General features: G+C 34.3%; 2 protein-coding genes across 2 annotated transcripts; both read right to left on the bottom strand.

Moving 5' to 3' along the window:
* Positions 1 to 1,199: 1,199 nt before the first annotated feature.
* On the bottom strand, positions 1,200 to 35,289 carry LOC111713064 (uncharacterized). Its single transcript, XM_023487854.1, has 17 exons — positions 35,173 to 35,289; positions 23,925 to 24,060; positions 22,386 to 23,829; positions 20,114 to 20,249; positions 18,518 to 18,630; positions 17,231 to 17,537; positions 16,660 to 16,944; positions 16,138 to 16,240; positions 14,405 to 15,338; positions 13,597 to 14,331; positions 12,663 to 13,062; positions 12,077 to 12,609; positions 10,359 to 11,075; positions 7,601 to 8,986; positions 3,875 to 5,680; positions 1,976 to 3,243; positions 1,200 to 1,889 (listed from the first exon to the last, which is right to left on the bottom strand). The coding sequence occupies exons 1-17, from the start codon at positions 35,247 to 35,249 to the stop codon at positions 1,662 to 1,664; spliced, it is 10,608 nt and encodes a 3,535-aa protein (XP_023343622.1). The 5' UTR covers positions 35,250 to 35,289; the 3' UTR covers positions 1,200 to 1,661.
* A 5,792-nt stretch (positions 35,290 to 41,081) lies between these two features.
* On the bottom strand, positions 41,082 to 49,006 carry LOC111713065 (annexin A7). The gene is made up of 7 exons (XM_023487855.1): positions 48,924 to 49,006; positions 48,562 to 48,684; positions 47,407 to 47,527; positions 45,615 to 45,713; positions 44,739 to 44,811; positions 42,990 to 43,102; positions 41,082 to 42,089 (listed from the first exon to the last, which is right to left on the bottom strand). Exons 1-7 carry the CDS (start codon positions 48,938 to 48,940, stop codon positions 41,967 to 41,969), a joined length of 669 nt encoding a protein of 222 aa, XP_023343623.1. The 5' UTR covers positions 48,941 to 49,006; the 3' UTR covers positions 41,082 to 41,966.
* Positions 49,007 to 58,079: the final 9,073 nt, after the last annotated feature.

The raw sequence follows: 58,079 nt of genomic DNA, 5'->3' as shown, positions 1-58,079 counted from the left end.
TGGTGTTTTTTCAATACTTTTTGAAAATTTGTAAATTTTTTTTCGGTACTCCAATGGCCCAAAAAAAATCCGCGACCTTTTTTTTCTCTCAAAATCAAAAGTTCAGAAAAGAAAAAATGTGTATATAAATTATTTTTATCAAAATCTAAAATTTTACAAAGATTAAACCAAAGAATCACAGAAAATTTGCAAAATTGTAATAAGCAAATTCGCAATTTTTAGTTCTGGTCTAATCTTTAAGGAAAAGTTATTTAAATTCTCTAGTTCCTTTCTTCTTAGTATATTCTAAAGTATCAAATATACGCTGTTCAATTGAAACCTAAAGAACCATTGAAAAACAATTTTTCCGTAAAAATTTATATCAAAACTGAAAATTGCGAATTTTCTAATTTCAATTTTGCAAATTTTCTGAAATTCTGTGATTCAATCTTTTTAAAATTTTAGATTTCGATAGAAACAATTTATTTACACATTTTTGTTTTTCTGAACTTTTGATTTTGAAAGAAAAAAAGGTTCGCGGATTTTTTTTGGGCCATTGAAGTACCAAAAAGAAATACAAATTTTCAAAAAATATTTTAAAAAACCATACAGAAGAGTTGCACAAAAAAAGTTACACTTTTGCACCAGGCGCGGCGCCGCAAATCACACTTTTTTTAACATGAACTGACTCAAAGTGTACACAGACCCGTGTTTCCATTAATAAATTGATTTTCAGCTGTAGGTAAAAATATTTAGTTTAAAACAATAACAAATAAAAATAATAATGCTTAATGTCGTCTTCCAGTACAAATCCGTAAATCTTCCAAAGGAGCAGAAGATTAGCCTAATCTCAGCCCATTTTATTTTTTTGTTGCCGTGGAAAACAATTTTTTTACATCATGATGAACCCTGAATTATATATGTTGCTTGTTTGATTGCCTGTCTGTTTGTGTCTAATAAACGAAAAAAAAAACAGCCGAACCAACCGGGCCCAAACTTGTTGTGGGACCTCAACCCCAGGGAATAAAATTTCAGATGGGCACGAAGAGCTCTAAAAGCTTAGTAAAGCATATATTGATAAATCATGATTTCAAACTAAATAATCTTTATTTTTATACAGATTGTGTTAGGTGTTATGAGTATACTGTAGAAGCATGAATATAAATTGGCAAATCAAATAAAATCACAAGGACGGAATTTATGTTTTATAATTACGCAAATTTACGCAAAAAATATGAGTTTTATTGCTTTAAATTTATGCAAAATTTGCGTTTAAGGAGAATATAGGCAAGATATCACAGCAATATATAATTATGTCAAGAATATTCATTTTCTTGACGGCACTTTTATATTTCAATTTCTGGACGTATTTTCTTAGATTGCATTTGTCTTTTTTTTTAAACTGCACTTTCCTTTTTATTGTAGTTTTTTGAAGCTCATCACCTCACACTGTACAATGTACGATGTACAGATTATGGTTGACGAATATATTAGTATTTGTGTTAAAGGACTTTATATTTACAGTTTGTCTTTTCTCATTCAAAACAGGTTCTATTTCAGATTTAATGGTATATAAGGTGGCATACGTTGAGATTAACGTTCTGATATTATTTTATCGGGGGTCTGGATTAATAAATCATGTTTTTCTGGATCAGGATTAGCTAATCCGGTTCTCAGGTTCTCTATTTATCTTGAGGTTTAAAGATTTTATGTCCTGAGCTGTTTTGTCGTTCATACTTGTAAGGCGAGTCTGAAGTATAAACCTTGCTGGCGGGGCAGCTGTGCTGGTGATAATCCTGAGCATAGGTTGACCCTAAGGAACCAGCCACACCCCCAGATAGGATTGAAGATTCCGCCCAGGTTTTCCTTTTCCCTGGGGACACACGTTCGTATCGTGCTTCACCACCGATCTAAAAAAAATGTGAATAAATTTGAAATTAAAGTTGAAATCCAAAAATTGAGGTTTCAAAAATATTAATTCTCAATTTTGTTTTACCTGTGACTGTCCTCTATAGCTTTGTTGAGCAGTGCTTAGGTAGGTTGTAGAGGTTGAACTTGCAAGCTGTTGCTGCTGCTGCCGGCTGCTACTGCTACTGGATACGATTTGCCGCTGTTGTTTGCTGCTTGAGATCAGCTGCTGTTGTTTAGAAGTTGAGCTGGAGGATTGATAAGCAGCTCTGCTCCCTGTTTCCTGAGAACTAAAAGCAGCTGAACTTCGACCTGAAGCTTCCGCGTTAGTTCTCGCTTCAGATCTGCGTCCTACCAGACCACTGGAATATTCATAATCTCGACCTCCGTAGGCGGCAGTTCTTCCTGTATGCGCTACTAGTTCAACTGCTCCACTTCTACCTCCTTCTCCTCCTCCCCATCCACCGCCCCAACCTCCTCCTCCACCTCCTCCTCCTCCACTATATTCATTTCGTTGTTTCTGTAGAGACTGTTTCCTATGATGTTCAATAACAGATATTTCCTTCTGCTGACCAACAGCTTGTGAGCTGCTCTCCCTGAGACTGCTTGCAAACTTGTCTGTGTTAACCGCTGTTATAATAGAGGACACTTCCTTGGATTGAACTAGAGCTCCGGCAACAGCAGAGGATACATTGGTTCTAGTAGACTGGGAGCTGGAATTAACACCAGACCTGGATTCTTGAACTGTACTGGATGCCTTTACTGCAGATTTGGCAGCTTGCTGGGATGTACTTGTCATCTGTACTTGTGTTTTAGAACTAGAGCTAGCGGCGTGGGCTGCAAATTGTTGTGATGTACTAGAAGCTTGCACTGCAGATTGATGAGATCTACTGGTTGAGGCACCCTGAGCCGAAGCTGAACTCTCAACCTTGGAGGAAGCATTAACTCTAGAGGTTGAAGCTACTGAAGAATCATCTCCAATACAAATATTAGATTTATCTCGTGTCTCTCCTCTACGTGAACCTGTAGACGCACTTGACATTCTTCTTGAACTGGAAGCTTCTTTAACCCTTCCTTCGAAGGAGCCTTCCATCTTGAGGTTATCCTCTCTCTTGACAATGCCGAACCTTTCTCCTTTCATTACAGTAGCTTCCTGTCTTTTCATGTTCATGCTTCCTTCAAGACGGAGATTATCCTGGTGCTTCACTACAGCTGCCTTCTCTGCTTTATCCAGGATAAACGTTTGGTTTAGAGAACTCCGGTTCTCCATTCTTCCTTCAACCTTGAGATTATCTGCATGCTTGATGACAGATGATCTCTCTACGTGATCATGCTTGACATAGTCTTGAGATTTTCCTGTAAAAATTACAAAATATAGTGTCTAAAATATCACATGAAAATTCATTCTTTTTTAGCTGCTATCGTTTCAATTATTAAATTTAGGCATTTTTTCCTTTTTTAGTTTTATAAAAAAATATTTGACTTTTACAAAATACCTATAAAAGAAATTGAGTTAAATTTAAATCTTCTAATGTCTATAGCTTTGCAACCTGATTGTGTACAAATTTGATTATTAAAACTAAGGCTATTTGATCTAAAAAAAATGTACAGTTTGAAATATCTAAAGTCATACTGCATTGGGTTGCAAAGCTATAGGAATTAAACAATAAGAGTTTGTGGCAAAGACTCGAATTCCTTTTCAGTTGAAATAGTTTCAATTCTTAATAAAGGAATTGAGTCTTTGCTACAAACTCTGCTTTTCTAAATCCCATATCTTTGAATTCCAATGTCGTAGACCTAAGATATTTCAAACTATGAATTCTGTTAGATCAAATAATATAAGTTTGAAATATCAAAGATTTACGACATTGGATTCCAAAGATAAAGGGATTATAAAATCAGAGTTTGTGACAAAGACTTAATTCCTTTAGGAATTTTTTCATTTAAAGTTTTCCAATAATTTATTTTTTTGATTTTTATAAAACACCTGTAAATTCTCCCTCAACTCTTAAATTATCTGCATGTTTCTTGGTTGCCATTCTCTCCCCTGTTACAGCCCAATCCTTCCTATGGGATTCTATACCTCCTTGCGTATGCAGATTATCAGAGTGTTTCACAACTGCTGCTCTTTCTCCTTTTCCAACAGCAGTTGAAGTTTCCCTGCCCTGTAAGGATCCAGCCTCAACCCGGAGATTATCCGTGTGACGGATAACCGAGGCACGTTCTCCACTTGTTGCAAAACTCTTTTTGTTTGAGTAAAACTCTCCAGAGTTATGCAGGTTATCACTGGCCTTCTTAATCTCCGCTCTTTCACCCTGAGTTGCCCATTCCGTCCTTCCCATCTGCATACTTCCTTCTAGTTTCAGATTATCAGCATGTCTCACTTGACTCATCCGTTCTCCTTTCTCCCACTTCTGTTCCTGTCTTCCAGTAAACTTTCCTTCAACATGAAGATTATCCTTATGATGAACTTGTTGTGTTCTCTCAGCTGCAACAAATGTTTGCTTTTCTTTCTTAGCAAACTCTCCCTCCATCCGGAGATTATCCTGATGTTGGACAATATCAGTTCTCTCTCCTCTAGTAGCATAATCCTGCCTGGAGTAGTCAACCTTACCATCCAGGTATAGATTATCAGGATGCTTCGCCACCTCACTCCTTTCTCCTCTAGTCGCCCATTCTTGTCTGGATACATTAAGTTCTCCGTCAACGTGGAGATTGTCATTATGTCGGACAATCTTAGCTCTCTCTCCGGGACTCCAAACCTGAGCAGGTCTAGTTTCCATCCTACCCTCGGGTTTGAGATTGTCTCCTCTTCTCACTACCGGAGCTCTGTCTCCAGGACTCCATCCTTGAACAGATTTACCGGAGAAAGTTCCCTCCATCTTTAAATTATCTTCATGATGAACAATTGATGCTCTCTGCCCGACTTGCCATGTTTGGGCCTCGCGTCCAACAAACTTTCCTTCAATCTTTAAATTGTCATCCCGTCTCACTACCTCCATTCTCTCTCCTGGAGCCCATCTCTCCGCTGGTTTACGCTCAAAATCTCCTTCTGGATGAAGATTATCAGATCTTTTAACCATAGCAGCACGTTCTCCAGGTGCCCAGGATTCAACAACACGTTTACTAAACTCACCCTCAACCTGGAGATTATCTGTATGTTTCACAACCTCTGATCTTTCTCCCATAGAGAACAAGGAGCTTTGCTTCTGAGCGAATTCTCCTTCCATCCTTAGATTGTCAGAATGTTTGATGATACCGTAGCGCTCCCCTTGTACATAGTTTTCGGTTTTTCGTCCTGTAAACTCACCTTCTACCCTCAGATTATCCTGGTGATGTTTTACAGATACTCTTTCTCCAGGAGCCCAGGTTTGATCAGGTCTCTTCTGGAACTCTCCTTCAGGTTGAAGATTATCATCTCTCTTGACAATATTTGCTCTTTCTCCAGGAGCCCAGGTTTGATCAGGTCTCTTTTGAAACTCTCCTTCAGGTTGAAGATTATCTCCTCTCTTGACAATATTTGCTCTTTCTCCAGGAGCCCAGGTTTGATCTGGTCTCTTCTGGAACTCTCCTTCAGGTTGAAGATTATCTCCTCTCTTGACAATATTAGCTCTTTCTCCAGGAGCCCAGGTTTGATCAGGTCTCTTTTGAAACTCTCCTTCAGGTTGAAGATTATCATCTCTTTTTACAATATTTGCTCTTTCTCCAGGAGCCCAGGTTTGATCAGGTCTCTTCTGAAACTCTCCCCTCATGTGCAAGTTATCTCCCGGTATGTTAACGGGTGCACGATCGCCTAAAATAAAGAAATAATGTTTTCGTCACAAACACTGATTTTCTATATCTTTGCTACCAAATTTCATAGACCTTTGATATTTCAAACTATGAATTTTTTAAGATCAATTAATCAAAGTTTGAAATATCAAAGCTTTACACCATCAGGTTTCAAATATATAAGGATTAGAAAATTTGAGTTTGCGAATACTTTATGTTTTAACATCAGGTAATTAAATCTGTTTAATGTATTTTTTTTGATTAGCTCAGCAATTTAAGTTTGCATGAAGTGTGCAAAAAATATTTGCAAAGTATGGTGTGTGAAATAAATAAAACTTAAAAGTGCATTTAAAAATAATCGATCTTCGTTATGTTATGCGTTACAATAGAATCTAAACTCCTTGATTCTATTTGGCAAACATCTGCTAAAAAACTCAGCAAAGAGGGCTGTACGCATTTTCTATGATTTATCTTTTTCCATTACAATAGGTGACTTGAAAATTGAAAATTAAATATTGAAAATTTCTATTCTAAAACCGTTTCTTATTGGTCGTAATACACATCTGACAAAAACCTGGAATCTGATTGGATGCGAAAAATTTGATAAACCCCATTTTTCTATCCAATGGCGTTTTATCCACCTTTAACAGGACTTGTGCCCTTCATTTCAAGCAGTAGCTAGACAAAGCAATTGAGTATTTGCCACAAACTCAAATTTTCTAGTACCTATATCTTAATATCCTGATGGCGTAAACCTTTGATATTTCAAACTTAGATTATTTGATCAAACAGAATTCATAGTTTGAAATATCTAGGGTCTACGACGTTGGGTTGCAAAGATGTAGGGATTAGAAAATCTCAGTTTGTGGCAAGACTCAATTCCTTTAAGGTTAAATTTAAACCCCCTATTCTGTGTTCTTGGCAAAAAGGTCCTTAAACTACAAAGCTGAGATTTAATTGTATAAAAAGAAGTAAAGAGGGAAGGTGAGGAGGGGTCCTTGAGCTTTATCGTTAGTAAAACCAATTTTCAACCAATAAATAAAGCATTTTAAATTAAGCACTTTTTTACTTCTTTGTCGGACTATAGCAATAGTTGCGACGAGTATATCTATATATAAATTTGGCTTGTCTGTCTGTTTGTATCCAATAAACGTCAAAACGGCTGAACCGATCGGGCCCAAATTTTTTGTGGGACATCTAGGGACCCCAGGGAAGGTTTATGAATGATCAAAATTTTAAATATTTGTCTCCATCAAAATTCGATCGTCATTAAATTTTTGAAAATTTTGAAAATCCGCGAAATTCTTTGTGAAAATCCGCGAATTATTTTTGTTTTGTTTTACGATGTACACAAAGAGAACATGTTCACAATATTAATTTAGAAGATGGGCGCGAAGCTCCCTCTAAGGCTAGTATTCTAAATATAACGTATTTAATTTGACAGATTTCAAATTAGAGATTAAAATATGTCTGAATTGTTGTAGTTAGTTTTTACGTGTGAAGGAGTAAGATTGGAACGAAAAAACAATTGAAATAAAATTACGAAAATTAGTAAATGAATTAAATCATGCAAAAAATCTATATTTCATAAACATGCTTTTAGTACCCAATAACAAATGCATGCACAATAAATACACTAAAAATATATTGAATATATAATTAACAAGAATACCTTAAAGCACTTCCTAAATACACAAAACTATCATGCTACGAAGGGAATGTTCTAAAAAGTCTGATCAAATCCAACTTTTGGTAAAAGTTAGCATATCTAAATATGATAGAGAACATTCCCTTTTACATATCCCACTTTACCTCTACTACACATACAGATTATTAGACCAGAAAGTAGGATTGATTGATTGATTAATTGTTGCTCCTTGAAATTAAACAAATTAGAGCGTGATCTATGGAGCTGAGTTTGGTGTTAGTGAAGTGTATCTACCTGAAACCCCACCACCTGGCAATAAATGATCAACTCTCTTTACAGCAACCACTTTTTCAGCAGGACTCCATGTTTGAATAGGTCTCTTCTGAAACTCTCCCTCCAAAAATAAATTATCTCCTCTTTTTATTATGTTAGCTCGCTGTCCCGCATGCCAAGATCTTAGAGGTCTTTTTTGAAAATCTCCTTCAGTTTTCAAATTATCTTCTTTCTTGACGATATTTGCTCTTTCTCCGGGAGCCCAGGTTCGATCTGGTCTCTTCTGGAACTCTCCTTCAGGTTGAAGATTATCATCTCTTCGAACAATATTTGCTCTTTCTCCAGGAGCCCAGGTTTGATCAGGTCTCTTCTGGAACTCTCCTTCAGGTTGAAGATTATCTCCTCTCTTTACAATATTTGCTCTTTCTCCAGGAGCCCAGGTTTGATCAGGTCTCTTCTGGAACTCTCCTTCAGGTTGAAGATTATCTCCTCTCTTGACAATATTTGCTCTTTCTCCAGGAGCCCAGGTTTGATCAGGTCTCTTCTGGAACTCTCCTTCAGGTTGAAGATTATCTTCTCTCTTTACAATATTAGCTCTATCTCCCGGAGCCCAGGTTTGATCAGGTCTCTTTTGGAACGCTCCTTCAGATTGGAGATTATCTCCTCTCTTTACAATGTTTGCTCTTTCTCCAGGAGCCCAGGTTTGGTCTGGTCTCTTCTGGAATTCACCTTCAGGTTGAAGATTATCTCTTTTCTTGACAATATTTGCTCTTTCTCCAGCAGCCCAGGTTTGGTCTGGTCTCTTATGGAACTCTCCTTCAGGTTGAAGATTATCTCCTCTTTTTAGAATATTAGCTCTTTCTCCGGAAGCCCAAGTTTGATCAGGTCTCTTCTGGAACTCTCCTTCAGGTTGAAGATTATCTCCTCTCTTAATATTTGCTCTTTCTCCAGGAGCCCAAGTTTGATCAGGTCTCTGAGCCCAAGTTTGATCAGGTCTCTTCTGGAACTCTCCTTCAGGTTGAAGATTATCTCCTCTCTTGACAATATTTGCTCTTTCTCCGGGAGCCCAGGTTTGATCTGGTCTCTTCTGGAACTCTCCTTCAGGTTGAAGATTATCTCCTCTCTTGACAATATTAGCCCTTTCCCCAGGAGCCCAGGTTTGGTCAGGTCTCTTCTGGAACTCTCCTTCAGGTTGAATATTATCATCTCTTCGAACAATATTTGCTCTTTCTCCAGGAGCCCAGGTTTGATCAGGTCTCTTCTGGAACTCTCCTTCAGGTTGAAGATTATCTCCTCTCTTTACAATATTTGCTCTTTCTCCAGGAGCCCAGGTTTGATCTGGTCTCTTTTGGAACTCTCCTTCAGGTTGAAGATTATCCTCATGTTTAACAATCTCTGCTTTCTCTCCTAAAATGCGATGTTAGCATGCAGTTTGTTAATTGTTTTAGTTTTGTTAGAAAAGAAGGAATAGCAATTAAGAATATTATTGTATGATGCATGCATCGATATAAGTTCCTGGTGTTTTAGATACTAATCCCTGGTTTCCTTGATAATAAACCCTGATAAACTAATTAATAAAACCTGGGCTCCTTAATACTAAACCCTAGTGTCCTAGAAACTAAACCCTGATGTGTTAGTTACTAATTTCTGGTAATTAGATACTAAACCTTGGTGTCTTTGATTCTAAAACCTGGTGTACTAGATACTAAACCCTTATATACTAGTTACTAAACTCTGGAAATTAGATACTAAACCCTGGTGTCTTAGATTCTAAAACCTGGTGTACTAGATACTAAACCCTAGTGTTCTAGAAGCTAAACCCTAATATACTATTTACTAAAGTCAGATATAGTAGTAGGATGATATCCCAGAAAGAGGATTATAAAATCCGCAAATGAGTAATTTCTAGAAGCATTAATGTACTTCTAAAGTGGTGACCCTGACATGTACTTCTAAAATATATTAGATATTGAAGTTTGTTCTATTAGATAGTTACTAAACCTCTGTATACGACCCTAGGGAGGGAAGGTGCTCCAAATCAGTTTCTTTTCCGGAGCACAATAATTTCTCTTCCAGAATTTAATTTGCTGTTTAATTTACTTTTTCTTCCAAATTTGAACAACGTTAAGACATTCATAATGTTTTGAACTTGTTTGTGACTTACGATGTTAAAAAATTAAGTTGTTTTTCGTGGAAAAACAATAAAAAAAATCAAGAGAATTGAAGTCACAAAACGGAACTCAGTAAGTTCTCTGATTGGCTTGACTACATTTCTTTTTGATCAAATTGAGCCTCAGATATAAAAAACAGCATATGAAGAGGGGGGGAATTGAAATGTAGAAAAAATTCGACTTAGTCACAACATACCAAACCCTGGTAACCTAGATACTATTCCAACTCCATCGTATTATAATTCCTGGTATCTAGATACTAAACCCTTAATCCTAGAGACTAATCTCTGTTATATTACATCCTATAAACTAAACTCTGATATCATATAACCATTTCAACAACATACTAAACCCAAATTTCGAGAAATCAAACACCTCCCCCGCCCCCACCCCACTATCTACTATATTCTTCTACATAATTAATTAACCCTTTAAAATGAATACAACCCAAAGCCGAATCTTTGTTTATCTTTCCTTTACAACACGAAAACAATTTTAATTAGTAAATTAGTAATATTGCATCATACTTTTTCATACATGTTAAACCTTAGGGATTATCCAGAATAAAGAACTAAAAATCCCAATGTAAAATTCTATTCCCGTCATACCTACAATATTTGCTCTTTCTCCAGGAGCCCAGGTTTGATCAGGTCTCTTTTGGAACTTTTCTTCAGGTTGAAGATTATCATCTCTTCGAACAATATTAGCCCTTTCTCCTGGTGCCCATTTTTCTGGCGATCGCTTTATAAATTCTCCTTCTGCTCTAAGGTTATCATGAGGTCTCACAACATTTGCTCTATCTCCTGGTGACCATTTCCCTTCAAGTCTCTTTTCAAAGTCTCCCTCTATTCTAAGGTTATCGGGTTGTTTAACAAAGGAAGCTCTTTGTCCTGGGGCCCAGGTTTCAACTGATTTTTTGTAGAAATCTCCCTCCATCACTAGATTATCACTTTGTAAAATCTTTTCAGCTCTAACTCCTTCTACCCATCTAGCTTCATCTCTACTCTGGAAAACTCCTTCTAGTTTTAGATTATCACTTCTTCTTACCAAATCTGCTCTTTCTCCAGGAGCCCAGGTTTGATCAGGTCTCTTCTGGAACTCGCCTTCAGGTTGAAGATTATCTCCTCTCTTGACAATATTTGCTCTTTCACCAGGAGCCCAGGTTTGGTCAGGTCCTTCTGGAACTCGCCCTTCAGGTTGAAGATTATCTTCTCTCTTCACTATATTTGCTCTTTCTCCAGGAGCCCAGGTTTGATCAGGTCTCTTCTGGAACTCTCCTTCAGGTTGAAGATTATCTCCTCTCTTGACAATATTTGCTCTTTCTCCTGAATATTTTGTATTACATGCAGATTCTCTAACTAAGGTAATACAGTAACAATAAAATCTATTAATCTTGCAAATTTTTTTCGAGCATTTTTATATTTTTATCATAACCAGAACTAATATTTTATATAACCTGGCATAAAATAGGCAATATTAGAATTTGTCTCATTAAAAACCAATGAAGCTAAGGTTTGATTTTGTACATGGAAGCGTTATTATGTAAAGATTTGAATGGACACTTTAGAGTTACTTTTGGTTGCTATTAGTTTTACACATGCAACTACCAACAAATTTTTTTCATCCAGATGGAATACAAATATTTATTTGGATCTTTTTGATAAGCTATTTAAAGATATTTCTACCAATATAAAGTCCATTTTTAAATATATATCATGTTGAAAAAATATAATAGTAGAATATGACAAAGAAAGAAGATTTTTTTAATTGTTAATATTGTCAAAATTTATGATCACTTTAGAGTGTTTCATAAAGGTTTAAGAAAATTTGACAAAGCAGATATATGATGGGTTGAGAGGAAGGTTGTATATCAAGCTTGATGCCTCTCAATGCGTTAATGTACTTTCAGCATTTAGAGAAAATTTAAATGATTTCTCTAATTAAACTGAGTAGTTTTAAATTTCAAACCGTAATGTACACATTATTTACGATAAAAAGAAAAAAAGACAGTTTTTTCAAAATATTTGAAAATTCATCTTAAAAAATATTGTACAATATACAGTTTAAAGCCTTAATTGTCAAAGCAAAATCCCACCGTAGTGGACATTGTACATTTTAAAAGCATTCTTGGTTCAAAAGATTTGTAATTATAATCAACCAATTTAACATAAAATGTAAAATTAAAGAAGCTATATTCAGAAGTTCAGGATTTACTTTATACTTAAACTGGTGTAAACTGCAGTATAATAACCTAAAACAATTAAAAGAGAAAAAATAAAAGCTAAGATTGTTAGGTTTTGACAAAAGAGAAGACAAAAGTACTTACCAGGAGCCCAGGTTTGGTCTGGTCTCTTCTGGAATTCTCCTTCAGGTTGTAGATTATCTCCTCTCTTGACAATATTTGCTCTTTCTCCAGGAGCCCAAGTTTGATCAGGTCTCTGAGCCCAAGTTTGATCAGGTCTCTTCTGGAACTCTCCTTCAGGTTGAAGATTATCTCCTCTCTTGACAATATTTGCTCTTTCTCCAGGAGCCCAAGTTTGATCAGGTCTCTTCTGGAACTCTCCTTCAGGTTGAAGATTATCATCTCTTCGAACAATATTTGCTCTTTCTCCAGGAGCCCAGGTTTGATCAGTTCTCTTCTGGAACTCTCCTTCAGGTTGAAGATTATCATCTCTTCGAATAATATTTGCTCTTTCTCCAGGAGCCCAGGTTTGATCAGGTCTCTTCTGGAATTCTCCTTCAGGTTGAAGATTATCTCCCCTTTTTACAATATTTGCTCTTTCTCCAGGAGCCCAAGTTTGATCAGGCCTTTTCTGAAACTCTCCTTCAGGTTGTAGATTATCTCCTCGCTTGACAATATTTGCTTAGCTCTTTCTCCAGGAGCCCAGGTTTGGTCAGGTCTCTTCTGGAACTCTCCTTCAGGTTGAAGATTATCTCCCCTCTTTACAATATTTGCTCTTTCTCCGGGTGCCCATTTTTCAGGAGTTCGTCTTAGAAAATCTCCTTCTGGATGAAGGTTGTCTCCTCGTTTAATCAAATCTGCTCTTTCTCCGGGTTGCCAGGTTTCTGGGATTCTCTTTAAGAAGTCTCCCTCAGATCTTAAATTATCTCCATGTTTGATAACCTTAGATCTCTCTCCAGGTGCCCAAACTTCCTCAGGTCTTTTCTCAAAGGTTCCTTCAAGTCTCAGATTATCATTTCGTTTGACTTGCTCAGCCCTCTCTCCGGGTGCCCACTTATCAGGGGTTCTACGGAGAAACTCACCCTCTGGATACAAATTATCCCCTCGCCTGACCATCTCAGATCTTTCGCCTAAAAAAGAATAAATAAAGAGGGTAAACTAGAGTTTTGATAATTATTTACTTTTTATTGATGTATATTTCTATATCTATTTATATACATGTTTGTTTATTGTTGGTACAGTACACTTAAAAACGCTAAAACAATTGGGACTTTTTTTGTGTGACCTGTGGACGGTCAAAATCATTTTTGCCTTCAAAAATGTTTCTAAATAAAGATTTTAAAGGTTTCATATTAAAGCAGAAAAATCTACGAAATCTTTAATTGTTATGTGTTTGAAGGAATTGAGTCTTAGTTATAAAATCTGATTTTCTAATCCCTATATCTTTGCAACCCAATTTCGTAGACCTTAGATATTTCAAACTGAAAATTTTGTTGAATCATATCGTCTAAGTTTAAAATATCAAAGGTTTCCACCATCAGCTTACCAAGATAAAGAGATTAGAAAATTCGAATTTGTGTTAAAACTCAAATCCTTTACGAAGGTAAACAATAAAACAATGAAAAGCTAAGAAAGAGGGAATGTGCCTTTTTAGATATGCTTACCTGGAGCCCATGTTTCCTTAGGTCTCTGATCAAAATCTCCATCAGGTTTTAGATTGTCACTTCTCCGCACTACTGTAGCCCTCTCTCCTGGAGCCCATTTCTCTGGAGCTCGACTGATAAAAGATCCTTCTTGTTTTAGATTATCATTGGGTTTCACCACCGATGCTTTATCCGCTGGTTGCCACACTCCTTCTAATCTTTTCTGGAAATCTCCTTCCATTCGAAGATTATCATCTCTTCGCACAACAGGGGCTTTCTCTCCGACCTTCCACTCCTCCTTGTTCCGTCGGAGAAATTCTCCTTCTATTCGTAGATTATCATCATGCCTGACAATATTTGCTCTTTCTCCGTTATGCCATGTTTGTTCTTGTCTTTTTTCAAAATTTCCTTCCATCTTCAGATTGTCATGTCTAGTTATAATTTCAGCCTTTTCTCCAGGTTTCCAGGTTGACACTGGTCGTCTATCAAAATCTCCCTCGGGTTTGAGATTGTCTCCAGGTCTAATAATTCCAAACCTATCTCCAGGTTGCCAAGTTTCAAGTTGTTTCTTTTCAAATTCTCCTTCCAGGTTCAAATTATCCTGTCTGCGGACAACCTGAGCCCGTTCTCCAGGTGCCCATTTATCCTGAGATCTCTTCTGAAACTGTCCTTCAATCTGGAGATTGTCAGCTCGTTTTACAACCTGTGTCCTCTCTCCGGGTTGCCAGCTTTCCACAGATCTTTTCTCAAAGGAACCTGTTAAATAATATTTATTTAAAAAATAATGTAAAAAAAAATTTATTAAGAATTTAGCTGGATAATAAATTACCTTCGTTTTTAAGATTATCAGCATGTTTAATCACATCCATTCTTTCTCCAGCATGCCATTCTGCTTTCTCAGTTCTAGAGAATTCTCCTTCCAAGTATAGATTATCTGATCTTCTAACTATCTGAGCTCTCTCTCCAGCATGCCATTCTTCCTGGGCTCGTCCGGTAAAATCTCCTTCAACTCGGAGATTATCCATCCTATGAACGATTTCTGCCCTTTCTCCGGCTGTTGCCCAGACCTGCCTTGAACCTTCCATGGTTCCAGTATTAGTTTTCAGATTATCCTCTCTTCTCACAGCTGTAGATCTCTCACCAGCAACATATTCAGGTAATTCTCTTCTACTAAACTCTCCGTCAGGTTTTAAGTTTTCTTGAGGTTTAGTGATTACTGCTCTGGATCCAGGTTGCCATTCTTCAATCTTCTTTCTCTCGAACTCTCCTTGCAGTTTAAGGTTATCTTGATGTTTTACTGTATCCGCTCTAACACCTGTGGAAGCCCACTCTTTAGTTGAATAATCTACTTCACCTTCACTTCGGAGATTATCTGAATGTTTTATCACAGTTTGTCGATCTCCTTGTTCCCACTTCTCCACTTTTCTCTTCTCAAAATCACCTTCTAGGGTTAAGTTATCGTGTCGTTTCACGATATCTGCTTTCTCTCCTTTGTGCCATTCTTCTCTTTTCCTGGATTGAAAATCTCCCTCCACATGAAGATTATCCTCGTGTCTCCGTATCTCTGCTATCTCTCCTGTCTGATACGTTTCAGTTCTCCGTCCCTGCATAGATCCCTCTAGGTGGAGATTATCCTCATGTTTTACTATCTCAGACCTTTCTCCGGCCTGGAAAGATTGATGCTCTCTAGATTGAAACTCCCCCTGCACCTGGAGATTGTCAGATCTTCTCACAGCTTTACTCCGTTCTCCTGGAGCCCAAGCCTGTAAACACGTAAACAAATCATTCATAAACACTATCAATATTTAGAAAAATTGCTACCTTTGTTACTGTAATTTTTTACCTGTGTTTCTTTAATTGCTACCTGTTTTTCTGTAATTGCTGCCTGTGTTTCTGTAATTACTATTTGTGTTTCTTTAATTACTATTTGTGTTTCTTTAATTATTTTTTTGTGTTTCTGTAATTACTATTTGTGTTTTTGTAATTACTATTTGTGTTTCTTTAATTATTTTTTGTGTTTCTGTATTTACTATTTGTATTTCTGTAATTACTATTTGTGTTTTTGTATTTACTATTTGTGTTTCTTTAATTATTTTTTGTGTTTCTGTAATTACTATTTGTGTTTCTGTAATTACTATTTGTGTTTCCGTTATTGCTATTTGTGTTTCTGTAATTGCTATTTGTGTTTCTGTAATTACTATTCGTGTTTCTGTAATTGGTATTTGTGATACTGAAATTGCTACCCGTGTTACTGAAACTGCTACCTGCGTTTCTGAAATTCCTACCCGTGTTACTGAAATTGCTACTTTTTCATATATGCGTTTTTGCTTCCTGCGTTTCTGTAATTGCTACCTGTGTTCCATGAATTACTACCTGTGTTCCATGAATTACTACATGTGTTCCATGAGTTACTACCTGTGTTCCATAAATTACTACATGTGCTCCATAAATTACTACCTGTGTTCCTTGAATTACTACCTGTGTTCCATGAATTACTACCTGTGTTCCATGAATTACTACCTGTGTACCTTGAATTACTACCTGTGTTCCAGGAATTACTACCTGTGTTTCTGGAATCTCGAACTGTCCCTCTGGATACAGATTATCCTTGTGTCGAACTATCTCAGCTCTCTCCCCAGAGGTTGCGTACTCCTTCCTTACTCCTCTAAACATATACGATATATAAGACCAAAGATATATAAACTTATGTAGATTGGACAGAAAATAAACATTACAGAAAATAAAATGCGCCGTTGGATGTTGTTCTATTGCGTACATCTAAATACAAATCGTACTGCAAAGATAAACAAACTCTTGTTGGGCTTTAAAAATTGTTGTGAATCGTATAGAATGGTTTCCATTTTTTATTTATTTATTTAATATCTATTCTTATCATTTATTCATTTTATTTACTCATAATCTAATTCATAAACAAACTGTGCACGTAGATAAAAAAAAATATCAATAAAGCAGGAAAATCTGAGAATGTACTGCAAAGACATAACAAAATCAAAACACTTATCAATCAGCGACACGAAGCGCTCTGGAAGAAAGTATCATTATTATTTAGTTGTAAAATCCCACCTTATTTCTCCCTCTAATCTCAGATGATCTGTTTGTTTAATGGCAGCAGATCTCTCAGCAGCAGTATACTCATGATATTGTCTGCTCTCAAAATCTCCCTCGGGTTTCAGATTATCTCCGTGTCGAACCATTGGAGCCCGATCTCCCTTAAGATTGGAGGGAGCTTTATCTCTTGTATCCTCTATAGGACCTGGAGGAAGGAGATTATCCCGATGTTTCACCAAGGCGGCCCTTTCTCCGGGTTCCCATTTCTCAGGAACCTTTCGGATAAAGTCACCCTCAATCCTAGAAAATAAAATTAAGTTTTTGCCACAAACTTAAAATCTCTAATCCCTTAATCTTTGCAACCTGGTAATGTAAACCTTTAATATTTCAAACTTGTTTAACTGATTTAACTGAATTTATAGTTTAAAATATATTCAGGTCTACTAGATTGGGTTATAGGATAAAGGGATTGAAAATCAAAGTTTGTGGCGAATACTCAATTCCTTTTGAATGATTAGTTCAATTTAATTAAAGAAAATAAGAATAAAAAAGAAAAAAAGATGATTGACAACGACCTAAAACCAACCTTAGGTTATCTTGTCTCCTAGTAACTACAGCCCTATCTCCTACTACTGCAGTATAATCCTCGTTATATCCTCTCCGTCCTTCCATCTCTCCTTCAACCCGGAGATTATCATCATGTCGTCGAACCTCAACCCTCTCCCCGGCCTCACCCCTGTAATCATCCATCTGTTGGGTTTGAAAATGCATATCTCCGTCCTGCTTGGTCCAGGTTCGGCGTCGGACGAGTTTAGGTTTATCCGTCCTAACTTCTCCATACTCGTTTCCAGTAGTAGTTTCAAACTCAAGCTCTCCGTCCACAGCAAGATGGTCTAGAGATAATACATATTTTAGATATAGTAATAGTAATCTAATCTTACATAACGGTGTAGCTTTGTATTCAACTGAAGTTAGTGCATGAAGTAGCTAGCGGATTTATAAAGACAATTATTAGGAAATTAGCGGACTTTTTTAAATAAAGAAAAAAGAAGATTTTTTCCTTGTTGATACTCATATAAGCAGCTATTTAAATGAAGGGTTAATAAAAATTAAGTTTTTATTCCCTTTGAGATGTATACCCCCCCCCCCCCTCGACCGACCTAATTATTCCATAGTAAAAACTTGTTCACCGAATTATTCCCTTGCATGTTGTTCAACCTTTTGCAGAACGTAAATAATAGTTTTTATCAGATTTCTCAATCTTAACCGTTCAACCCTGCAGGTTTAAGAATTGTTTGGCGCATATTTATCCATTTTATTTCCCGTTAACCTAGTTCTCTTTCATTCAACTTTAACCTGACAGTGCAGTTGATGAAAATACATAACTTTGAAACTATTTTGAGATTAAGTTTAAGTTGAACAAACTTTTGATACTTATCAGGTTGAAATTTACTTTTTCTAGCATTTTTTGCAATTTAAGATAAAATTGCTTTTATGTTATTCTATTTTCACGAAATACTGACCTTTCAATAATCGATATATCTTTGCAACCTGCTGAATTCTATTTGATTTAGCAGAAAATAAACGGCACTGCAAACCATGCAAAAAATAAAGCAGTATTTTGCCATTTACTGCTTTTAAGCTCAAGATAGAAAAAACCCGCTGCATTTTGCAATGTATATGTTTAGGGCTGCAAATATGTATAATTAAGACCAAAAGCCACGTTGTTACAATTTCAAGTCGAGATTGTCTAAAAATGACTAACATTCAGAGTTGTATGTTTTAGAGTGAATTGGTAGACGAAGTACTAGGTCAAGTTGTAAAGATATATTTTTTTTAAAAATTTGGGAGAAAAAGCTAGAAAAGAAATTACCCGAATGTTTCCTAATCACTGATGGAGACATGGTTTTTTGAACCTTACTCCGGATAATCTTGCCTCCCACCAACCTTACATTCTCCTCCTGGTTCCAATCCCTACTCACCAACCTACACAATTTTCTGTTTATCCCTGAACTTTGGAGCCATCGATAGAATTTATAAAATGTCGTCTTGCAATTTTCAATGGTTTTTATACTCCTATACCTAAATCTCAGTAATAATAAGAATAAATAAATAGCCATGAAAGAAATTGAGTCTTTGGAACAAAATCAAATATTTAAAACACAATATCTTTAGAACTCGATATTGTAAACCTTTGATATTTCAAACTCTTGATTACTTGATCTAACAGAATTCATAGTTTGAAATATCTAAGGTATGCAACATTTGGTTCCAAAGATTTAGTGATTAGAAAATCAGAGTTTGTGGCAAAGACTCAATTCCTTTGCGGAAACAGGTTAAAAAATCTTCATATAATTATTCAATTAAAAACAAAATATATGGAGCATTTCATTATTAGTAAGACGACATTTACAAATTCTTTTGATGTTTCCAAAGTTCGGGATTAAACTGTACACTGTCGTCAAATATCACGAGTTTTCCAAGTACTCCTTATATACGAAAACACAAAAAAGTTTGTTTTCATGGTGTAAGGTATTTTCTCAAAGGCAATTTCCCAAGTAACAACTTCCCAAATGTGCTATTTCCCAAGCGACAACTTCCCAAAGGTAAGGTTAGGCCTTCTAAGGCGCCGCAGGCTGCAAAAGGGCCGAGCGCTTCGGCTAGAACAGATGAGGGGTTGAGCGCTGCGGCTAGGACAGACTTGGGAAATGGCCGCTCGGGAAATTGCACAGTTAGGAAGTTGCCGCTTGGGAAAAAAACTTTTGGGAGAGTACCATAACATAATTTTCATAGCTCTGTATTATATTTTTTAGGAAACAAATACTTTGAGAGAAAATGCCCTGGATCCAAATCAACGGAATAAATCCTTGAATTATATTTATTAGAAAGTCTTAACTTAAAAAAAATGTTTAAAAATATTTTGAACATTTCTCTCATAATTTTGGCTCAGTTTCCGCTGGTTCTAGAAAAGTTTCTCGAATATGTTTATTATCTTCTCAGAATATAACTTTTAATGTGTTTGTTGAATCAATAGATATTTAATAGTAGTTATACTTTAATAATTATGGCAGGAAACAAAAAAGTACTTTCTCTTTGAACAGTTCCAACTAGGAATCCAATAATCAATATTTGAAAATAAAAGTATAAAAAATAATTGGAAACTTTTAAAGTGATACGAAATATTCCTCTAGTATTATTGGCTTATAGTCATTTGCTCTTTTGACAATTTGCTCCATGGCTAATCAACGTTTGCCCTCTGAAGTATTTGCTTTAAACTATTTGCTCTATAAAATGCGTTACATTGTAGACCAAGAAGGCTATAAAATTTGCCTGAGCGCGGTATAAGGGCAAATAATTTTACGAGCAAATACCGTAGAGAGCAAATGACATAAAAAGAAAATGGCCCTAAGAGCAAATGACGCGATAAAACAAATGAAATTAGAGCAAATAATGTAGTAATAAAGTATACCTAGCATTGCTTGCTTCAGTTGTTAGTGGTCGAGCTGTAGGCGTGGCCTCCTTCCCGCCCCTTGAAGGCGTGTCCCCGTTCTCTTTTGTAAATGTATTTTGTCTAACCACGCCCCTTCCAGTCTGCTCATCTGATTCTAAAATTTGATAAGGTAAATTATTTAATTAATAACATATTGATATTATAAAAGTTTTAAATGATTGCCACGTAATTTAATTCAAATACAGGATATTTGTGAACCAATTTGAGATTCGCATTGAAGTAATAAAATAATAATAATTCTTTTCGTGGCATAATGATAGAAAGTATCGATCTATAGATCTCAGAAAAAATTTTGAGAGCGGTATGATTAATTGGTGTTAATTTTTTTTAAAAATCAGAGAAAAGAAAAAGGAAAATACTTAACGTGAAAATTACTTTGAAAGTTCTTTCAGATATTTGATTATCATATTAAACTAAATTATTTAAAATAATAACTTAATAGAGTTAAAAAGAAACAGATTTTAACGTTTGTAAAAATTAATTAAACCTCGATCATGTTTATGTTTTGTGTATATACTGTAATATAAATAGAATCCATTCATTATGAATAATAAATGGCAAGGTTGGCGCCTCCACTGTGGTCTAGCGAATAATTTTACAATATTTATAGACCAGGTTTGGTCAGGTCTCTTCTGGAACTCTCCTTCAGGTTGAAGATTATCATCTNCCATTCTTTCTAATTATATAAAGTCATCACTTTTTTTAATGAATTCTGGAAAATTTTGAGATAAATACGATTTTAATGGTTTTAATAAAAACTCTAAATTCTCAAACTGTAACAAGTAAGATAAGTGTGAAATTAATCATTTTCAAGACACACCGAAGGCAAAAACCATAGATATACAAGAATATAGATCGCTTATGTCGTCTTCACCATTCTTGTATATCTATGGCGTAAACTTAATCATAAAATAAAAGCCATAATTTCAAATTTTTAAAGAAATTTTTTTTACTTTTGGCATCTTTCTTTGTAAATATATGTTAGATCAAAATGGCATATTTTGGCATCTTTCTTTGTAAATATATGTTAGATCAAAATGGCATATTTTGAAATATCAAAGGGTTTTACCATAAGACTGCAATATATTAGAAAAATTAAATTTTGTATAAGGTTATAATTATAATTTTCATGAATGGGAGGTAAACGTAACAATAGTATAATTGCTTTACAGAAATAAAATATTATATTTCCCCCAAAATCAAAATCTGTAAAACACTTTCTTTGAGGTTTTACTTTTATCATTCAGTTCTCATATTTTTCCATCTCACTTATCGAACTTAATTTTTACAAAATCTGAGTACTGCAGTGATAACCAGAAAACTCTGGAACAGTAGGACAACTGTGATGATCAAGTTTTATCTTAAAAAAGTTCAATGACCTTAAAACAAAGCAATTGTGCAGTGTGAACAGACCCATTTCACAAAATAATTGATAAACTTAAGTATTGCTATAATGTCGTCTTCTTATTCCATTGTTTTCTGGTTATCTCTGTATGCAACCAAATCTTTAAACAAATTATTAGTGAAAAAGTTTTTATTTGTTGAAAAACGCGTGCCACTGTATGCTTATTGGTCATAATCAGTGTAAATCGTCATCTTTGTTGATTTTTCTTCATTATCATAGAAAATTAGGAAACAAATTTGTAAATTGTAACGGTTCTGAACGATATATCGTTAAAAAAAAACTTAAGGGCACATTTTCATGGTTTAAATAGTTACAATTTTACAAATCATATAATTGTTAGTTAGATTTAATAAAGACGACTTTTATTCCGTTTAATTTTGCTAAGCTGAGATCCTCTCTACTATGTCTATCGGTTCTTTTTAGTTTTTTTTTTTATGCCTAATCTGTGTTCTATCTGTGCGTCTTAACAGATTTATTATTATTTCCTGGTTCTTTCTTTAGTTTTAAAATTCTATATTTCCTTTCCTCTCTTTTAAAAATTAGAAAATAAGTCATTAAAAGATTTAATCCCCCCCCCCCCCACCAACCCTTTCCCTTCTCTAGGGGGTAACTTTACTCTTCCGGGTTTAACCCTGATATCTCTGCCATGGTTCCTGGAATACTAAACTTCTAACCTTGCTAGAAAGCTGCCAGGTAATCAATATTTCACGGACATTTCCCCGTGGTTTGAGGGGAACTTGACACTTAGCCGCAAATGTGCATATATATAGACTATACACCACATTTACGCACATCATGCAAGGATTGAAAAAACTTGATACTAACCTAGGCTGGAGATTGCTAACGTGTTCGAAGATTTTCCGGCAAATGTCGTCCCGTATACTGATTTTTCGGAGGAAGACGACATTTCGACCAAGTTTTGGATTTCGGTAGATCTATCCTCCGAAGACGACATATAGGTTGTCCGAGATGAGGATACTTTACCAGTCTGACTGATAGATCCGGATTCGATGACTGAGCTCTCTACAAGCTGAGCCCCTCCTGCTCGTTCTAGAGAATCATCTCGTCTCTGGAGAAGAGATCGGTCGGAGACGACCCTTCCGTCTTTAGACAAAGATCTCCGCTTGACCAGTGGAGAAGTTTCGGCAAGCTGCTGTGATGCTTTCACCAGGTTTGATGATGCTTTCATGGCTTCAGATTGTTTACTCTGGAAGGAAGATTGAACCCCATTTGTAGATGATGAGACTGCCAGGTTTGAGCTGGATATAGCCTGGGACCCAGAGCTCATAGATGAAACCTGAGTCTGCTCCGTAGACTCCATGATGGCACTAGATCTTGTAACTGAAGAAACCTCTGAGGACTGCATTGAAGAACTGCTCTCTTTTATGGCAGAGCTGCTCTTCTGCATCGAGGATTTGCTAGCTTGCATAGTGGAGCTGCTTCCCTGCATGGTCAAGCTGTTGGAGCTACTTTCTTGGACATTGCTCCCCTGCATAAAGGAGTTTTTACTCTGAGCTGAGCTGCTTTCATATTCCGCTGAGTTTTTAACTTGCATAGATGAGCTGCTTTCTTGTATTAAAGAGCTGCTTTTCACGATTGAGGATTTGCTTGCTTCCATAGAGGAGCTGCTTGCTTGTATAGTAGAGCTGCTTCCTTGTATAGAGGAGCTGCTTGCTTGCACAGAGGAACTGCTTGCTTGTATAGTGGAGCTACTAGCTTGCATAGTGGAGCTGCTTCCCTGTAAAGAGGAGCTGCTTGCTTGTAAAGCAGAGCTTTCTGCTGAGAGAGTACTTGAAGATTTAATAGGTCTGAAAGCTGAACTTGAAGAGCCAATTATAACTCCAGATGGTTGGAGAAGTGATCCTGAGGATTGAACAGCTGATTCAGCGGATTGAACAGCTGATCCTGAGGATTGAAAAGTTGATCCAGAGGATTGAACAGCTGATCCTGAGGATTGAAAAGTTGATCCAGAGGATTGCAGAGCTGATCCTGAGGATTGAACAGCTGATCCTGAGGATTGAAGAGCTGATCCTGAGGATTGCACAACTGATCCAGAGGATTGAACAGCTGATCCTGAGGATTGAACAGCTGTTCCAGATAAATAAGCAGCTGATTGCATTGCAGTGCTGGTCGATTCCATGGTTGAACTTGATTCCATTACAGTTGAACTAGATGATTCCATGGTTGAGCTTGATTTAATAACGTTTGATGATTGTGTTGCAGACATTTTTCTTTGCTCAGATTGGAAAATAGCTTCTTTAGCCTCAGCCTAATAATATTAGAAATAGATAAAAATGCTATCAATAATAATATTATTGATAATAATAATATTAATACTACTACTGTTCAAAGAACAACTACTACCTGTGCATGTCTGAGCTGAAAGTTGACCTTCTCTTCCCTGGTCATGACCTGCCCGACTATCCTACCCCGGTCATCCTCCAGAGGTAGGATCTGACTATGCCCGAGCTGACCTGGATTATGCCTGCATCTGTGTCGTCTACAATATTATTAAATTAGATTCAAAGTAAATCAATTTTAAATTGAGAGTAAAGCGTAATTCTATGTGACCCTCTATTTTAGAGTGGCATGTCTGATTCTCAATGGTACCCTAAAAAGCTTAGTCTGATTAAAATGGCTTATGCATTTCGTTAGCAGAAACAATGGAGGATTTGTCACAATACTTAACTAGCTAGAAAAACAAAGATATCTACACAGATCAGATAAATATACGTTTTGGTATAATTTTGAACCAGTTTTATATAAATTTCTCGAGACAGGAACATTAGATAGAACTCTTTTAGGTTTCAATCAACTCCTGAGATTCTCAGGTTTCAGCCTATACCCCCTTTCATTTTTCCTTTACAGTCCCTTTAAGCGTTGTTTTGAGCTAAACTCATCCTACACTCAGGCATTCTTTGCTTAAACGCCGGAGAGAATTAGTTTGGACCAGATCATGCAGTTCCTGGAATCCAATCCAAAAATCCTTAATTTTTACTATTTTCAACCAAACCTTAAACCCAACCTTTGAACACAATATTCAACCTAATTTAAATAGAAGATATTCATCTTTTAACTTACTCAACCTCAGTTTAATATATTCATCCTAACTTACTCAACCCCAACCTTAGTTCAAGATATTCATCCTAACTTACTCAACCCCAACCTTAGTTCAAGATATTCATCCTAACTTACTCAACCCCAACCTTAGTTCAAGATATTCATCCTTACTCAACCTTAGCCTTAATACAAGATATTCCTCCTAACTTACTCAATCCTTTCTTAGTTCAAGATATTCATCCTAACTTACTCAACCTCAACCTTAGTTCAAGATATTCATCCTTACTCAACCTTAGCCTTAATACAAGATATTCCTCCTAACTTACTCTATCCTTTCTTAGTTCAAGATATTCATCCTAACTTACTCAACCTCAACATTAGTTCAAAATATTCATCCTTACTTAACCCCAACCTTAGCTCAAAATATTCATCTTGCAGTATCCATTTATTTTGGGTAAAAGGACAGGAAGAGGCTCCGGAAAGGGATGGTCAGGTGAATAACTTGGATATAAGGGGAAAAGTGGGAACATTTTATTTAGAGAAAAAGTCGGTATTCTGCATACAAGGAATTCTTTAGAAAAATAAGAGAGTTGGTTCCATATTTGAACTTAAGGACGATTGATTTAAATTTCTCTTTACTTTACCCTTCTATTATCATTAAAGGAACTCAGTTTTCACACAAACTTAAATTTTATTATCCTGACGTTGTAAATCATTGATATTTCAATCTTATATTATTTGATCTCACAGAATTCACAGTTTGAAATATCATAAGTCTACTACATTGGGTTGCCAAGATATTGGGAGATCAGAGTTTGTGGCAAAAACTCAGTTCCTTTAAATCATTAGTTTGGGAATGGTTTTGGACAAAAAATACATTCCAAATATTCAAATATTAAACTATTCAAAAATGACAGGAATCGCTAGAAATATTTTGTAATATTTAACTATAATATTAGGATCTCCTTTTTTCTTTCTCCCTTTTAACCTTCTTTCTACATGTCATTAAAGAAGCAATTATAGTGCAAAAAAAAACATTCCAAATATTCAAATATTTAAATATCCAAATATTCAAATATTTAAATATCCAAATATTCAAATATACAAATATACAAATATCCAAATATTCGAATATCCAAATATTCAAAAATCTAAATATTCAAATATCCATATATACAAATATCCAAATATTCAAATATCCAAATATCCAAATATTCAAGTATCCAAATATTCAAATATCAAAATATTCAAATATCCAAATATTCAAATATCCAAATATTCAAATATCCAAATATTTCAAATATCCTAATATCCAAATATTCAAATATCCAAATATTCAAATATCCAAATATCCAAATATTCAAATATCCAAATATTCAAATATCCTAATATCCAAATATTCAAATATCCAAATATTCAAATATCAAATTATCCAAACATTCAAATAATCAAATATCCAAATATTCAAATATCCAAATAGTCAACTATCAAAATATTCTAATATCCAAATATTCAAGTATCCAAATATTCAAATATCCAAATATTCAAATATTCAAATATTCAAATATCCAAATATTCAAATATCCAAATATTCAAATATCCAAATATGCAAATATCCAAATATGCAAATATCTAAATATTCAAATATCCAAATATTCTATTATCCAAATATTCAAATATCCAAATATTCAAATATCCAAATATGCAAATATCCAAATATTCAAATATTCAAATATTCAAATATCCAAATATTCAAATATCAAATTATCCAAACATTCAAATAATCAAATATCCAAATATTCAAATATCCAAATATTCAAATATCCAAATATTCAAATATCAAATTATCCAAACATTAAAATAATCAAATATCCATATATTTAAATATCCAAATATTCAAATGTCCAAATATTCAAATGTCCAAATATACAAATATCCAAATATTCAAATATCCAAATATTCAAATATCCAAATATTCAAATATTCAAATATTCAAATATCCAAATATCCAAATATCCAAATATTCAAATATCCAAATATCCAAATATTCAATTATCCAAATATTCAAATATCAAATTATCCAAACATTCAAATGATCAAATATCCAAATATTCAAATATTCAAATATTCAAATATCCAAATATTCAAATATCCAAATATTCAAATATCCAGATAGACAAATATTAAAATATTCAAATATCAAATAGTCAACTATCAAAATATTCAAATATCCAAATATTCATATTTCTACTAATTAAATATAGGAATAAAGGAATCTCTTGCTACTTTTGCTTTTAATAATATAAAGTTTAAAATTGTGTCATATTTTCACGCTAATGAATTTGGGTCCGTCCAAGTTGTCCATTGTTTCGTTTATTCATAAAATATTCTAATGTCTGCAAAACAAGATTCAACTGTGCAAAATAGTGCGAACCGGAACATGCAAAATTGATAGAAACGGTTTCATGTTAGGTTTATGTTCAGAGCGGAGCATGATTCAGGACGGATAAATATTCAGGATGGAATGCCGGACTGATACAGATTCCAGGACGAATATTAGTATCAAGACGGAAACAAGGATGGAATTCAGGACTGATACTATTTCCAAGACGTATACAAGGACGGAATCTATGACTAAAACAGGTTCCAAGACGGATACAAGGACGAATCATGGGTTTAAAGGTATTTGATTCTATGAGAATGATCTTAAATGATCCGCTGGCATGTAATCCTGGAGTAAATAGAAAGGAAGTTATCATTTAAGTACAAAATTAGAATTTAACCAGAGAGTTGAACCAGACAATTAATCTTTAAACCACAGAAACTCCAGGCTTAGAAGGAGATAGGAGAAGAGGAAGATAAAGAGTGGAGAGCAAATATAATCTTGGCTCTAGTTATAATTATATAATCCAACTAGTTCAATGATCAAATTAATATTTGTCCTTACTTCCTGTACCCTTCTGTTCCTTTATAGTTTAACTTTATGTCATACGATCTTAGATAATTGTTCATTTCTGAGTGGGTTTTTTTCTAAGTTAGGTTTGAAAAATTATTTAGAATCAATTTTTTTCTATTCGATGTCAGTGAAATCTACTATGTCTACTCTATGTCTATCAAATCTACTATATCTACTTTATGTCTATCAAATCTACTATGCCTACTCTATCTCTATCACATTTACTTGTCTACTCATGTCAATCAAATCTACTTTGTCTACTCTATGTCAATCAAATCTGCTATTTCTACTCTATGTCAATCATATCTGCTATTTCTACTCTATGTCCATCAAATCTACTATTTATTTCTAAAAATATACAATCTACCATGTCTATTATAGGTTCATCAAATCTACAAGTGTACAGGGTTTGTGTCTGCTAGAACACTTCCCTGTTTTATATTGAACCCAGTTGTCAAGGTCACCTAGACAACAGGCAACCTAGAGTAATCCTGCTCAATACATACTAAGGGCATATACTCAGAACCTGTACATATACTCAACCCACCTGGAGAATATATAAGTCAACCCACCTGGAGAATATATCAACCCACCTTGGATAATATGTATACTAACCCACCTGGAGAATATATACTCACCCACCTGGAGAATATATACTCAACCCACCTGGAGAATATATACTCAACCCACCTGGAGAATATATACTCAACCCACCTGGAGAATATATACTCAACCCACCTGGAGAATATATACTCAACCCACCTCCACCTGAAGAATATACTCAACCCACCTGGAGAATATATACTCAACCCACCTGGAGAATATATACTCAACCCACCTGGAGAATATATACTCAACCCATCTGGAGAATATATACTCACCCCAGCCTGTTTTTATTAAATGACCAAAAAGATTCTGTAATGTCAGAATATTTGACACCATGCAAAGTTCTGAAGTTTTATAGATCTATAAACTAATAGTCCTAAACAACTTTTAGATGTGTTCACCTTATTTTGAAGTTTATTCTTTCTATTTATTTTATTTAACATTTAAAGGGAGTGACTTTCTAAACACTTTCAGTTGAACTAAAAGTGCAGTATTGTAGAGAAAAACTTTAGAATTCATTTCATTCCAATGAGACATTTTTACTATGTACAATCTTTTAAATAAGAGCGAAAGTCGTAAGTATAATTTCACCAGTTGTTTCAGTCAACAGAAAAAAAACGTTTCAGCTCAACTACCATGTCTTGCAAGTCACTCATATATATTATATAAGTAGTAATCTATCTCTGTTTCTTTAGTTGGATGTACGATCATAACTCATGAACCCCTGGTAAGATTTGCCTCAAATTTTGCTTGGAGAATTTGGTAAAACCACGGGAATCTGTTAAGCTTGGTGTAAAACTTCTAAGTTGATTAAGTTGACTATTAAAGGGAAAGTTTAGATTGCCAGACAAAGCTGGGTTCCCAAGCTGTAGTTACTAAAAAATCTCGGCATTAGAGATACAACGTTTAAAAATTACAAAAGGATTGGAAGCGATTATAATTAAAATCATGAACAAAGATGAAAGTTGTTCCGATTTTTATTGGTTTTAACTGTACTTATGTAAATAAATCCTTGCAATAAAATACAAAACAATCAATCAATTAACAAATGTATTTGTTTAGTTTGAAAATTTGGAAGCAAATCAAAAACCGTAACATTATGAGACACACATTTAACATTCATTATGTCATTTTTTAAATTTAATTGTGATTGACTGGAATATTTAAGATTTGTTTGTTTATTTATTAGTCTGACTAGAAGGTGTGACTGGTGTGGGTGGAATATATATTAGTTAGTCCCGTATCTGGGTTTACAAGAGACCTATGTATGGAATTAAGGTTGGGATTAAGATGAAGATTGTCCAGGAATGGTTTCAAAACTTCTCCGGATACCCATCTTACCCACACAAATGCATTCCATTTACTTTATTTATTTTTGCTACAAAAACAAACTAAATATTAGAATTATACACACATTTTAAGTTTTATCTAACATACAGGGTTACCCACAAAGGATGAGACTGTAAAGACGACCGAAAACTCTTAAAATGAGACGATCCCAAGGCTAAATTATGTATTCTGCCGAAAATATAGTTATCTAATGGCTTATTTAATCAATGGCTTATTTAATCATTTGACAAAGAAAGAAAGTTTACAGTTGCAGGTAATCGTGAATATAAGGAAACGGACAATATAAATTCCGTACAGTCGTCTCTGAAGTCTCATCCTTTGTGGGTAACCCTGTATACTGATTTGTAATTATGACATAAAGTAACTGGAACTAAAGAACCCCTAAACCTTTGATTGTTTTAAACTTGCACCTTTGGATTTAAACTTCACTTACTACCTTACTTAGTAAAAGTAAATTCAACCTAAAGTCTGACCGCGTCAACCTTGTTGCAACTGCTAGTCTCCTATTGAGTGTCTGCTTTATTTACCCAATGTCCGGGCGATACAGTACAAAGTGGGACCGGAAAGGTTGACCCAGCTCGGAAATTCAAATGTACTACGACTGCCCGTGACTGTTATCTCTTATTATTGTTTGTAATTCACAAATCATAATAATAATAACCATAATAATTCTGTAACATTTCGACCTCATGTTTTTACGACCAAAAGAATTACCAAATGTCAATTTTTATGTCTGTTTTGAACACGTATCTACATTGTTAAAATGACTGTTAGCGTGTATTTAAGTGACCCTCCCATGCAAAGATAACAATGCTTTTCGAGTCATGAAAAGGTGAAACGAAACGACGATATCTTTCACATTTTGGATCAAATCAAGGTTTCAAGGGTACCGTAGTGAATCGGGCATTGCCATCTTTGTATGGAGGCTCACTTGATATTACGGGTTTACTTTAAAGAACGGTTTATTTGCCTAAAACTCTAATTTTCTTATATTTAGATATATTTTCAACCTCCATATGTTGTAAACCTGAGATATATTGAACTTCCTTTGACTTTTTTATACAACAGTATTCATTGTAATTGTTGTATAAAGGGTCTGATTGCAATTTGAGTTTAGAGCAAGTAATTAGCTCCTTTCCAATATCTTTGATATCTGACATCGGCAATAATTCATCAGTCAACACCGGTTCACCCAATATTTGTAACCAGGTGTGTGCATATGTGAGCTATTCCAGTATTCTAGTTTACCAGGTGTGTTATATATATAATATATTTTACATGCTTAAATGTTTCTCACCCGGTACCCTCTCTCTCTAGAAACCTGACTCATCCCGAGCCAAACCCATTTTCTCTTTTTTAGGTGATATATTCATCCTTGGCTGAGTCATTTTATCCATCTAGGATGCTAGCCTATTGTTAGATGGTCCCTGAGAATAGTTGTATCGAATTCAAGGATTAGAAAAAGGATTTATAAAATCAGAGCTGGGAACTTTTGAATGATTGATATCGGGATTAATGCTTGATCCACTCTTTTTCTTGATCTCGAGAAAAAGTATTGCTTGTTCTCCTCTTGTCATTAATCTCCAGATTAATTAACCGATCGGGATTAAGGATATATCCCATTCTAAAGTTTTCAGCTCAGTTTTGTTCTGTTTTTGTAAATAGCATAAACATAAAATCATAATAAATTCACTGACCATGACGGTTCTATGAGATAGCAGGCAAGTTTATAGCACGGGGTACAATGCCAAAAATGGATATTAAAGGCGACTTAAAACTCTTTGAATATAAATATCTTAAGTCTGAGTTTTATCTTCTTCCTTAAAAAGTTTTTCAGTCTAAAACATGATTTTGTAAAGAATTTTGTACTGGAATTGAACACACGGCTCAAATATGGTTGGTTGGTTCCACTTAAGATTCTTTTCAATGTTTCAAGATTTAAGCCAGCGCTCAATTGAAACTGGTTTTTGGCGAATTCATCAAATTCAGAATCATGACTTTTTAAAGAAATTTTTGTAGTGTCTGATCTTAGAAGTCTTTTGCGGGTAATATAATAATAACCAATGACATAATCTCAACCTTGCTGATGAACTAATAAGATTAAACGAATAATATCGGAGATTTTACCTTGCTTATAAACTTGTATTCTTGTATAATGTCATTTTAATAGTTCATCTACTCCCTAATTATTAATTCAAACATACTCTTTCCTGCAATTAGCTACTCTAAATTCAGTTTCACTTTCCTTTTTTCTCTTTTATTTCCTTTCACTTCTCCTTTTTCTTTTTTACTTTTTTTTAACCCTTGCAATATTATCTTTTTGGTTTTTTTGTTCTCTAAACTTATATGCGAAACTGTGACTTCAGCCCTTCCTTGACGGATAAACCATATATGTTGGAAATATCTTTATTTCTTTCAGGGGTCAAGCCTTCTCACATTATTGCCAGAGATGGACAGCTTTCCCCAGGGTGTTAAATCCTTAAATTCCCCAGTACAAAAGGTTTGTCTTTATATTCACGTTGTTTTCCCCCACGGTGAACTGGAGGTCCTGGTTAAAAATCTATTGAGTCTTAACTTTAGACCCCATTTTTACTCATTGAATGTAGATTTTTTGTATTAAGTATTTTAAATATTTAAGTATTTAAGGTTTTAACGCTATAGTTGACAGATTTAGAATGAGAGATCAAAATATCAAAATTTTCCATAAAGACAGGATGCACTTCGCTGGGTAGTTAGATTTACCGGCCTCGCTCCCCTCTCTCATTTTTATTTCCATTTTCCATATTTTTATTTTTTTCTTCCCCTTCCCTTGTTGCAACTGCTAGTCTCCTATTGAGTGTCTGCTTTATTTACCCAATGTCCGGGCGGTACAGTACAAAGTGGGACCGGAAAGGTTGACCCAGCTCGGAAATTCAAATGTACTACGACTGCCCGTGACTGTTATCTCTTATTATTGTTTGTAATGACAATGATATAAAACAAGATGAATAAATGTCATTATAAAATCTATTATTAATCTGTAAATCTTTCAGCTAGAATGTTTTTAATATTATTTTTCAGTATTTATTAAATTTAAACGAAAATTTTAAAGAATTTTTATTATCAGCTTGATATACAGGACTAAAAACTAAACATTCACAAAAAACCATTAATTAAATCATGTTTAGCATTACTGAAACCAACTTTTTGATTTCCATGACAAATCAATCAATCAATTTTATCAATCAATTCTTTTGACAGTAAAGAAAAACTACTACCATATTCAGACTATTTGAATCTCAAGAACTCTAAAATTTTCCAAATCTCACACTTGAATCCCCCCATGAATGCCAAGCTATCTATATGTTTATATACCCTAAGAACTAACTGAACCGTTGCTTCCAAGTATGGTTGTTGAAGCCAGTATCTAGGAAGATCGGTGACTCATAGAACCCAAACCTGCTCCGGGTGTTGGACTATACACGGACCAAATTTTGGGTGTTGCATTTAAACCGGGTCTTGAGGCTTTAATTCAGAACTGGGAAATATATTTAAATTGACATTTTTAAAAGGCATAGATAGATTTTTGCACGACATCTTAGAAAGAACATGGATACAATGCAGTAGACAAATGTGAAGATATATGTTTAAATGGATCAACAAGAGTTCCGAAAGCTTCGCGACATCTTTACTTTTCAGCTTCTTTTTTTGGAATCACAGGAAATAAGACCTATTTTAAGAGCCATAAAATAAACAATCAGATAAATAGATTTAGTAATTTGCGTATCAACCATGTTTTAGATGCTAAACCATCTGTGACCCCCCCCCCTCACATCCAACCTTTCAACTATTTTGTATTTTCCAACCAATGTGTTGTTCAGGCCTAAGATTGTTTGTCCTTGAAATTGCAAACTGATGATGCGTCATTCATAAAAATGCACTTCGAAGTGCGCTCTTCCAAACCAAACCAAACCAAATTATAATAATTAGAAGAAAAAAGTTTTGATTTCATTGTTCTCTGCGCATTTATGCATGAAAGTTTAAAGAGGAAGGAGAAAGCATAAATCAATCATGGTTTAATTATTAATTCGGAATCAAGTGTAAGACTCCAGGCTTAGTCCTTTCGCAAGGTCAGACGGTAGACGATTTATTCAAATTAGTTATTCCGGAGGGGGGGGGGGGTTATTGAGTGGATTTCAGGATAAAAAGAAGAAACCGAAAGCATCAAAACGTGGTTAAACCAGGGGTATCTACACATTGGAGGGGGGGGCATAGGCCTCATATTAAAGGGAAACAGAGGGGAGTTTCATCCCCCCCCCTCTAGATCTCCAAATGGTTTTGACACTGAACTTTGTATTGATTTTGTATTCTGCAATCAAGAATTTATTTTGTAACCTGATCCTAACTCTAGGTTAAGTCATATATCCGGCCGGACCGGACCATTTCAGAAACTAAAACCGTGTTTACAATTTTACAATCTAGTTCTTGAATCTGTTTAATGACGTTTTTATTTAATCAGGCGGAAAAGATAAAAATAGTTTTAAATCTTTCTGTTTAAATATGTTTTAATTTATTCAAATCATAATTATTATTTCTTGTTATTAGCAAAGTAAAATAGGCTAAAATCCTGTAAAGAAAAATAAAGACTAATTTATCTAGAAAATGCTCTAGACCTAGCCCAACTTTTTTATTTAATCTTTAGTCACTTTCCTAGTTGTTGTTTATAGTATTTTAAAAAGTTTACGCCCTTCATTTATAGTACAGTTTGTCATAAAGTTTTTAGAATTAAACTCAGATACGAATAGTTTTGTTTATACACATATTAGTATAGACAAGATTCGTTATATACGCATTTTTAAATGAAGTTTTAAAGATTTAGTAAAAATTATTTTCGAATTTAAATACAATGAACAATAGCTGCGCGTTTTATATTTTGTCGACAATGGTTAAGTTTTGCTTCCTATTTTCACGTTCATATTTTTGTATACAAAATAAGGAATACAGTTCACAATATACACCCTACTCTATTCACGCCCCGGATACAGAGGATAAAGAGAAAATCTACTTTTTAGATAATATTTGGATGCAATAAGAACAGGTTTATATTTTTACAGGGTCTCCTTGAAACCCCTTCTATTTCTCCTTTTTAACCATAATATTAATTTCTTAACTATTTCGATTTTTTGGCCTATAATAGTGACTGATGTGTAATTTCAATATCGTACTATAATAGCGACTATTGTGTAATTTCAATATCGTACTTTTGGCCTATAATAGCGACTATTGTGTAACTTCAATATCGTAGTTTTGGCCTATAATAGCGACTATTGTGTAATTTCAATATCGTACTTTTGGCCTATAATAGCGACTATTGTGTAATTTCAATATCGTAGTTTTGAAACCTTTTATTTCATCAATTAGGTCCAAAAGTGGATAATTCTGAAAGCTTCCTCCTTTGTTGCAATTTGTAAGAAACTCTTGCAAAGGGGCCACACTTAATAATGATCAATCTTTAAATAAATAAACAAGAATATCTCATTCACTCTTGACCAAACATAGCTTTTAAGGAACCGTTGTGAAATAGACATGCCACTTCATAAATTAAGAGTCACTGTAAATAATTACTTAAGTCCTTTAAAAAAAAACTTTTAATCAACTTACCCACAAGTGCAAATTTCGCAAATACATTTTTCTTCTTTCCTCACTTCTTTTTTAACCTTGGTATCTTTAGTTTTCATTGTTGCGCTCACTGTTTATTCATATGTATACCTATATCTGAATCAAAATATGACGGTCAATAGATAATTGCACCCAAATCTTGAACAATGAATGATGAATGATGAATCAAATGATGAATTAGAAATATATATAATAATAAAAATGATTCAGTAATCTACAATCAATAATTGTATTATACTTTGTAAAATAAAAAATTTTAGGGAAAAATTTTGTTGGGCTTTTCGGTAAAAATATTGCATGTGATAAATCTTTATTAGGCTATTTATAATTGATAAATGAATAGATATTGAATGCATAATGATGAATGAATGCTGTATGGATGATGAACAGATGATGAACAGATATTGAATGGATGAATAATGGATGATGAATTAATGATGAATGATGAATGAATAATGAATGTAAGATGAATGAATAATGAATGTATGATTAATGAAAATAAACGAATGATGAATGATGAATGGATGATGAATGATGAATTGATGATGAATGATGAATGGATGATGAATGGATGATGAAAGAATGGATAAGCTAGTGCCCAGGTGTGCTGTCCCAGAACGACTGATGCTATTGCAACCTTCCTACTCTAGTGCGGTATCTAGTATAGAATATATTCACTATACAATATACACCCTCTACCCTCTACACTTAATCCTATATTACAAATTACAGATTTAGGGGTCTTTTATGAACACTGTTAAGAAACAGTTTGAATTTACCAAAAGCACTAGAAATTTTGAATATTGTGTTAAAAAAAATGAACAGTGATGTCATAGAAATATCAAAATTTGAAAGATATCCCTAATATTCTGTTCATTTTGATTTCGGGTTTAGATTTTATTTTTAGAATTACTTTTTGATTCTAGATGTTTTCTTAGTGCAGAAATATATCTTGATCCTATATAGTTTAGTCATCTAGAGAATACAGTCTTTATAGTGGTTGGTTAAATTTTTACTTTTAGAGACTACATTCATACTTACAAGGTGTCCCACAAAACATGGCAGTTGGTGAAAAGTTTAAAATTTCTTCTTCCATAATTTGATAAGTTGTTTGATACTAAAGAGACTTATAACATTTTTTATATGACATTTATACAATCGTAAAATTGATTTCACAGTAAAATATATATGAGTTAAACATTTTTTAAAGAATTAAACTGCAAAAAGTCTTCAATATCTAATACAGTATGTGGAAGAAGACATTCAAAATTTTTCACCAACTGTCATATTTTATATATTATGCTTTATATTCTGAATTCTCGATTTTTTTTATCATATTCTATAAACACTAAATTCTGTGCACGTTTCAGATTCTAGATTCTGGTCTCCTGTTCTAGATTCTAGTCTCCTGGTCAAGATTCTAGTCTCCTGTTCTAGAATCTAGTCTCCTGTTCTAGATTCTAGTCTGCTGGTCTAGAATCTGGGTTCTGAATCTGTGTTAACTTTATTATATTGACAACACCCACACCTTCATTTAAATGTATATCAATCAATCAACCAAAGATTGACGACATTTAGAGGAACTATAAACTTAATTTCAAGTAACACTCTTTGCAAAGATGGCAAATCCCAGGGTTATAATACAAGGAAAGTTATTTCAGAAGTGTACGCATCTTTTGTACTGCAGTGCACTGTTTCTGTGCGGTAATGTAAACACAAGACGGATGTCACAGTCTGACATGGGATCCATCTTCTACATAAAAAAATCAATATTATGTTCTGGCCAAAGGAAACTATTATGTGAATTAACAAAATTTTCATATTTCAATGCTTTTATCCTCCTCGGATACTGCTGCATCTATTCTTGTTTACAAATTCCGCCCAGAGAGAACTGGGTTTCAATATGTACGCAGAGTATGCGCAACTTGCAATTAACTTTCCTTGCATTATTACCATGGCAATTCACGATTCACAACGTCACCCTTGCGCGCAATATTGACATTGTTGCGCATTGATTCGAAATATATATTGCGCGAAAAGTTGACATTACGAATGTGAATTTTGCGTGCAGGGTCATTTACATTTACACTGCCCTATCAGATTTCGTATTGGCAAAACTAACATCGGTAAATAAGATGAATTTTGAAAGTAATTTAGATAGATAGAAAATAGAAATATAGAGAAGAGATGTATGTTTTTTAGATAGTAAAAATTTTTTCTCCCTTTTTTTTCCCACTCGGAAGTGTATTCAGGGGGGCGGTGGGGTTCAGTCCCCCCCCCTGGAACAGTGAAATCTTTGGGTTCCATAGGTTTCTGGGCGCCAATGGGTGCTGAGCCTATAATATAAAGACCCCTTTTCATTTTGATCCCTGAAATAAGAAACTATTAAATAATTTTAGAAGATGCATAAACAGGAGACAAATAAACATGTTACTTAAGAAAATAATAAAAAGTTGTTTTTCGCAACATTGCGCATGGTTTATTGAGCAAAATTGTGCAATCTTCATTGCAAATTGTTTTACGCATCGCAAAAAAATAATTAGCGATATTTAGCGAAAAAATGCCATTGCTTGAAAACCCTAACTCGAATAAATATATATATTTAATGAAAGGAATTTAGTCTTTGTCACAAACTCAAATTTTCTAACCCCTATATCTTTGCAACCTGATGGTGTAAACCTTTGATATTTTAAACATAGATTATTTGATTTGACGGAGTTCAAAGTTTGAAAAATAAGAGTTGGTGGAATGACTCTATACCTTTTTTTCTGTTCATGGTTCTTTTGTTTTTCAATTTAAGCAATATCAAAGCGCTGTCTTAAAATCAAATTAAAATTGTTAAATGTTAAAAATGTTAAGAATTTAAAACCTTTTTGCAGACCTGAAGCGCCCGGAATTTCTAGGACTTGTTTTACTTGATTACCAACAAAGGAAAACACTCCTCTAATGACGACTTGAAACTCTACAAATATAATGGTCTAAAGGTTGAATTTGATTTCTTGTCTTAAATACATATATTTATAAAAGTTTGATTAAATTACTGTTACAAAGAAATATTTATGAAGCTTTTAAGTTTTATATAAAAAGTCTAAATAAATTCTGTACAGTCATCTTCAACGTCTCATCTTTTGTGGATTCCACTGTGTAAACTTGCTAAAATACTATTTGATGCTTTCTCTCAATTGAGATCTGTTGAATTAGAAATCAGATTAAACGGTCTGCACGCAAACCTCCAAACCCTACCAGGAGCCTGGATTTTCAGGTTCTGTACGCAAACCTCCAACCCTACCAGGAGCCTGGATTTTAAGGTTCTGCACGCAAACCCCCAACCCTACCAGGAGCCTGGATTTCAGGTTCTGCACTCAAACCTTCAACCCTACCAGGAGCCTGGATTTTCAGGTTCTGCACGCAAACCTCCAACCCTACCTGGAGCCTGGATTTTCATGTTCTGTACGCGAGTGAACCCTCAACCCTACCTGGAGCTTGGATTTTCAGGTTCTGTACGGCACGAACCTTCACCCTACCTGGAGCCTTGATTTTCAGGTTCTGCACGCAAACCTTAAACCCTTCCTGGAGTCTTGATTTTCAGATTCTGCACGCAAACCTTCAACCCTTCAGGGAGTCTGGATTTTCAGGTTCTGTACGCAACCAACCCTACCTGGAGCCTGGATTTTCAGGTTCTGCACGCAAACCTTCAAGCCTACCTGTAGTCTTGATTTTCAGGTTCTATACGCTCGCGAACCCTCAACCCTACCTGGAGCCTGGATTTTCAGGTTCTGCACGCAAACCTATAAACCTATCTGGAGCCTTGATTTTCAGGTTCTGCACGCAAACCTTAAACCCTTCCTGGAGTCTTGATTTTCAGATTCTGCACGCAAACCTTCAACCCTTCAGGGAGTCTGGATTTTCAGGTTCTGTACGCAAACCTCCAACCCTACCTGGAGCCTGGATTTTCATGTTCTGTACGCGAGTGAACCCTCAACCCTACCTGGAGCTTGGATTTTCAGGTTCTGTACGCGCGCGAACCTTCACCCTACCTGGAGCCTGGATTTTTAGGTTCTACTCGCAAACCTCCAACCCTACCTGGAGCCTGAATTTTCAGGTTCTGCATGCAAACCTCCAACCCTACCTGGAGCCTGGATTTTCAGGCTCTGTACGCAAACCTCCAACCCTACCTGGAGCGTGGATTTTTCAGGTTCTGTACGCAAACCTCCAACCCTTCCTGGAGCGTGGATTTTCAGGTTCTGCACGCAAACCTTCAACCCTACCTGGAGCCTGGATTTTCAGGTTCTGCTCGCAAACCTCCAACCATACCTGGAGTCTGGATTTTCAGGTTCTGCACGCAAACCTCCAACAAAACCTGGAGCCTGGATTTTCAGGTTCTGCAGGCAAACCTCCAACCCTACCTGGAGCCTGGATTTTCAGGTTCTGCACGCAAACCTCCAACCCTACCTGGACCCTGAATTTTCAGGTTCTGCACGCAACTATCCAACCCTACCTGGAGACTGGATTTTCAGGTTATACACGCAAACCTCCAACCCTACCTGGAGCCTGGATTTTCAAGTTCTGCACGCAACTATCCAACCCTACCTGGAGACTGGATTTTCAGGTTCTGCACGCAAACCTCCAACCCTACCAGGAGCCTGGATGTTCAGGTTCTGCACGCAAACCTCCGACCATACCTGGAGTCTGGATTTTCAGGTTCTGCACGCAAACCTCCAACAATACCTGGAGCCTGGATTTTCAGGTTCTGCAGGCAAACCTCCAACAATACCTGGAGCCTGGATTTTCAGGTTCTGCACGCAAACCTCCAACCCTACCTGGACCCTGAATTTTCAGGTTCTGCACGCAACTATCCCACCCTACCTGGAGACTGGATTTTCAGGTTCTGCACGCAAACCTCCAACCCTACCTGTAGCCTGGATTTTCAGGTTCTGCACGCAAACCCCCAATCCTACCAGGAGCCTGGATTTCAGGTTCTGCACTAAAACCTTCAACCCAACCAGGAGCCTGGATTTTCAGGTTCTGCACGCAAACCTCCGACCCTACCAGGAGCCTGGATGTTCAGGTTCTGTACGCAAACCTTCAACCCTACCAGGAGCCTGGATTTTCAGGCTCTGTACGCAAACCTCCAACCCTACCTGGAGCCTGGATTTTCAGGTTCTGCTCGCAAACCTCCAACCATACCTGGAGTCTGGATTTTCAGGTTCTGCACGCAAACCTCCAACAATACCTGGAGCCTGGATTTTCAGGTTCTGCAGGCAATTCTCCAACCCTACCTGGAGCCTGGATTTTCAGGTTCTGCACGCAAACCTCCAACCCTACCTGGACCCTGAATTTTCAGGTTCTGCACGCAAACATCCAACCCTACCTGGAGACTGGATTTTCAGGTTCTGTTCGCAAACCTCCAACCCTACCTGGAGCCTGAATTTTCAGCTTTGCACGCAAACCTTCAACCCTACCTGGAGCTTGGATTTTTAGGTTCTGTACGCAAACCTTCAACCCTACATGGAGCCTGTATTTTCAGGTTTTGCACGCAAACCTCCAACCCTACCTGGAGCCTGGATTTTTAGGTTTTCCGGAAAAAAACAGAATTTTTGCATTTCGTACTTTGTAAAATTTGGATCAAAACAATGTTACAAGATGTCGTTTTTTTGTGATTAAAAACAATATTTACTTTGTCTTCTATCTTTAAACACGGAGATGTAAGTAAGGCTTTGATATTTAAAACTTTGACTATTTTATCTAGCAGAATTTTGAAATATATATATTTTTATGTTGACGCATAAATAAATTGATAAAAAATATACATTATTTATTAAGAATACTTTTATACAAAAAACATTGTACAGATTTAAAAATAGGTATAACATCGTAATAGATAATTACGATTTTGTCCATACATCATAATTATAATATGACCAAGAACGAATGATTGAATTTTTTTTTTTTGACATTTAAATATTTTTTATGATTGGCACACCTATGTTTCAAATTATCTTTAATACAATAATATTTTGCAATCACAGACTGCAATAATCAACAAAATCCTTTTTATACATTATTGTTTATTATTAAATCATTAACAAAGTCAAAAATGTTTATTACTTGTACTCGCCTACCATATAAACAAAATTAGGCAGTTTCTTGTTTAGAGAGACAATGGTTTTGAGGTCATGGATTCAATATTTTATTTCAGTCTAGCGTTAAACATACTTTTATCTTTTTTTTGATGTGTACCACTATCCAGCAGAATATACCTTCGTTATCAAAAAGAAATAATTTCAAGAAATTTACGAAATGTGAAATAAAGACTAAAATTTTAAGAAAAATTAAATATTAATCATATCTTTCGAAATTGTCAATTATTGTACGTTAATGTTTAACAACTATAGTTATTAATCCTCTCAGAAAAAGTGTACACGGTACACATTTTTTTGTTTAAGCCAACTTAGAATATAGAGTGTGACCTATAAAACTGTGGAAGGGGTAGACGACTGTAAGGCTCAAGTTATGATTATAAATAGTCCAAGGAACATATGAAACATAGCAACTGTGCAGTGTAGATCTCTTTCTCTTATCATATTAACATCAAACCCTCACAAGATTGTATAATAATGTGGCCAGTTGGGAGTGGGACAATAAAGTGGCAGACCGGGATAATAAAGTGGCGCGCCAGGACAATAAAGTGGCGGGCCGGGACAATAAAGTGGCGGGCCGGGACAATAAAGTGGCGGGCCGGGACAATAAAGTGGGTCCAAATATGAAACCCACTTTTATGTACCAAGAATAGCGAGTAGTAGTTTCTTGTAGTTTCCGCTAGTTTCTTCTTTAACTACTTTACTCAGTCGTTTATCAAACATCTTCTTGAAAACACTGTCAATACTCAACAAATCTATCTAGAAAAAGTATGTATGTACAGTCTATGTTTTTAAAAAAAAAATACAATTTAAAGGAATTCGGTCTTTGTCGCCATTAATATTTAAATTTGAGCTAACAGAATTCATAGTTTGAAATATCTAAGTTCTACGACGACATTGGATTGAAAAGATATAGAGATGAAAAAATCCAAGTTTTGTGATAAATCTTTTGTAATTCCTTCAGAAATGTTTTACATATAAAAAATACATAAAATTTTCACAGTTCTTTTTTATGATCAGTTCAGATACAAATTTAAAATTTAGCTGTGATTTTTTTGTGTTTGTCAACATCTTAAATAATTTTTTATTATTTATTTTTCTATAAACAAGAGGTAAATTGGATTGTTTGAATCTGTAAAATCAAATCAAATCAATGTCAAATCAAACCAAATCAAATCTAATCAAATCAAATATAATCAAATCAAATAAAATCAAATTAAGTTAAATTAAATCTAATCAAATCAATTCAATTCAATCGAATCAAATCAAATCTTATGAAATTAAATTAAATCAAATTAAATTGAATATAAAGCTTAAACTAAAGTAAATCAATCAAATCAAATTAAATTTAAATGGATTAAGTTAAACTAAATTAAATTAAATCAAATCAAATCAAATCTAGTCAAATCAATTCAATTCAAGCAAATCGAATCAAATGAAATTAAATCAAATCTTATAAATTAAATTAAATCAAATTCAATTAAATTAGATTAAATTAAATTAAAAGCTTTGATTAAAGTAAACTAAATTGAATAAAATAAAATAAAATCTTATAGAATTGAATAAAATTGAATTAAATTAAATTAGATCAAATCAAATCTAATCAAATCAAACTAGATAAAATAAAATAAAATTAAAATTAAAATTCAATTTTTATACCTCTGCCCTACTGGAGAAGATAAATTGAAGTTTAGAATCCTTAGTTACTAATCCTTCCACTGCAGCAAATAGTTCTTCAGCAAAGAACGCTGACGGTTCATCAAGAACAAAAACTTAAAAGATTAAAATTTACATTTCACTTTTGTAAACAGTGAGACCCAAAGAGAGTAGATTAGTATAGAGTGGAATTAAGTCGAAAAATGTGTAAAACCGCCATTTTGTTGTACAGTTCCCAGACTGCAGGTGTACTTCACACATTTGCGTTACTGCTATATAACCTTATGGGTCCTGGAAAATATTTTTTTAGAAAAGAATGTTTTTGCAAATTATTTAATTTTCCTTAAATCAATTCTCTGACAACCTGTCATGCATTCCCGAGTTAATTTCAGCATAATCATTACTTTACATTCCCGAGTTCATTTCAGCATAAACTTTATAAAAAATGAAATTGTTAAGTATATGTCCAGGGTGTCCAGGGATCATACTTTTCTATTGTGATGTACTGCGTATAATTTGTGAACATTTATATGAATTGTACACTTTGAACTCCTTTTCAGGCTCAAAGGGACAGAACAAATTTATTTCCCTTCTATTCTAATCTCTGTTCTGTGGTGAGACCCATAAACCTACTAAATAGAAAGACGACAGTTAAACTTAGATTATGATTTTAAATAGTCCAATGAACATGACAAAAAGAGATTGTGCAGTGGAGACAGATCCATTTTACTGAAAAGGTTGATTTTCATGACTAATAAAATTATTTGCTTTATAAAAATATGTCGTCGCAATTTGTCAATGAGATACCATTGAACTCTATGCTTACAACGGAAACTTTTTGATTAAGCCGATTAAGAATTTAATCCTTGAAAAAAATGTGACTCACATTTCTGCAATCTTGATCCTATTGGCTGCGAGCAAATACTTTGTGGCTTCTAACTGGTTGGATCTTAGAGATATCAAAACCGACGGACATCAAGATTTATAAAGAATTTATAGCAATTCAAAAATTGCCACTTCAGATTTATTAGAAATAACATATGATATTGTAATTGCAAAAGTGTGTTTTACGTTAATTAATTCTACTGTTATATTTAATTTCGACAACATGTATTATTCACATAATCTGCATATTTAATGTTTAAGTGTTTTAATTTACATATTTAATTAAACTTATTATTTTTTTGTCGCTTCAGGAATCTCATTTTTAGGGGGCTTATACCATTTTTTCTTTTAATAAATCCAGTTCATTTTGTTTTACAAAAAGTATGTATAATGTTTATGTTTTTTAATTTGCAATATTAATTAAACTTAGTATTTGTCTTTGCAGTTTCACGAATCCTTTTTTATATTAATAAATCCAGTTCTGATGGTTTTGCAATAATTTTTGTTGTTGTTTGATATTATCAAACATTAAAAATGAATATTTGGAGTAAAATTATGTAACTACATTTTTGATATGATGTAGATATATTAAGAAAAACATTATATTTAATTTTCTGATCTGCATTTCGTTGAATTTTTATGTCATAGATTAAGTTGGTATTTTAAACTACGAATAATTTATGAGCAAATGCTGTTACGACTCTGTGACCTCCCAACTATGAGAAAATTTATTGATTGCATATTAAATGTTCTTAATTTTAATTTGCCGTGTATAAGAAAAAAACGTTAATTCAAATTCCGAAAACGAACAATTTTGATGTCAAATTCCCTGTTTAGGTTCCCTATGTGTATAATAAAAAAACTTACAAAGAGGATGAAAAGCTCCAGCCACTTTAGATCCGATCATTTTCTTCATATAATGAGCCAAATCCTTCCCGTTCTAATACAAACCATTCTCAATACTATACAGGGACTGTAAAGGAAAAATAAAAGAGGGTATAGGATGAAACATGAGAATCTCAGGCGTTAAACGATAAGACAACAATTTGATGTTCCTGTCTCGAGAAATTGATATGTAACTGTGTCAATTGACACTAATATTCATATATATGCAATTTTGTATAAAAGTTGTAGTATTGATTGATGATCTGTTTAATACTACAACAAATATGCAACCAATCTGTAGTATTGAACAGATGATCTGTTTAATACTACAACAAATATGCAACCAATCTGAAAATTACGATATCCCACAGGAGCAAGAGAATCTCAGGTTTGCTCCTATTATAAGGTTTCACCCTATACCTCCTTTCATTTTAAGTTAATGTTAATTGCCCAGCATGTTATGAACGAACACTCCCTTTAGATTGTCTAGGGTTAATGGTTAATTTTTAAGGGTTTATAAGTTAATGTGAAATGCCCGGCATGTTTAAAGGAACACTCCCTTTAGGTTGTCTAGGGTTAATGGTTAATTTTTAAGGGTTTATAAGTTAATGTTAAATGCCCGGCATGCTTAAAGAAACACTCCCTTTAGGTTGTCTAGGGTTAATGGTTAATTTTTAAGGGTTAATAAGTTAATGTTAAATGCCCGGCATGCTTAAAGATACACTCCCTTTAGGTTGTCTAGGGTTAATGGTTAATGTATAAGGATTTATAAGTTAATGTGAAATGCCCCGCATGTTATGCTTGGATTTAATTAACTTGAGTTTAAGGCACTCTTAATAGATTTGACATGTTTTGTTCCTGTTGTTCGAACTCCTCTAGGATATCAGGAAGGATGTCCCAGCTTCTCTGGCTCAGGATATTGTTAAGACGAACCTTAAACTCATCTTTATCCTTCCCCTACAAAACAATATATCAAATCACATTACCATTTTGTGTTTACGTAAATTTCAAGTGAAAAATCCAGGGTAACACCGTACTTTTGAGAATATACAGTGGTAAGCGATTATATCAATACAATGAAGACGACTTTCGAATTCAATTTTGATGTAAATTAAGCTGTTAAACAGCATGGATACACAAAAACATAGAAGTCAAGAGAATTTATCAATTAAAAAAGCTTCTTTTTGATTACTTGTAAACTGGTAATTCGAAAAAAGCTTGTTAAAAATAAAACCTTCATAAAAAGTCGTCTTCATTGTAGTGATATAAACTTTCTTGTTCTTATGGATAGGCAGGGTAGGGCTTTGAAATCCATTTTAAAAGGTTTTTTAATTTGAAAGTGCTCTACTGCACTAATGTAAGTTATTTACCACTTTTCGATAAGTTTGTTTTTTTACACAATGTAACATTTTTTCTCTGATCAAAGATATTCACCCAAACATTTAAAAAAAAGATTTGTCAATATAATAATATTTAACTGAAGGGCCGGGCGTTGTCCGTGGAAAATTTTTTTTTAAAAAATAGTTCGATTTTTTGCCTATAACACCCCCCGTCACCCATAAGTGCCCAAAAAAAATTTCAGCCCATTCGGTCCAGCCGTTTGGCCGGCTATAGGCAACATATATATATATATATATATATATACGAATGTCTTATTTTATTATATACAAGATGAAGAGCCCGGCGTTTCCCGTGGAAAAAAATCAAAATTTGAAAAAAAATTAGGAAAAAAAGTTTTTTTAGCCAATAACCCCCCCGGCCACCCATGAGTGTCCACACAAAAAATCAGCACAATTGGTCCAATCGTTTGACCGACTATACGGCACATATATACGTAAACATATATTTTTAGGTAAATAATTCTAAAACTTTGAACATCAATAAGATTTTGATACTCGTTTCCAAACCCCATTTGATTAATAATCATTAATTAAAATTGCGCATAGTGTAATATTTTCAAGCTATTTTAGGGTTGCACTTGCATCCTCTTTTTAATCTCAATTAACTACAGTTAAACCCTAAATGAACCATACATCGAAAAATTTATCAAATGTCGTCTTAACAATTTTTCAATGGGTTTTTATGCTATTTTACGTAAATCCCAGTATTTGCTAAAATAAATAAATAGCCATGAATATGTGGGAACAGTTTTATACATAATCATTTGATTAAAAAACTAAATATCTGCAACATTCCATTATCAGAAAGTGAATAATACGACAATTGATGAATTCTTTCGATGTACGGCTTATGAAGGGTTTAACTGTTGAAGCGTACTTTTTGTTTGAAAGCCTTGAATCTTAGGTAGTTTATAAACAAATCCTAATTTTCTAACTAGAATTGTGTTATTTTACAGTCGTCATCGTATATGTTAATACTAAGAAGACGACTTTTCATTTCAATTTTGATTTCTATAAAGTTCTCTCCACAAAAATGAATTCAAAGAAAAGCATTCAATTTACAGCTTCTCTTTGTTTACTTGTAAAATTGTAATTTTTATTGTAATTTTGTAATTTACAGCTTCTCTTTGTTTACTTGTAAAATTGTAATTCTATAAAAGCTTTCTAGAAATCAAAACTTCAATATATAATTCGCCTTCATTATATTGATATAAACGCTGACCACTGTTTAAAATTAGAAAAGTAAAAACCTTAATAGCTTGTGTCAGCCAGGTTGCGTTTTGTTGGACTAAACCTTTATAACTTAATCCTTGTTGAACTCCTTCATCTCGACCCTCAGCACAAAGCACACGTAGAACAGGGAGGTTTCTCCTAGAAAGTAAACCAGAGATGAGATTTTAAAAGCATAAACCCGACTAAAATCCGGTCTTTGCGTCTGCTTAACCCAAGTAAAGCTCAAGTCAAGACCCGGGTTTTGGATGGCCTTGAGTATAGTAAGAACCAACCATCTTGGGGTTTTCTCTCTTTAAGGTTCGAATCTTCAGCAGCTGATGATTGTAAATTTCGTAAAATCTTTTATATTTGTACATTTAAAATCTCGGGAATTATTTGTGGTGTCAAATTTTATTAAATATATAAAATAAACATACTATGAAAATAATGTATCTACATAAAGTTTGAACTTTCGAAATTTACATCTCCTTGTGACAGCTGATCTGACGGCATTATGTCTGCTACCTACAGAGAGAAAGCTTGCAAAACAGTCTCTCATTGGTCGAACCAGAACCAATCCTGACTTGGGTTCTATCTAAGCCCGAGTTTGGGCTTTAGTCGGGTTTAAGCTTTTAAAATCTCATCTCAGGGGTTAGCTTCGCAAACTTAGCTTTCAGTATCCACTAAACCCATTGTAAACAAATCTACACAATACCTTGATATAATCCATAGCCCGTGATTTAAAAAGTTAGGGAAAATACGGCTTGAGTCTAAGCTGTCGTTGGGCCTTATTTACGGCTTGAACTTTGGGATACAAGCTGCGTCATATTTTTTAACAGAGTTGATATCAATAAAAAGCTGTTAATCACGTGACACAAGCTGTTGCCAGAGTTGGGTCGAAGATTGGGTCTCAAAGTCGGGTTTAAGGAATTACGGCTCGAGCCGAAGTTTTTAAATCGCAGGCTCAGGTTATTACAGATATTGTCTCTTTAAAACTTGACTTTTTTCACATGACATTCGTTTTTTAGTTTTATACGTTTCTTACACACATATAACACATTTAATTTTTTTCTGTTTAACTACGTTGCAGTAATCATAATTCAAATTCAATACAGAAACCCATATTTAACTTTATAAGATCGAAATCAAGGTCAGTTTCAGGGTGCCATTTTTTATAGGTAACCCGCTTGTACCTGCCACCAATATTCTCCAGGTCTAACTGTAGGTCGGAGTTAAACTTAGCATGATACATTTTCTTGATATCACTCAGATCCGAACCATCCTGCCAAGCCAAAGCAGCAACTATATCCTCTATTCTAAAACAGGGATGCATAAAGTTTGGGGAAAAAAACATCTCCCCTTGTTTTCTTTTTTTTTATTTCTCCTGCTGTACAAACAATATAACATCATGCTTCTTCCAAAACAAACTAAAATCCCCTTCCATTCTTTTACATAATTCTCCTTTTAAAAACTTTTAATCTTCCTTTTTTAGATTCTATCCATAACAACCCCCCCCCCTCAATTTAAATCTCTTTAAATAAAAATATTTGTTTACCGAAAGTCGTCTTCCATGAGATGATAAAGGTACTCTGCATACCGTTCTGATGGGTCCTAAAAATAGAAAATAGAAAGTCGTCTTCCATGAGATGATAAAGGTACTCTGAATACCGTTCTGATGAGTCCTAAAAATAGAAAATAGAAAGTCGTCTTCCATGAGATGATAAAGGTACTCTGCATACCGTTCTGATGGGTCCTAAAAATAGAAAATAGAAAGTCGTCTTCCATGAGATGATAAAGGTACTCTGAATACCGTTCTGATGAGTCCTAAAAAATAGAAAATAAGGTTAGGGAAACATTTGGAAACACCAAGGCAGAGTGAGGATAAATGAGAATGGATGAGGATGAGGATGGATGGAAATGGATGAGGATGAGGATGGATGAGGATGTATGAGGATGGATGAGGATGAATGAGGATGAATGAGGATGGATGAGGATGGATGAGGATGGATGAGGATGGATGAGGATGGATGAGGATGGATGAGGATGGATGAGGATGGATGAGGATGGATGAGGATGGATGAGGATAGATGAGGTTAGGTCAGGTTGGATCAGGATGGATCAGGATGGATCAGGATGGATCTAGATGGATCAGGATGGATCAGGATGGATCAGGATGGATCAGGATATGGATCAGGATGGATCAGGATGGATCAGGATATAGTTCAGGTTGGATCAGGATGGATCAGGTTTGTATCAAGATAGATCAGGATATGGATCAGGATGGATCAGGATATGGATCAGGATGGATCAGGATGGATCAGGATATGGATCAGGATGAGGACTGATGAGAAGAAAATGAATATACCTGGATGAGTGAAATACAAAGATGCATGAAATCTCCAGCTAATCTATCCCTGAATTCCTGGATCAAAGTCTAGACAACGTGTAATCACTATTCTGATCAATTTAATCAATTATAAATGACTATTCAAATAAATATAGAGCGTCCATTATCATGTTGGATTATTTCAATACCTAAATGCCAAAATACTCAAATGCCACTGACTTTCTTAAAAGCAATAAGCCTTAATGATACGTCTTAGAAATAATGACATTGTATTAACATACAGTTAAACCGAGAAATTCGGAGAAATCACATAATTCTTTTAAATGTCGTCTTGACAATTTTTCAATGGGTTTAATACTTAATACCTCAAAATAAATAAAAATCCCTGAAATATGCAGGAACAGTTTTAAAGAGCTCCATATATTTATTAAATTAAAAAGCTAAATATCTGCAGCAATCCATTATCAGTAGGTTTAGAATACGAAATTTTATAAATTCTTGCGATATCTCCGATTCCAACCTTTCTCTGTTGTGTTTTGTACTCGTCTGCAATTTCTTGTCTTTGTTTTCTTGAATGTGTTGAGAGAACAAGGATAATTGTCTCTTCGTCTACATTCATTCCCTGCAGGATAATGGAACTGTAAAAACAGAAAAGACGACATATTTTCAGAAATTGTCCTTTTTTCTGGAACATTGAATATCATACTTGAAGTCATTGAATAAAAATGTTTGTGATAATTTTTTTTTAATCTATTAATAAAAAACTTTTTAACATACTGTTTTCAATTCTTTCTCTTCATTTTTACTATTTTTTCTTTATTGCTTCAGATAATGTGCCCCCGGTGGGCACGTGCCCATATGCCCTCTATCTATAACGGTCCTGGGTACAGGGTTGCAAACAAAAAACTCTAATGACGGTTCAAAGTTCTCGACAACCATGTTGGGTTCCTCTTTTCTTGTAGATAGTCTTCAAGGGACTATTTACTAATTACAGAGAGAGAAAATATGTGTAAAGCAGTAGAGAGACATAAACAGAGGCGTACACAGGGATTATGATATGGTTTACAGGGGGTTTTGGGCCACAATGGGCTCTGAGCCCCCTGGTGAATAAAACAAAAAGTAAGCCACAAATAGTAGGGAATTTTTAAAGACGACATTTGTAACGAAGACGACATTTTACCTGTAAAGCTTTGAAAAGTTTGGCGGAGCTTTCTTCCTTCTTAAACCTGACAGAAGGGAGTAAACTTGGTTTAAACTTATCCCTCACCCTCTCCTTGTGTGTTATCATCACCTCCTGGATACTCCTCTCAGGGACCTCCTCCTCAACCTTCATCATCATCATCATAATAATAATTTAAAATAATAAAAACATTAACAATAATAATAATTTATAAAAATAATAACAATATAATAATAATAATAATTATAATAATAATAATAAAAATAATAATCCCACCGTTTCGTCCAAGCTATTCTCTGCATCACTGGCTTCGTCCACGAAAATATCTATTTTTTCCATTCTTTTATTTCTCGCATTTCTCTCATTTTCATCCTCGTCGACGTAACTTCGCTTCTAATCATAAAACATCATTGCTATTTACTGGATTTACAAATACCTTGATTTTCGTTTATTTCCAGGAGTCACAATGAAAAAAAAAACACGTTGAAATTGGACTTCTTGAAACCGCGTTTGAACCAAAATATTCGGAATTCTAAGACTTCTAGTCATAGATTAATAACGATACAGATAGAACACTAGATTTAGGGTTATTTGTTCACAATTACCCCGAGGCAGAAGCCCAAAAGATTTAAGCGCATGCTGACCTGAATGATAAGACAGAGAGAGAGCATGCGCGTAACTCCTATGGGCTTCTGCCTAAGGGTTATTGTAAACAAAAAAAAAAAATCTTAAAAAGACGACATATAGTGTTCTGTCTGTATTGTTATTAATATATGATTGCAGTTTACTCGTAAACACGTTTCAGTTCGTCGCACTCAATTTTAAACGAGAAAAATAAGGGTTTCTCAATCGTTCATAACCAGACAAAGTTTTAAAGGGTACCATTGTCAATGAATAAGCAGCCACTTTATAAATGGATCGAAATTACGTTTACAGTCTCTTTAAGAGAATGCTTTTTATTTATTGAAAATCATTTGATTCCAATTTTGTGTTTTTGCTTTTACAAACAATCATTTTTATATATTCTATTCTATTCCTATATCGTAAACGGAAATAAGTTAAGTATTCGTTTGAATTTATCTATTTAGAAACCTTCAGAGATAAGAACTTTTGTATTGTAAATCCAGGGATCAAGCATTGATCTCCATCTTATACAGAACAACGGATCAATTTAATTTCTCTTCGATATCTTGTGGTGGTAAAATCCTTTAGGGATAACTTTAATAAACTGAAATTTAAAAAGATCTAACATTGATCCTGAAATTTAAAGTGTCTAGCATTGATCCTTAACTTCAAAGTGGCCATATTGGATTTCGAGATCTAACGTTCAAGATTAGCGTTTCTCCACTAAAAAGTTCTGATCTCTGAGCTGGGAACTTTTGAATGTTAGATATCGGGATTAATGCTTGATTCACTCGTTTTTTTAATCTCGAGATTAAATAACGCTTGTTCTCCTCTTGTCATAATTAATCTCCAGTTTAAGGATATCCCATTCAAAAGTGTTCAGCTCTGGATGTACATTTTTATACCTCTTTGTACAGATCGTCATCACTATCCTCGTCCGAAATCTAAAGATAAATAATTCATCTATTTTTTATTCAATAAACATAATTTAACATTTTCCCCGGTTAATCCTATTCCCTGAATAGCACAAAACAGTCCAATATACGTATGTTGAGTTGTTACTCTAAATCTTGGACCATAATTTAATTATTTGTTGACCCCTTTTTTATGACAACTCAGGACCCCTCTTATGCTTTATATGTCAATTTAGATTGTTTTCTTGTCTTTTGACCCAGCTTTATTTTTAATGGCGACCACAGGACGTTTTGTATGACCTTTTATTGTTTTATGCCAGCTTTAGTTGGTCTTTTTTATGACCTCCATTTTTTTTGGTTAAAATGTAGGTGGATATCTTCTCTGCGTTATGACAACCTAGACTGCAGGTTCCATCTCTTTTTATGACCTTATATGCTATAACTCTTGTTTAAGCCAATTTAGCCATTTCCTTCTCTTTTTTATGACCTGTCGTATGACCCCCTCTTTTTTTTGTTACGACCAAAGGCTGTTTTTTTCTCTGTTTAATTGTTTTTGCTAAGGAACTGAGTTTTTGTCACAAACTCTACTTTTCTAATCTCTATATCTTTGTTACCCAATGTCGTAGACCTTAGATATTTCTAAATATGAATTCTGTTAGACCAAATAATCTAAGTTTGAAATAGCAAAGGTTTACGCCATCAGATTGTAAAGATATAGGGATTAGACAATTTGAGTTTGTGACAACAACTTAGTTCCTTTATGCCATTTCATTCTCTTTCTTATGACTTCACGTACAGGGTGTCCCACGAAACATTACAGTATGCAGGACGACTTGAATGTCGTCTTGATTTTTGATATAATTTGCTGCGTTTATTTGTCAACCTAATTTTAGAAGTAAATTTCTAGAGATAATAATCACAAAATTTCCCTTGTCCTGCCATTTCCAAAATGTGGTCTGCCTTTTTTGTGCTTTCAATATTGCCCGAAATATGAAGACTTTCGTTCAGATTTCGACAATTTAGGTTTTATTTAACAAAATTAAAATCTGAACCAAACTCTTTATATCTCCGGTAATATTGAAAGCACAAAAAACGCAGACCACTTTTTGGAAATGCCAGGGCTAGGAGAATTATGTGATAATTGTTTCAAGAATCATACATGTTAAAGTAGATAGAAGACTAAATGTCACAAATAAATTCAAATACCAAAGACGACTTTCAAGTCGTCTTCCAATTGTCATGTTTCGTGGGACACCCTGTATGACCCTTTTTTGACAAGCTATTTTTTTATGAATATTTTTAATTAAAAAGATGTCTCACCGGCTCTGGATCCTGTCGCAGTTTTTCATTTTTTCTTCGAAGTTTATCACTCATCGTTCTCTCTCTCCAGGATACTATCTCACCCTGAGACAGAAATTCAAAATAATATCGTGTAACCAAACTTCCAAGTTTCCTTTTTGAGGTATAATATATATTTGTGTAGATTTCCATTAAAAAATAACAAATAAAAATAGACTAGAAAACTAACCATTAAAAAAATTGCATCTATATAAAACAAATAAAAAATATTATGAAATATCAACTATATGTACAAATGCATCAAAAATTTATCGATAAATTTTGGTTGTTATATCGGAATATTTTGTTTGGAATTAAATTGATTTTTTACGATCTGCAGAGTCGAATGTTGCAACTTCCCGAACTTATATGGACGCTACGTTCTTCGGTGTGAGTCGTTTTTAACAGTTTTCTCCTTATAAACGCAACAGATAGAAGTAAGATTAGTAGCGATCAAATAGACGCAACAGATAGAAGTAAGATTAGTAACGATCAAATAAACGCAACAGATAGAAGTAAGATTAGTAACGATCAAATAGACGCAACAGATAGAAGTAAGATTAGTAGCGATCAAATAGACGCAATAGATAGAAGTAAGATTAGTAGCGATCAAATAGACGCAACAGATAGAAGTAAGATTAGTAGCGATCAAATAGACGCAACAGATAGAAGTAAGATTAGTAACGATCAAATAGACGCAACAGATAGAAGAAAGATTAGTAACGATCAAATAAACGCAACAGATAGAAGTAAGATTAGTAGGAAGAAAGATTAGTAACGATCAAATAAACGCAACAGATAGAAGTAAGCTTAGTAGCGATCAAATAAAGGAAACAGATAGAAGTAAGATTAGTAGCGATCAAATAAACGGAACAGATAGAAGTATTACTATTCTCAAGTGATCCTTTATTTAAAATTGTAAATGTATTTAGTGCAAGATATCGTCGTTATTTTAGCTTGAACAGTGTTTACGTTTCCTTCATTGTTTTGTAGCAGAAATCCGCAAAGTTTTTCAGAGGTTCGGTGTGGATCGAACACTCCGCAAATGGAGGGTCACTTCAAAATACGTCTGTATTCCCTTTACTACTGATGTTTAATGGGACACTCGATTAAAAGATTGCATGGAAAAGTCGATGAGAATTTTGCCAATTACCTCAAATCAAATCAAATTAAGCTATATATTTTACCATAAATAATGTAAAAATGGATATTTATGATTACAGAAGAAGGCAGACGGAACAAGCCAAAACTGTTCTCAGTCGGGCTCACGTACAGACAGATTTTGAATAATGAGATAGAATCAAAGTCCAAGGCGTTGCGACAGTTTAAAGTCGGCCCCGTCTTGAAAATGCATGCAAATTGTCAAAGCAGTCTGTATCTGTGTGTTGATGTATTATGTATGCATATATTTATTCTTCAATAAATATTAATCTGAGGAGCAAAATAAGAATATACTAATATGTATTATTCATACATAAATATATTAACGTTATATAGATTATATATTTATGAGACTTGGGGAAAACCAAGGTACTAATGCAAGGAAAATTAATTGCGGTCGGGTGTACTCTGCGTACATCTGGGTGGAATTTGTAAACAAGAATAGATGCATCAGTGTTCGTTTAGTATCCGAGGAGGATAAAAGCATTTAATTTTGATAATTTTGAAAATTCACATAACAGTTTCCTATGACCAGAATATTTAAAAAATTATTTCTGTGAAAATTAATTCTATGTCAGGCTGTGACACCCGTATCGTGTTTACTTTTCCGCCCAAACACAGTACACTGCAGTACAAAAAATGCGTATACCTCTGAAATAACTTTCCTTGCATTAGTACCTTGGGGATACCCATCTTGTGCAATCGCTAAAATATATCAAATCAGAAGAATATATTTAAACGAAAACTAGTCTTATTCAAGATATATTTGTTTGAAAAAATATAAACTTTTTGGTGGAAACTGAATATTTTGGATGCATATGGTTTGTTGGCGAAAATAAGTCATGTATTACAAAACTCTGATTTTTATTTTTCTCTTCTAAAGAATATAAATTTGTATTTTTAGCAGACTCACACTGTGAACTAGACAGAGTGAGAAGGCAAATTTTAAGCGACATAACTGTACGACTTTGCGATCTTGTAGCTCTTCTAGTTTTGTTGTTTTGCACAAACTTATTAGAAATTCAAAAAAGTTTTGTGCTTCTCGATATCTCTGCAATGTTAAACGAAATTATGATTGACCCAATGTTCCCAAAATAAATTACATATAATTCCTAAAAATAAGCTTTGCATAAAAGTAAATAGTGTATGCAAGTATAATTAAACATCCATTATGCAATATTTCCCTTAACTGCAAACTATTTGCTGTAAGAGGGGAGGGTGACAGATCTTGATGGTTTAGATCGATCCCTCTCATGATCCCTTTCATGATCCCTTTCATGATCCCTTTCATGACCAAATTCATGATTTTGAAGTTATATAATACACGAAAACATTTTCGCCGCTTTAAAATTTTCCATAATTTTTAACTTAACATGTTTGTCAACCATTAACATTAAGACCCCCCCCCCCCCTCCATGTAATGTCGTCTTCAACCTAAAAGCTCCTCTCGGAGACAAGAAACCAAACCAAACAATTTCAGCCCGCTTCCCTTTGTTCTCCGACAACGGAGTATAAACGTTTATTAATTGTGAACCACTTCAAAGTTAAGCAAGAATATTTTCATATAAAGAATTAGTGACCTTCCTCAACATTTAATTGTTAATCTTTTCAGAAGTTTTAATGTATAAAAAGCGTCTTAGGACTTTTCGACAGTTAACCCACAAATAAGCAAATAGATCGTAAGAATCTTTTCATTATAAATTTGTAAACCATTGTAACAATTATTTATCATTATTCATTTCATTTTTTTTAGGAAATAAAGAGTTTTCTGCATTATTGATTTTGATTTGAGGGTTATTCCTTGTCTATCTGTTCATCGTCAGAATCTTGTTCCTTAGCGACAACAATGTTATGTTTTTCCTTTACTTTGAACCCATAAACTCAGTGTGCTTCTCAACTCTGTTTAAAATAATAATAATAATATAATAAAATTTTTATTTTTTGGTGTGAGTTAAAAATTTTAATAAACTGGTAAAGTAGGGCTATTTTCTTGATTTTTGTCACAACGTCTGCAGTACACGATTTAAATTTTACTCTAGACCTTAGGATTTTACTCCGGACCTTGGGAATTTATTATTTATCCTTATGATTATGATTTACTGCATAACTTGGAATTTTACTTAAGACCTTACAATTGTTAACTAGACCCTATGATACAAGACAAAAGCTTGAAAAATATCTAAACCTGGTAATTTTTTATCGGAATATACAGATCCTCGTCTTTTTGTACAGTGCTTCCCCATCCACTCTCAGCAGAGCTAGGACGGGAATCAAACCCGCTAAATGCTGAACCCATTCTAGCTCTAGGTACTGGTTAATCTAGGGATAAGGTTCACGTTCTTCTCCAGATCATTTTTTAGACAGGATTTGTAATATTCTTACCTGTTGTAGTTTAGGCTGAAAAAACAGATAAAACAGATAAAAGATTCGAGCCTTTGTAACAAACTCTAATTTTCTAACCCCTAATTCTGATGGATTAAATAATATGAGTTTGAAATATCTAAAGTTAGCACCATCAGGTTGAACAGATATAGGGATTAGAAAATTTGAGTTTGTGGCAAAGACTCAATTTCTTTAGAACTAAAACTATTAAGATAACTCTTTCATATCCAATAATATACCAATATTTGTATTACAGAATTCAAAAGGACATAGTAAAAATTCTATTAGTGTCTCGCAAAAAAAGGTTCTTTCAGGGTGACTATAACAGAGCAATTAGTCTTTTTCTAAACCCAGAATCATGATTTAACAGAACTAAACCAAAAACCCTGGTTTAGTAATCAGGAACTAAACCCTGAACCCTGGTTTAATAATCAGCAACTAAACCCTGAACCCTGGTTTAATAATCAGCAACTAAACCCTGAACCCTAGTTTAATAATCAGCAACTAAACCCTGAACTCTGGTTTAATAATCAGAAACTAAACCCTGAACCCTGGTTTAATAATCAGGAACTAAACCCTGAACCCTGGTTTAATAATCAGCAACTAAACCCTGAACCCTGGTTTAATAATCAGCAACTAAACCCAGAACCCTGGTCTAATAATCAGCAACTAAACCCTGAACCCTGGTTTAATAATCAGGAACTAAACCCTGAACCCTGGTTTAATAATCAGAAACTAAACCCAGAACCCTGGTCTAATAATCAG

Source organism: Eurytemora carolleeae, unplaced genomic scaffold, assembly GCF_000591075.1.
Source record: "Eurytemora carolleeae unplaced genomic scaffold, Eaff_2.0 scaffold1067, whole genome shotgun sequence".
Taxonomy (NCBI): domain Eukaryota; kingdom Metazoa; phylum Arthropoda; class Copepoda; order Calanoida; family Temoridae; genus Eurytemora; species Eurytemora carolleeae.
The sequence above is the reverse complement of the archived record's forward strand: the minus strand, read 5'-3'. Positions and strand labels throughout refer to the sequence as shown.

Bases quoted from the DNA above. Each gene is read 5' to 3' on its own strand.
- LOC111713064 (XM_023487854.1), bottom strand. From the start codon at position 35,249: ATGAAAACTAAAGATACCAAGGTTAAAAAAGAAGTGAGGAAAGAAGAA. The intron at 5,681-7,600 runs GTAGATACACTT...TCTTTATTTTAG, and splicing joins GCCAGGTGGTGGGGTTTCAG to GCGATCGTGCACCCGTTAAC. The intron at 3,244-3,874 runs GTGTTTTATAAA...TAATTTTTACAG, and splicing joins AGTTGAGGGAGAATTTACAG to GAAAATCTCAAGACTATGTC.
- LOC111713065 (XM_023487855.1), bottom strand. The intron at 47,528-48,561 runs GTACAAGCGGGT...TTTACTTTCTAG, and splicing joins CTGGAGAATATTGGTGGCAG to GAGAAACCTCCCTGTTCTAC. The intron at 42,090-42,989 runs GTATAAAAATTG...TACTTTTTCTAG, and splicing joins TCTTCTCCAGTAGGGCAGAG to ATAGATTTGTTGAGTATTGA.